This window comes from Canis lupus, chromosome 10 (genome assembly GCF_011100685.1).
Source record: "Canis lupus familiaris isolate Mischka breed German Shepherd chromosome 10, alternate assembly UU_Cfam_GSD_1.0, whole genome shotgun sequence".
Lineage (NCBI taxonomy): Eukaryota > Metazoa > Chordata > Mammalia > Carnivora > Canidae > Canis > Canis lupus.
Genome location: NC_049231.1, coordinates 23,411,184 through 23,469,399, shown reverse-complemented (window position 1 = coordinate 23,469,399; position 58,216 = coordinate 23,411,184). Strand labels below are relative to the sequence as shown.

General features: G+C 52.5%; 1 protein-coding gene and 2 long non-coding RNA genes across 13 annotated transcripts; 2 read left to right on the top strand and 1 right to left on the bottom strand.

Annotated features, from left to right (window-relative positions):
* Positions 1-371: 371 nt before the first annotated feature.
* On the top strand, positions 372-12,555 carry LOC111097633. Its single transcript, XR_005365535.1, has 4 exons — positions 372-675; positions 6,675-6,853; positions 8,232-8,354; positions 8,720-12,555. It is a non-coding gene; the product is annotated as an uncharacterized LOC111097633 (long non-coding RNA).
* Positions 8,907-55,408, bottom strand: TTLL1 (tubulin tyrosine ligase like 1). 11 transcript variants are annotated; one of them, XR_005365530.1, is made up of 12 exons: positions 48,452-48,479; positions 45,768-45,884; positions 39,975-40,183; positions 39,083-39,263; positions 37,424-37,558; positions 36,714-36,822; positions 33,220-33,363; positions 31,238-31,324; positions 28,079-28,242; positions 23,143-23,278; positions 22,181-22,598; positions 8,907-10,256 (listed from the first exon to the last, which is right to left on the bottom strand). XR_005365530.1 is itself a non-coding variant. In XM_038550298.1 (12 exons), exons 3-12 carry the CDS (start codon positions 47,635-47,637, stop codon positions 23,149-23,151), a joined length of 1,371 nt encoding a protein of 456 aa, XP_038406226.1. In that variant the 5' UTR covers positions 47,638-47,681; positions 48,430-48,505; positions 55,272-55,289; the 3' UTR covers positions 22,998-23,148. The 11 variants fall into 11 exon arrangements, 6 of the variants coding, with proteins under 6 accessions (XP_038406226.1, XP_038406229.1, XP_038406227.1 ...); XR_005365531.1 differs by lacking the exon at positions 8,907-10,256 and adding an exon at positions 19,180-19,446 and having other exon boundaries at positions 21,061-22,598; XR_005365529.1 differs by lacking the exon at positions 8,907-10,256 and adding an exon at positions 19,180-19,409 and having other exon boundaries at positions 21,061-22,598.
* On the top strand, positions 20,983-28,485 carry LOC119873619. Its single transcript, XR_005365534.1, has 5 exons — positions 20,983-21,530; positions 22,096-22,417; positions 23,159-24,335; positions 26,174-26,308; positions 26,725-28,485. It is a non-coding gene; the product is annotated as an uncharacterized LOC119873619 (long non-coding RNA).
* Positions 55,409-58,216: the final 2,808 nt, after the last annotated feature.

The window sequence follows — 58,216 nt, the reverse complement described above, 5'->3', positions numbered from 1 at the left end:
TCTAAGCCGGGCGGACAGTGTGTGTGGACGGGGCCGCCAGGGAGGGCATAGGAGGGCCCGGCACGGCACAATGGACTTTACTTCTAGTTCTTACCAGACCTTGACTGATGAAGTATTAGCCCCATTCTACAGAGAGAATAAGGGGTAAAAAAATAGCTGACTTTCGCGGAGCCCTGCCCTTAGCATTTCCAAGCCTTGCCTCCCGCCGTCCTCTTGGAGGTGATGAGAAGACTATGCCCGGGAGGGGGGCGGGAGTTGGAGCCTGAGCCCGGGCAGCTGGGGGGCGGGAGGGGGGGGGGTGGCTGGAGTAAAGAGAGCAAACGGCAGAGCCAGATCAGAAACCAGGTCCGGGGTCGGGGGGCACACGGGGGGCTCAGTGGGTGAGCGTCTGCCTTCAGCTCAGGGCCTTCACCCGGGTCTTTGGGTGAGTCCTGCACGGGGCTCCCCGCACGGAGCCTGCTTCTCCCTCTGCCTGTGTCTCTGCCTCTGTGTGTCTTTCATGAATAAATAAATCAAGTCCTTAAAATAAAGAAACAAACCAACCAACCAGGTCCCTCCAACCCAGGCCCATGCTGGTTCCACATCACCTGCCTGGAGAGTAGTCAGGAGCACAGTGCAGCGATACCGGAAAATGCTTAAACTACCGTGGTCAGAGGGAAAGGAGGACACAGCATGGTGAGGACTGTAGGATTCTACTACCTGTGGATAGGAACTGCAAGAGTCCACGAAGAAAGAGAGTGGTTTTTCAGTTTCCAAACTGTTTGGAAAATAGCGTTGCTAATTTGTTAACTTTGGTTTTGTCCTAATGTTAGGAGTTGGTGGGACAGTTAGGGAGCCAGGGCCAGGGTCCCCAGCAAGAAAATACAGAGTCAGGACAGCTAAGATAATACGGCCCTGACATCCTGTTCCGCAGCTCAGGACACAAATGTTAAGTTGTTCGATCGTGCTTATGATCCAATTGCAGTTAGAGGTTCCTGGACAGGTGCTGGCCACCTGAGCCTCCAGCCTCCTGCTCATCCCCACACACTGGTTAATCCACACACTCGCCCCCATCCCCTTCTCCTGGTACGCGTGTGCGCGCACACACACACATGCCCCTTCCCACCAAGCACTGGTGAGGCTGGCGGAGGTTCCCGCAGACCGAGCACCACAGGGAGGCAGCGAGCCTGGCACTGCCCAGCAACAAGACACCTCCTGAGCCTTTCTGGCATCCTAGTCCCAAAAGTCACTTCTTTGCCATGTGACCCAGGCAGCGCTCCAGCCTCTGCACATCGGCTCCTTTCTTGTCTCTTTCTTTCCTTTTTAGGAAAGGATTTGTGTTCCCTTTTACACCCGTGGCTCTTGGTCTCCCTGCTTCGAAGAATGAAGAGGTAGAGCAGACAATGAGTGGGGGGCAGCCAAGCAAATTTTATTGAGCGAAAGTATAAAACTTCCAGAGAGGGAGAGAGGGTGGCCCCCCGAGAGGGTTGCTCCGAGAGGAGTTCTAAGTTTAGGGGGTTTTATGAGCTCTTTTGCAGAACTATCTTAAGCAATCAGGTGTGTGCTGAGTCATGCCCATCAGGGCTTTGGACATGAATCTGTCTACCTATTAGGTCAATGTCCACTTTTTTTTTCCCTGACATCTGGGTGCTTAGGTCCTAACTGCCCACTGCCCAAGATATTGACAAATGCTTTTGTGGTTGTCTTATTTTAGGACATTTTGCAGAAGTCATTTCTGCAAGGGCTGCAAAGTAGAATGTGAGTGTGGTCCCATCTAAGCTGCAGCGCAGGGTGTCAGGGCTGTATTATCTTAGCTGTCCTGACTCTATATTTTCTTGTTGGGGACCCTGGCCCTGACTCCCTAACTGTCCAATTCACTCCTAACATTAGGACAAAACCAAAATTCCTCTCTCATTTTCTTGCACCTAGCAATTTGACACCGTTGCCTTCCATCCCAGCAGCTTATCTGGGTATTTTTCCAGAGAATTCCGCTTTTGCCAGCTGTAATCATCCCAACTTGGATCCCCACAAACATTTCACAATATTGTGTCCAGCCTCCTTCAGTGATATTCAGACTGGCCTGGAGCCCAATCCTGCCTCTGCCCCTTCCCCACTGAAGGGTCCTGGCCCAGTTACTATAGCAGTCTGCCTCTCTCTGTCCTGATCTGTGATGTGGGTGGGGGTGATAACAGAGCCCATCCCACAGGGCTTTTTTTTTTCTTTTTTTTTTTTTTTTTTGCAAAAAAAAGCAAAAGTGTGGAGAGCAGGTATGAGCGCTCAGTATCTCAGCAGTTAACATGTGGTCACACTTTGCCAACTGCCATTTTGCTCCCTCCTCTCCACAAAACATGCCTTACCGGAGTCTGGGACCAAGGCTGACTCAGGTAGTCCTTTATCAGCCATTTCCCCACTAAGCAACCTGGATAAACAGCCCAAGTCAAAACATTTTTGTTGAGGTGAAAACATTCTCCAGCACCTGGGCGGCTCAGTCGGTTAAGCATCTGCCTTGGGCTCAGGTCATGATCTCAGGGTCCTGGGATTGCTTGCACCCCACATCAGGCTCACTCCTCAGCTGGGAGTCTGCTTCTCCTTCTCCCTCTGCCCCTCCACCTGCTCATGCTCTCTCTCTCTCTCAAATAAATAAAATCTTAAAAAAAAAAAAAGCCACCCAGATACATCTGTATTGCTGGTAAAATAATCTTTAAAAAAAAAAGATTTTATTTATTTATTCATGAGAGACACAGGCAGAGATAGGCAGAGAGAGAAGCAGGCTCCACGCAGGGAGCCCGATGTGGGACTTGATCCTGGATCTTGGGATCACGCCCTGAGCCAAAGGCAGACGCCCAACCATTGAGCCACCCAGGTGTCCCTAAAATAGTCTTTCTTTCACATATATGTTCCTTGTTCAGGAAGAAAAGTCAACATCTGCCACAGACATTCACTCACCCCAGTATTTAGATTATGGAGGGCAGGGGAGGGGGGAGTTGGCATTTCAGGGAGGGATGGACCTGGGTCCTGCTTCTCCTCCTGAGAAGACTGGGCAAAGACACAGAGTCTAGAAGAAACCTCCCCATGGACGGCCAGCAGGGATCCTCGAGAACCAGAAACCCTCCAGGGGGAGGGCAACAATATTGGAGGCAGTGGTATTTAAATGAGCCAAAGTGAACGGAAACGAGGAAAGACCTAGAGGCAAGAAAACCTGCTCTCCAGGAAGAGAGGAGGTTTCTGCTTGGCCAGAGCATGGCAGGCATGAGGGGAAATAAGGTGGGGAAGGCATCTGAGCAGCCAATAGCTATGGGTGTTGGCAGGTTACTTTGCCATTCCAGGTCTCTGTTTTCTCAACTGTAAAATAGGGATAAACGTAGAATCCAGTGCTCAGGGAAACCTCAAAGATTTGGGAGACCATACTTGCTCTTAGGATGGATCCTGGCATAGTTATCATTTGTTGAGTGTTTCTAAGGAACTCTCCCCCCCCACACACACACACACACATTTTGTAAGAGTGCCTCAGGATATATTGATCATTTAAAAAATTTTAACTATGGGGACACTTGGGTGGCTCAGTGGTTGAGCATCTGCCTTCGGCTTGGGCTGTGATCCCAGGGTCCTGGGATGGGGGTCAAGTCCCACATCAGACTCCTCGCAGGGGGCCTGCTTCTCCCTCTGCCTAGGTCTCTGCCTCTCTCCCTGTGTGTCTCATGAGTAAATAAATCTAAAAAGATTAAATACTAAAAATAAATAAATAAAAAATTTTAACTGTGATCAAATAAGCCAGATGCAAGAGGTCCTCTGTATCAACTATGAATACTTTAGAGCCACCAAAGCGTTAACTGTTGTGGCTAGAGGAGCACATGTCTGGATTTACCTCAGAATGGAGCGCTTCCCTGCCAAGTTGTAGAAAGATCTGGATTCCTTGCAAATGTGTCATTGATTAGGAGGCAATTATCCTGGCCTTTCTTGCTTCGCTTTGTTTCATTTCGTTCTGGCCTGTGCACGTCTGCTCTCGTACAATTATACCATCAAGTTCACAGCTGCACTTGCGACAACTCTGCTGGGCAGGACCCTCAGGCCTGGAGCCTGGGCCCACACAAAGCCAGCAGGATGTGGTCACACCAACCGGACAGCATCTCCCAAACCGGGCTCCAGGACACCCTGCATCAGGAGCCATTCTCCACAAGTTCCTCAATTGGTTCTTATGCCTCCCAAGGCTTAAAAGCACCATTCCTGAAGGATTCTTCTCTAAGTGCCAAGGCTCGTGGGTTTCTTTTGGGGGGAAGAGGGTTCAAGGTTACAGTGTCGCCATTCATACCAAAATGGAACAGGTGACAACAAGGAAACCAATCCATGAAAGTGAACCTTTTGAAACTTTGAAGGAAGGACTTAACAATGCCTAGACTTTATGTACTACATCGTAAAGTATTTCCTCCCCTCAGATGAACATATCCACTCACTCCCACACTCCCTCTTTGAGTTCCCACAGTTCAGGAGGATGAGAAAGTTCTGGATGCCAACAGTGATTCCACTCTGAATCCAAAGTATCATCTTTCCCTTGGCGGGCTCCCGGATCAGCTAAATGAAAGGGCATCCTGTGATTGTAAAACAAAATCTTGTTTTATTTTGTTTCACAGTATTACCATATGCAACTACTTCTGTGATTCCAGATTTCCTTGATACAAAATGAAACTAGACACCCAAGCTAATTTTTTTAAAAACCTTGGTCTCAAAATGTGCCTCCAAAAAAAAAAAAAAGTGACTTTGCCCTTTTGTAACAGATGAATGTTATGAATGTCAACTTGTAAAGGAAGGTGTATACCATAATTACATTATAAAACAAAAGCACACCCATTAAATGCTGCTCTTGATCACATGTAAGATTCATGGAGAGTGCTACAGATAAAGACGCAACTTGAAGACAGTGGGGAGGCATCGAGGGCTCCTCCTGGCCCCCAGACCAGCTGTGACCAGAGGACCTGTGTCCGTGTGTCTGTCCTTGACACATTCATTCAATCACCATCTGTGAAACACTGGAAGTGGGGGCCAGGTCTCTGCCTCAGAGGTGGCCACACCTCCTCACCTGGGGTGGGTGGAGCACTTCTTGGTGGAATGGTCTCGGGCCCAGGATTTTATGTGTCAGAATACCCCCATCACGGCAGTAGTACAAGAAATGTCAGCGGAGGGCAGGATCCCAAGGAACCACCACTCTGGTTAATGTGTAACTGGGTCCTGGTCATTCGGTAGCGTCAGAAGAAAGGAGGAAAGGCCTGCGCTACACGGGCTATTTAATCTTTTACTAAAAAGTTTTTTGTTTTTTTTTTTTCCACCAGCAATTAGGAAAGCCTAGGACTCAGTCACAGGTTCAGAGGTTCCTCATTCTTTGCATTTTGCTTTGCTTGCCTTCTGACAGACTTCATTCTTTAGCATAGTTTTGGGGATACAGCTTTGGGCGAGTCAGCTCACTTCTCAGCCTCAGTGTCCTCATCTGGACGGGGGAGTGCTGGCTCACCCCCAATAACAAGATGGCCACTAGGGAATTTTTTTTTTCTCTCTTGTTTTTTTAAATTTTATTTTATTTTATTTATTTATGATAGGTACACAGTGAGAGAGAGAGAGAGAGGCAGAGACACAGGCAGAGGGAGAAGCAGGCTCCATGCACCAGGAGCCTGACGTGGGATTCGATCCCGGGTCTCCAGGATCGCGCCCTGGGCCAAAGGCAGGCGCTAAACCGCTGCGCCACCCAGGGATCCCGCCACTAGGGAATTAAATTCAAGAACAGACGGGGACACCTGGGTGGCTCAGTGGATGAATGTCTGCCTTTGGCCCAGGGCATGATCCCGGGGTCCTGGGATCGAGTCCCATGTCGGGCTCCCCCCAGGGAGCCTGCTTCTCACTCTGCCTGTGTCTCTGCCTCTCTCTCTCTCTCTCTCTGTCTCTCATGAATAAATAAATAAAATATTTTAAAAATAAATAAATTCAATAATAGATGAAAAATCCTTCATACAGTGCCCAGCACACAGTAGGCGCCATCTCCACGGAGCTGGTACTGGCCCACGCCGTCGTGCACCTGCTCGCCAGATCCACGCCTTGGTTTGACAAGGGGAGAGTGGGCGGGTGGGAGCCTGGCAGGCCCAAAGGGACATGCGAGCTGCTTCTCCGTCTCCCGCACCCCTGGCCCAAGAGCAGAAGAGCCAAAGGGTGCTGCTCGGGAGAGCAGACCTCATTCCAGGGGAGGTGGCCTCGCTCGCTCAGGTTAGCACCCACGGAGGAATGTGGGCGCCGTCTCTCTCACAGGCCACCCCACCCTGCCGACCGCATTCCCACTCCCACGGCCCTCTGCTCCTCCCGAGCTCCATTCCTGCCTCCGCCTCATCTCCGTGTCCCCCTTCTCCCTCCGTGGGAGCCGCCAACCGAGTCTGAGAACAGCACTTCAGAACCACCCTCCGATCCACACAGCCCCACTGGGGGGGAAGGTGGGCAAGGCCAAGACCCTCCAAGCCGAGTTCAAGCAATTCCTCTGCCTGGTGGGCTGCCCACGGCAGCCACTTTCTCTCCGGGTTTGGGTGGCAGAGGAGAGATCCAAGCCAGGGGCTGCCAGGGTGAGGACAAATGTTTTGAATCAACAGACCCAGAGCTATGAACGCCATGTGGCACAGCCTCAGAAGTGTGTGTGACTCAGGAATATTCCTTTTTTTCCCCAGGTGTGTGAATGATGGACGAGAAACGAGAAAGTGAGAATAAGAAGTCAGCACCAGGGGTGATGACTTCACGTGAGCAGTACTGGGCAGGCAGCAGGGCAGGAAGAGATTGGCAGGAAGAGGCTGGGGAGAGCATTTGGACCACAGAGGATCAAAGCCAGAAAACCCCAAAGGACGACCAGGTGAGTCCTACCCTCCATGTAAGGTGAGGACGCAGAGGCCCAGGAAAGTCAGGTGAGTTGTACAGGTTTTCCAGTCATTATGGTCAGGGCTCCTTCTCCAACATTCTGTCCCCACACTATCCCTACCTCTCCCTCTGACACAGCAGACACCTAATACTGGGGACCAAGTGAGGCATGAATGAAAAATATGCATTCCCCACTTGTGAGCACCTCCTGCTGATGGCGGACCAGAGGAGGCAGGCTGCGAGCAAGGCTCCTGAGGGCCCCGGGCAAACACTTGGGGGTCCTGGGTCGCTCCTGAGCAAAGCAGAGTTTGAGCAGATCCTCGAAGACGAGAAGCAGGCCTTGGGAGGACACATTTCAGGGGCAGGAAACGGGGGCAGTGGGAGTGAGGGGCTGCTGGCCTGAGGTCAGCGGCAGACACATTCCTCAAGGCTGTGGGCGAACAACCCCCCTTGGTTTAAGACCAAGGTCAGGGGCGACTGGCCGGGGCTGAATCCAGCATCCTGCCAAGCGCACGCTCCTGGTAGCCACGTTCTAGGCATTCGGGGCCCAGCTGCTCCTGAGGGGCTGGGGTGCAGGACAGCAGGGCCAAGGCCCCCTCCGCGGTCCCTCTGGCAGGCTCCACACACACCCTTCCTGCTGTGACGACTCTGTTCTCTGTGCAGCTGGTTCCAGCCTGTGGCTGGGGGTTCAGATTGGGGCAGGTGCACCCACGGAGGCCCACCAGAGTATCACGGGGGCTCCTGGGAGAGCCTGCCCGCCTAGCCGGGCCTGGGTTAACGACAGGTCACAGCACTCCTGCTCTGCGCCCAGAGTGGCACCCACAGCCAGGCCCTCCCTGGGACCAGATCTTGGGAGAGAGCCGCCACTCCCTCATTCATGCAGTTGGTGGGGCCTCCTGTCAGCCTATGATGGGTACCGACTGAGGCACCCAGGGAAGGTCCAAGGGGTTCAAATGGCCCTGGCTTCTCCCGGCCCCCAATAAGAATCATGGCTGCCACCCAAATGACCCCTTTCCGTGGTGACAGGCCCCATGATGGTGGTTTATGGATAGCAACTCACAACAATCCCACTGAGCACTTGGGGAAACTGAGGTTTGAGAGGTAAAGTGACTTTCCCCAGGTCACACGGTTCTGTCTGGCTTCGCACTCCCCCAGACCATGCTGGGCCTCTCAGCAGAGAGGGCACAGGGGGAGCAGGGGCTGTGTCATTGGCTGGTGTCCTTGGTCTGGAGGCCTGTCTGAGCACTGGCCTTGGAGCCCTGCAGGCGTCGGAGGCGGCTTCCAGGCACTTGCCCTGCTGTGCTCTCTCCAACTTTTTGCTTTGGTTCCTACTGTCTATTCCTTGCCGACTAATGGCTCACGTGCCTTCCCAGACACCGCTCCTCCCTGGAGGCCCTACTCTGGACTCTTCCAGAAGGCAATGTGGAAACCGCCTCCTGAGAACACAGAAGTCGTCTCCTGCAACTCTCCTGCTCTCTTCATTTGTCAAATCTCAGGTTGGACATGTTTTAAGTACATGGGCCTTCCCGTCCCGACCAGAGGCCAGGAGCCATGCCCATGCCTGACAGTAGGGAGTGGTCCAGGAATGGATTTTAATCCTCCCAACTGTGGGGTAGGAATGATCCTCCCCATTTAGAGATGAGAAAATCAAGGTTCAGAGAAGTGACAAACCAAGCTCAAGGAAGGGAGGGATGATGGCAGGATCTGAAGCAGCCATTTCTGCCCGCCTTTGTGGCTGTGAGAGCCCTGCTCCATGGGCCCAACCAGGGCTGCCAGGGCCCCAGAGCCCCTTACCTGGGACTCAGACACTGTTTACGCCCCAAACCCTGGATGTGCAGATGTGCAAACCTCTTGCCTACAGCACCGGGCCTGGAAGGAAACAGCCAAAGCTCCTGGAGCTCTTCCTGTGGCTCAGGTCTTCAGGGAAAAAAGAGAAGAACCACACGGAGGGGGGATAAGCGGTCTCCGAAGGAGGAACATCTTCACATCAGTGCCAAAGAGAGAGAGAAAAAAAAAAAGTGGTGCTTTCTTTTATTTTTAATGAATAGACTTTTTTAGAGCAGTTTTAGGTTTACAGAAAAACTGACCAGACAGTACGGAGTTCCCACCTGCCCACATTTCCCCCACCCGAGATCTCTCCACTATTTACATCCGTATCGGTGCATTTGTTACAGCTGATGCACCAGTATCCCTACCCACCAAACTGCAGATTGTAGTACTCAGCCTGTCGAACATTCGATGGATTCTGACCAATGCACAATGACATGTGTCCATCTCACCATGTCATACAGAATAGTCTCACTGCCCTAAAAATCCTGCATCCTCCGCCTGCCCAGCCCTCCCTCCTTCCAACCCCTGGCAACCCCTGGTCTTTCACGGTCTCCAGAGTTCTGTCTTGTCCAGAATGTCATGGAGGGGAACCACACAGTGTATGGCCTTTTCAGATTTGCTTCTTTCACTTGGGCAAGGTGCATTTACGTCTCCTCTATGTCTTTTTGTGATCTGATAGCTCAGTTCTTATTATCTGTGATAATATTCCGTTATCTGGATGCAACACAGTGTATCCATTCAGCTGCCGAAGGACATCTCAGTAGCTTCCAAGTTTTGGCAATTATGAGTAAAGCTGCTGTGAGCGTTCATGCACAGGTTTTTGTGTGGACCTGAGCCATCAGCTCGTTTGGATAAGTACCAAGAAGCAGCAATGTATTTTTTTCGATGGGCAATCATTTCGTATTTACAGACTCTTGTGTCATAGAACTGTGAGATCAGAAAAAGCACCTGTGACATATTTGGGTAAATATGTGTGGAGTTATATGAAGATGTTTGAGGCTACGAGAGCCATGTTCAAGCCGGGAGAGGGGAGAAGGGAAGACGATCCAGTGTGGGAGAGAGAGGGGAGCAGAAGGGAAGTGTGGAACACCAACAGACTTGCAGGGCGTGCTCCCCAAGGCCTGAAATGTCAAGGGCCAGCAGAGGACGGGGCAGGTGCTGCATCAGAAAACGGCTTGAAGTCTCAAGGACATGGTGTTTTAACTGGGTCTTGGGAAGGGGCAGGATTTCAGCAGGTGGACGTGCGAGCTGAAGAGCATGCCAGGTTGTGGGAACAGCCTGAGCTGGGGTCCTGGAGAAGACAGTGCGGGGCCATGGGGGCATGGATGGCTGCGAAGGGGGTACCTGGAGGGTCACCTGGATTCGCAGACCAGAACGCCACTCTAGGCCAGGGACAGGCTGGGCCACGTGTCGGTGGGGAGCTGGTGCTCTGAAGATCTTCTCAAGCTAAGGGGGTTCCCAGGTGGCTGGTGGCTGAAATTTTCCACTTGTCCTCCTGTTTGCTTTCTTTCTCAAAGCCTCTTTGTTTGGGCTCCCTTGCCTGGAGGCATGAGCCACACAGCACCCTCCTGGCCGGAAGTGAGTGGAAGTGAGTGTTGGATCACCAGGACACACCCCTCAGTTATTGTGGCTGTGACTCAGCCTTCACCCCACCCAGCCCTCTGCCAGCCAGAGTTTGCCCTCCCACCACCTGCCTCCACCTGCCAGAGTACTCTTCTCCGTAGGCCACTGGGTGGGACCTGGCAACTCCCTGCCCAGGGGAGAGTGGGAACGGAGGGGCCCACCAACAACGACATGTGATCATCCCCACTGAGACACCAGCTGGCTGGTAGGGATGACTGTCACCCTCACATCACCACTCACAGTGAGGGACCGAGGAAGCCGACTGGGAAAGCTCAAGGAGCTGAGAGCACATGGCCAGGGAGGTGCATGGATTCTCCCAAGGACTCGGGTTCCAGAGCCAGGCTTGGAAGTCAGGTCTATTGAGCACCAGCTAAGTGCTGGACACTGTTGTGAGCACCACTGGGGATGCCGATGTGAATGAGACAAGCCCCTGCCCTCAACGGCCGACCTGCCGGGGGCAGGGGGATACTCCACAAATCAGCAGGCAGGTGGAAAACTCACTCTCAGGGCCTGGGCACAGGGCACATCCTCTCCATGCTGCCCAGTGCCCGGGCTGGCACATGCACACTGCTCGCCGTCTTCCCCCTGCCTTGAAAGGGCGCTTTCTCCCTTTCTAGGAGCACCAGATCAAAGTCCTAGGGCACCTCTGAATGCTGGGACAGTGCAGCTCACACCTTCAGCCGAGCAGATTCCTAGAGGCTTGTGGGGGAGGGGGGAGGCCTGGCAAGCCACCTGTTCCAGCTGCCTCCTCCATGGTGTGTCCTCTCTACCACACCGCGGGGACTGGTACTCTCCCAGGGACAGGAGGCTCACTACCTCACAAGAGGAACCATTCCAGAACTAGGCAGTGCTAACCAAAAGGCCCTCCTAAAAAATATATATATATATATTTATAATTTATAAATATAAATATATATATATAATTTATTTATTCATGGGAGACAGAGAGAGAGAGAGGCAGATCCCAGGGCCCCGGGATCCCACCTTGAGCCAAAGGCAGATGCTCTACTGCTGAGCCATCCAGGTGCCCCCGGAAAGGGCCTCCTTAAGCCAAACCAACATCTATCTCCTCCTTTCTTCTGCCCACCGCTCCTTGTTCTGCCCCGAGGCACCCCCATTACATATCCCATTGCCTATGACTCCTCTTCACTTTGCACCCCCTCAAATACTTTGTGTTACCCTTAAATCCCTTCCTAGGAATAAATTTCCTCAGATTTTAAGCCATTCCTCAAACACGGTCTGGTCTTGCCCTGGCCTGCCGATGCCCCCAGCACCTGCCACTCTAGCACCCTCCAAAAATGCTTCAGCGGGTGACCGTTGAGGACACACAGGCCAGAATGTCACCTGGGTCTCCAGTTCTGCCTCACCTCAGCCTGGGGACGGATGGCAAAGGCCTGGGCAGGAGGAGCCGCAGGAGTGGAGGGTGAGGACAGTCACAAGTGAGCAGACACCTGAGTCTCCCTCTGGCCCGTCATCCAGTTGTCATTTATGAAGGGCCTGTTACTGCCGGGCCAGTGCCAGCTGAATGCTGGGGTAGCCCTGCTGATGGCTTTGTGGCAGAGAAAGGGGGAAAAAAATTAGTAAACACCTTATTCAGATAATTCCAGATAGTGATAAATGCTTTGAAACAGACAGACAGAAGGTGATAAAAGATTTTGGCTCATTAGAAAAGGATGGTCAGGAAAGCTTCTCAAAGAGGAAAGGGCTAGACTGTTCCAAACAGCAGTAAGATGGAGCCAGCCCACAATGAGCAAGGAGAAAAGAATTCCAAGTAGAGGGGACTGTCAGTGCAAAGGCCCTGAGGCAGGGATGAGCGGGGCACACTCAGAGGCTCGTGGTTCCAGCAAAATGAGCAGGTGCAGAAGGGAGAGGGCTGTGGGAGAGGAGGTCAGAGAGGTGGGGAGCTCGAGTTTATTCTAAGATCCAGGGGCAGTTCCTTTGGAGGGCATCAAGCCTCAGATATGATCTGACTTATCTTTAAATTTTAAGAGAATGGAGAGACCAGCGTAGACAAGGGCAGTCAGTAAAGGCTTCACAGAAGAGTCAATGAAACCTTCTACCACAGGACCAAGGGTAAGTCTCCATCTCCTACCAGCAGTGAAAAATGCATCCCTTTAATATGGTTTCTCTCAAGAAGACAAGTGCATGCTCCCCAAGCACGGGAAATGAGGCTCGTCATCATTAAGTCATCGGGGAAATACAAATCAAAGCCACAGTGAAAAGAAAAAAAAAAAAAAAAAAAAAGCCACAGTGAGATGCTACTTCACATCCACGAAGGTGGCTGTCCTTAAAAAGAGTATTGGTGAGGACACAGAGAGAGCGAAACCACACACAAGGTTGGTGGGAATGCAAGATGGCACAACCTGCTTCAGGGAATAGTTTCTTAAAAACTTGATTTAGGGGATCCCTGGGTGGCTCAGCAGTTTGGCGCCTGCCATTGGTCCAGTGCGCGATCCTGGAGTCCCGGGATCGAGTCCCACATCGGGCTCCCGGCATGGAGCCTCCTTCTCCTTCTGCCTGTGTCTCTGCCTCTCCCTATATATATATCTATCATGAATAAATAAATAAAATCTTTACAAAAAAAAAAACTTGATTTATCTGTGATCTAGCAATCCTTCTCCTAGATACCTACCCGTGAGAAATGAAAACATTGGTCCCCCTAAGGACTGCACATATGCTCCTGGTGGCGTTACTCACGGTGGCTACAGAGTGAAAACGACTCGCGGGCCATTAGCTGGGTGGTGGGCACACACGGCGTGGTCTCTCCACCTGTGTGCAGGAATAGCATTCAGCTGGAAAAAGGCATGAAACGCTGGCACGTGCTACAACCTCAGAAACATGCCAAGTGAAAGAAGCTACAGGCAAAAACACACATATTGTAGGATTTATATGACATGTCCAAAAAAGACCAATCTACAGAAACAGAAAGTAGGTTAGTGGTTGTCAGGGGCTGGGAGGAGGAAGGGGGAGTTACTGCAAACAGACATGAGGCATCTTGGTGGGGGACGGAGAGGCTCTAAAATTGGCTTGTGGTGGTGGCTGCACAGCTCTGCACATTTGCTAAAAAATCACCCAAGTGTACACTCACAATGAGCGTTCGTGGTATGTGCGTTACACCTCAGCAAAACTGTTCAAGGAGGTGCTTTCTCCTCCAGCACCTACTGGATTTTGTGCTCCACCATGGCAGGGACTGGCCCCTCTGTTTTAGCAGTGTCTCCAGCACCCAGAGCAGCCAGGCACCCAGTGAGCACCCAGTGACTCTGGTGCAACGAATGATTGAAGCCATTAAAGCAATGACCTTTAGCTGGGTGCGCAGCCCCCTGGGAGCTCCCTCCCTGTTTTCTCTCCCTCATCCCCCTACTTGAAAGACTTGCCTACACGGCTGATCTGCTTCCTCGTGGGTCTCTCTTCCACGCTGCAACCTTGCACTTCAGGGTTGTGAAGTCCCAGGGCACCTCTGGGTCTCAGCTCCATGACCCCATGCAACACTCACCCCTGGCTTCCATGATACGCTGTGCCCCGCCTGTTCCTGGGGGCTAGCCTGGGATGGCAGACCTCTGCCCTCAAGCCACCTGCTGGGGTAGCCTTCCCGTCTCCACGCCTCTCCACGCTGCCGAGGGCCCTCAGTTCTGTGTCATAGTCCAGCCTCAGCCCCTTGACTCCCGGTGTGACAGCCCACTGGCGTGTCCCCAAGACTCCTCGAGTTTGATATCTCTAAAACTACAGGTCCTCCTTCCCCTGAGCCCTGCTCCCCTGCAGAGCCCTGCCATGAAAGAACCTTCCAGAAACACGGGCATCCCCCTTGACACCTCGCTCCCACCTCCTCCTCACTCATCCCCCCAACAAGTCCTGCTGATGCTACTACTAAGCATCTCTTTTCTCTCCAGACCACCGCCTTCTGTCATCTAGATGACACTTCTCGGTTCTCCTTGCTGTACCCAGAGTGACTTCTTATAGGTTACAATGCTGTCTGTCGCAGCATCGGAAGCCAGGTGTGGGGAGCTCAGGCTAACAGCGCAGAGAGGAAGGGCATCAGAGGTGTTCCGTGCAGTGGAAGGAAGACCTGAACGGTTGGGCCTAGGGAAAGAGAGCAACTGGGCAGCCCCCAGACCCAGCCCTTGGAGCTCATGGTCCTTCTCTCAAGGGGACTCCACCTCAGCAACTCAGTCTCGAAGCCTCTCTGCTCTGGTTTCGACTGGGCCAGCTTGGGTGACGGGCCCGCTGGCAGCAGCAGTGCTCTTTCCAGACCCGAGGGAAACCACCTGTGCGTGGCCCTCCCCGAGCAGCTCGCAGGGCTCCCCTCATCCTGAACAGCGGTCCAGGCACAAGGGTCCTGACGTTTCCCGCTGGCCTGGGTGCTGCCCCGCTCTGCTCAGTCCCCCGCAGGACGCAGCTGCACCTGAGCACCTCCAACATGGGGTGGCTCAGTGGGAGAGCAGGGGGCGCCGCTGGCCGGGGAGCCGGATCAGCCTGGCTGGGGCCCCCGTGTGCGAACGAGGGTTTGCCCGTAAGTCAGCTTTCCTACAGGCTTGTTTTCATTCTCATCTTGAAAGCCCTGATTTTGGTTTAACCAGTCTGGGGTTCAGAAAGCAGTGACTTTCTCGCGACTCCCTACACAGAACCGTGACACGGTGGCAGTGTTATTTCCTGGCCATGGTAGCAGGACCTCACTGAACATATCCTGGGAAATACAGGTTTTTTTTTTTTTTTTTTTTTTTTACAAGATTTTACTTATTTATTCACGAGAGACACAGAGAGAGAGGCAGAGACACAGGCAGAGGGAGAAACAGGCTCCCTGCGGGAAGCCCCATGCGGGACTCGATTCCAGAACCCCGGGGTCATGTCCTGGGCTGAAGGCAGATGCTCAGCCACTGAGCCGCCCAGGGGTCCCTACAGCTGACTCTGAAAATGCGGAGGCTCAGGGTGCAGACAACCCCCCTCCTGCCATGCAGTTGAAAATTCACCTGTAACTTCAGACTCTCCAAAAACTGAACTATTTATAGCCTGTTGTTGACCAGAGATCTTACCAGTAACAGAAACAAGTTGAATAGCACCTATTCTGTTACGTGTCTTATATACAGTATTCTTGGGGTGCCTGGGAGGCTCAGTCGGTGAAGCGTTTGCCTTTGGCTCAGGTCATGATCCCAGGGTCCTGGGATGGAGTCCCTTGTGGGGCGCCCTGCTCAGCGGGGAGTCTGCTTCTCCCTCTGCCTGCCCCTCCCCCTGCTTGTGCTCTCTTTCCATCAAATAAATAAAATCTTAAATATATATATATATATATATACACACACAGATATATGTATACTGTATTCTTTCAACAAAGTCAGCTAGAGAGAAGAAAACGTTATCAAGAAAACCACAGGAGAAAACACGCAATGTATAGACCGAAAAACAAGCCCCTTGTAATTGGACCCGCACAGCTCAAGGGTCAGCTGTACTTTCCTTTCCTCGATTTCCTAATATTTTTTTTTCTTTTTTCCATTTCCTAATGTTGACTTAACTCCACCTTCAAGGCTCAAGCCCCCTGCACACTTCCGCCCCCTGCTGGGCAACTGGGAATTGCTCCAGGCTCTGAAGACCTCCCCCATCCCAGGTGTGCGGAGGCCACTCCTGCACCCCAGCCTCCCACCTGCACACGCGCAGCCTGCATTCACGTCCTCAGCTTGTCGCTGCTGGGCTTCCCTCCAGCCTCTTCCCACCTCGACCGTCCTCTGAACCGCCCCCCAGACTCATGTCTCTAAGAACACTGATCTAGTCACTCCTCAAAAACATTCAGTGGCTCCCTAGTACCTATGGAATTGATCCAAATTTTTTTTGATCCAAATTCTTAAAAACAAACAAACAAACAAAAAACAAAAACAAAAACAAAAACAAATTATTTAGCTTGGCATCCAATACCCTCCATAATACGGCCCCGAACCATCTTTCTGAAATTACGTCTCACTCTTCCCCTGCCTTCCACGCAGTTTCCACCCACTCCTCAAGGTACAGCTCGAGCTGCTCCTCCTCCAGGAAGCCACCTGGGATCACCACTCCTGGGGCATGTGTGGCCCCTGCCGCTTCTCTGGCGCGGAGCCTATGCGGTCTTTATCATCGCTGCACGTGCCTAGTCTTTAGGAGAAATAGCTTGTGAGCTCCTCGAGGGCAGCCACCAATTCTTCAAACAAAAGCTGTAGCAGAAATGTGAACTACGGGTGTTCTGGCACTTTCGCAACCATTACCTTCCCTTCCTCCTGACGCCGCGTGAGGTAGGCGGCCACAGGCTATGACTTCTGCGGCGGCCACCGGAGGAAACGGAGGAAACGGAGCTCCGAGAAGCTGCAGGAGTTCCTCACAGTCACACAGCAGCCTAGCGGCGGGGCCGGTGAGGAGGCCCGGCTCTCCTGCTGCCGTCCTGCTCCATTGACCCTCGCGGCCTCCCTTGTGCGTTTCTCACGTCCCAAACCTTATCCACGGAGAGTGACACGACAGCCAGTATCTATCGATTATAATCCTTAGTATCAGCCCCCCGATACTGTCCCGCTGCCATAGTGACCTGGTGTTTCCGGTGCCCCCACGGCAGGCAGCACCCTGTGCTGGAAAGAGCTGCCGGGAGGTCCACGTGCCAGGTCCCAGGGGAGCCTCTGGCCTCCAAGAGCTGTGTGACCTTGGGAAGCCCCCCGACCCCAGGGAGGGACTGGGCCGCACCCCGCGGCTCTTAGATTACGGGCTGGGATATTTTTTATTATTATTTTTCGGAACAGGCCCTTAAGACTTTGCGAGAAAACAATCCGTAAGCTAAGTGGCTACTCGGCTGCCGTCCCCACAGAGAGCGGGGCGTGGAGCCCCCCCCCCGCGCAGGGCAGCCCCTGGCTCGTCCCTCCCTCCCTGCTCAGCGCCCCTGCAGCACCCGAGAGGAGGGGAAAATGTGTTTAGCACATTAAATGTGTAAACACATTTAGGGAAACAGGGCCTCCGCCGACCTCGGGAAAGAAGTCAGGCTCCATGGTTCGCCACCTCGAGACTGATGAAATCTGCCGTGTGAGACGGTTCCACGTCTCTGTGTTCTCTGTTCTCCCCACCAGGCCTGGAGGGGCGGCCACCACGGCAGCGGGGCGCACAGCAGGAGGGTTACAGAGGACTCATGGGGTGTTGGGCAAGGGCTGGGGGCCGTGGGGTGGGGGGGCCTGAGGAGGCAGGCTCTGCTCCGGACTGGACGCCGTCGCCGTCGGGAAGGGGGCTTCTCGATAACCCATAACCCTGGCCCGGGGCCGCCTGGCTGGCTCAGTCGGTACAGCGTGTGACTCCTGATCTTGGGGCCGCGAGTTCGGGTCCCACGCTGGGCACAGAGCTTCCTCAAAACAAACAAATCAATAACCCCTAGTCCACAGGGCCTGGAGCCGGCTGGAGCTGGGGCTGGGGAAGCAGAGCCTGCAGCCGGGCCCGGGAGGGCGGGGAAGGTCTGGTCAATGTTCGTGCTGTCATCGTGTTCAGTGATGACCAGGCCTCTTCTCTTTGCCTTGATTATTGTCAGAGGGGCCTTGTCCAATGTTGATATTCTGTGCCATTGCTCACGTTCCACATGAGGACACTGGGCTGTGACGACAAGCCAACCCCTGGCTGCCAGGGCTACTTTCTGACCCTTGGGGATGACGTCAGGGGACAGAAGGCCTCCGCTCCCTCCAGCTGGAATAGCTCCTGCTGCCGCCTTCCTCACCCCTGGATGACTGGCTGGGGACCGCCCAGGCCAGCAGGGCCTGGGGCCTGGGACAGAACGTGAATGAGGCAGCCACGGGCCTCTACCCCGTGCGGGGGTGGCCGGGGGCACTCCTGGAACTCCGTGCCGGGCCAGCTCACTGTTCCAGCCAGAGCAGGAGTGAGGCCAGGTGTGAGCTGCGGCAGTGGCGACAATGGGAGACACCCCAGCAGGAGAGAGCCCTCACGATCCCTCTTCTCAGGAGGCATCTGGGTATCTTCACCTGATGCTTCACGTGTGCTCCTGGGAAAAGCAGCTCTAGGGGGAGGGGACGGGAGGAGAGGGGCTGGAGGCAGTGGAGGATGGGGGAATGAGCTGGGGCAGAGGTGACAGTGGGGACCAAAGGCAGGACAGAAAAATCACGAAGACTCCGTTCCCGTCTGGAATTCAAAGGTGAGGGAAGGGGATCCCTGGGTGGCGCAGCGGTTTAGCGCCGGCCTTTGGCCCAGGGCACGATCCTGGAGACCCGGGATCGAATCCCACGTCGGGCTCCCAGTGCATGGAGACTGCTTCTCCCTCTGCCTATGTCTCTGCCTCTCTCTCACACTGTGTGCCTATCATAAATAAATACAAATTAAAAAAAAAAAAAAAAACTTAAAAAAAAAAAAAAAAACAAAGGTGAGGGAGGGGGAAGCATTGAGAATGGGCCTGAGTCAGACACCAGAGCACAAAAGCACCAGTGATCAGTGGACTAGTCCCAGCTGCAGGCGGCATGGTGCCATTACTGTCACTTAGGCAGGAAGTCCCCCCACCCCCCATAGTATCAGCAATCATAGTCACACATAGTGATCACACTACCAAACACCCCCCAGAACACTCTTTCTCCGAAGTGTCTAACTTGGTGGGACGCTCAGGTGAGAGCTAACCAGAGAACAGGGGCGCTCACAGCTGGGCTGGGCCACCAGGTGGGGAGGCGGGAGCCTAGGACAGTGGGGGCGTGAGGCATAACCCTTCTCCAAGAACACACTCCAGAAGACACCCGTGCTAAGAGTCTTCATCGTAAGGCTAGGCAGGCTGAGGGCTGAGGCAGCAAACCTGAGAGAGAACAGGGTGCCAGCTCCCTGGAGCTCTCTCCTCCCTTACCCCCTGTATTGGTTTTCTAGGGCTGCTGTAACAAATTACCACACATCTGGTGGCCTGAAACAGCAGAAATTTATTCTCTCCCAGTTTTGGAGGCCAGGGTCCGAGATCACAGTGCTTTCAGGGTAGGTTCCTCCTGAGGGAGGATTCTGGGGGAGTGTTCTTTCCTCTCTTCCAGCTTCTGGTGGCTGCCAGCTTGCTTGGCGCTCTGTAGCTAGTGACTGCGTCACCCCTTGCCTCTGTCTTCATCTTCACATGGCCTGTGTGTCTGTGTGTCTCTCCTCTGATAAGGACGCCAGTCATTAGATTTAGGGTCCACCCTAACCCGAGATGGTTTCATCTTGAGATCCTTAATTACTTACACCTACAAAGACCTGTCTCCAAATAAGGTCCCCTTCTGAGCTTCCGGGTTGACACGAATTTTGGAGGCACACTAACCAAACCATTGCACCCGTCAAGGAGTCTCACCACTGATGTTGCTCGACGGTGAGGTCCTAAAGATGAAGTAGACCCAGGGACCAGGTCTGAAGCCCTAAGTAGCACTAGGGGCTACTCAGTGGGTGTCAGGTGCTCCAAGGAAGCTGCTGCTGCCACCCACAGGGCTACCATCTTGGTCAAGTCTCCAGTATCCCAGGATAGATGGCCACAAGGACCAAGGCCAGCAAGGTCCCACTGGCCCCTGCCACCAGAGTTCTATGGGGATGCCTGGTGTCCCTGCCTAAGAAGCTGCTGCCAGGGGTGGTCAGTGAGGCCCGCTACACGGCCACCAGGGCTACATGGTCACCTGGGCCATCTGCCCAGCCACCTCTGAAGCCCCTTCCAAGCTACAGCTTCCTCACCCCAGAATCCTGGAAGGAGACTTTGCTCAGGTCTCTGAAGATCCACCTGAGGACTCAGAAAGAGAATGTGGGCTCTAAAAGGAGCTATTGGGCAGCATTTTTATATGAGAAAAATCAAGGGAGCTAAATTTGAAAAAGGATAAAAAAAAGGACAAAAGGAAGTGGCAGGCAGGGGAAGCCTGTGGCTCCCTACAGGGGACATCTCAGACCCCCAGGCCCTGTTTCTGCTCAAGAAGCACCAGCCATGAGGGGAGTGAGCATGAGACGGACCGCTTTGAAAGCTCCCAGGCACAAAAATATGGAAATGCTATTTTTAACTTAAAAGCGTATGAGATACAATATAGTTCAGTTGGGGTAAGTCAGAAGACATAATAATACATCATCTCCCCAAATGAGAAACAGGAAACAAAACTGGATGATGCTCCTGTGGCCTCATAATGGAACCTGAAATGCCCAGAGAGCACTCTGGTTAGGCACAGCACCTGTTAAATAACACAGTGGACACCCTGTGGGTGCCTGGTCGCTGAGCGGTCCCAGGTGCTGAGCCCAACCAGGTGCTGGGCCCAAAGACAAGCTGGCCTGGGTCCCCACAGCAGACCCTCCGCTGCCTCCCTGGCCCAGGGGAGGCTGACAGGCTGAGGATGGGGAGACCAAGGGCCAGGTGGCCAGGTGGCTTGGAGGAAGCACCATGGCCAGCAGTAGAGCTGGAAACGGTCCTCAGAGGGAAGAGAGATGGCCAGGCAGGGAAAAGTCAGGTGAATCTAGGGCTGGTGGACAAAGTGTGTACGGAGGGCCTCCCGAATCTTCCCAAGGACAATAGGCTTTTTGTCCTTTGGGGAGTGAGCTGAAGAACCACCACACGTTGGGGAGAAATGGCCCCAAGTTAAAAAAAATCCTGCTGGCCTGAGGTTGGAGCCTGACTGGGTGGGAGGGGGCTCGTCAGGAGTCCAGGGGGGAGGCCCAGGGGAAGAAGGAGGCTGAGTGAGGAGGCTGTCACCAGGCTTTGGGGCCGTGGAGTGGGGGAAGGGGGACACTTAGGAGACACCTTGGTTCCCAGCTTGAGCAGCCACCAAGGAATACAGGGGAACAGCCCACCTGGCAAGCAGGCAAATGACGAATTTGCTCTGGAGCCCTGGGCCCAGTGACGAACAGCGTTTATAATCCACGAATTTCCATGGCCTGCTTCGGCCATCGCACTCTTCCCACTCATGTGTGTTCTGGAAGCGTTCAGAGGAAACATCTGCCCCAGAACATGACATCACTAATGTAACAGTCAATATTTGACAGAAATCTATTTAGCAGACGCTGGCTCTCACCTAGCAACCCGCTCATCGGCAAACGGAACACCTCACTCCTGACAATGGAGTTGCCCTTCGTGCTCTGACTGAGGTCAACAAGGAATTCCCAATTGGGGACTCCACCCTTCTCCCAGAGACACTGAGACACTGAGAACCAAACTAAAGCAACAGGACTGAGACACTGGGATGTAGGAAGCAGTGGGTGGAAAAGCTGTGTGCAGAAGCCAGGGGTGGAGGCCATCGACCACGTGGGTTCTGCCCTCCTGGGTAAGACGACGCAGGCGAGCCCTGGTGCCAGCGGGGCAGGCCGGACCCGGTGCCGTGGCACTGGCTCTTTCTGAGGCAGATATAATGAATCCAAAGATCCACTGGACAGGCCTTGAGACACACAAATAAATGGCAAAGCCAGGCCTCCAGCCCAGGTCTGACTCAAACTCAGGGCCACACCCGCCATCAACACTGGACCTAAAATCAAGGGCTGCACAGATCAGGTCATTAGGACGGAGCGATCTAGGGACACCTGGGTGCTCAGCGGTTGAGCACCTGCCTTCGGCCCAGGGTGTGATCCCGGAGTCCCGGGATCAAGTCCTACATCGTGCTCCTCGCATGGAGCCTGCTTCTCCCTCTGCCTGTGTCTCTGCCTCTCTGTGTCTCTCATGAACAAATAACATCTTAAAAAAAAAAAAAAGACAGTGACTGAAGCATCAGTGAACAGTAGCGTCAAGTATGACCATCAGGAAAAAGCTATTACTAAAAGTAGCCCGCCTCTCAGGGGTTGTGGTTGCTCAGTCACTCTCCCCAACTGACTCAGGGCTTCCCAATATTCCTGTAGGTCACTCAGTGTCCAGGGCGGCTGCACGTCAACACCCCCCCACCCCAGGAGCTGGGCCCGGCTGCCGGCTGCCAACGACGCTTACCTCTGGTCTGCAGCAAACCCAGATGCTGACGTCAGATGAGCCACACGGCGGGAACTGTCTGGGCTCATCTGACAGACCCAGCTACAAAAGCGACGTCATGGAACAGAGGCTGGTCTCTTTTGGCAGCACCGACACAGAGGCCTCTGTAAAGACCAGTTCCCGACAAACATTTCCAGTTGCCGGTCTTCCTCAGAGTCGTTGTCCAGGGAAAGGGGACGGCGCCACAACGGCTGTCAGGTGAGATACCTCGTTTTCCCACAGCAGTGTGACTCTGTAAGATCTTCAGGTTTCGTTTTTAAGTCGGCGCAATCGTGTTTTAAAAGGTGAACACCTCGTAATAACCTACGTCACACGCTGAGGCTGTTATTCTCTGCGGAAAGAGCTAGTTTCGTACATTTGTGAACCAGTTCTTCCGGCCCTGATGAAACAGAAATGTGACGCTGTGATTTAGAATAAGAAATATAGATTGGGTCTTTGTCCCCGTTCCTGTCACGCAGTTCCTAAAACCCCTGTAAGTTCCGTTCCAAGAGGGCCACCCTCTCGGGTCCCCTCTCTTCGGGAGCTTTGTACTATCGCTCAATAAACTTTGCTGCCCACTAAACAGAAAAACAATTTTGCTTTCCAAGAGCTACAGGGACAGCTTTTCATTATAATGTTTAGTTTTGTTCCCAGTTCCTGAAATAGCTCCACGTAGTAAAGGAGAAGGGGGCGTCTTCCATGATTCCTAACAAGCTGCTTGCCACCAAGCCAGGTTGTGCTAAGGGCTGACCAGTGGCTGTAGCTCCCAGGTAGCAGCTTTCCCTTGTAAGACACTCCCTTAACCTTCCAAAGAAGTGCCTTTATTTATTTACAGGGCTTAGGAAAGGAAAAAAAAAAAAAAAAAAGCTCTAGAAAAAGGAAATTCCAAAATAGGCCCAGGTGCAGTATCTGGCAGGGTCTGGGTCGCAGTCTCTTGCGCTTACTGGTGGTCACTTCCAGGTTGTGAGGACAGTTCTCCCCGAGTCTCTTGATCGGCCCCCTTTGGGCCCCAGCGACTGGCCCTGACGACTTCTCAGCTCTCTGTCGGCCCCGTCACCTTGCGCCAGCTCCTCATCGTAGCTGGAAACAGAGGAACATCTTCAGGACTTGGGAGTGGCAGGGGCAGGCCGAGCTGCAGTGTGCAAATCCCACGTCGCCCAGGGAAGCGGCCCGGCCCCCACCCTGCATGCCCCCAGCCTGCCAGCCCACCAAACACTGCCTGAGCCCACAGAGCTGACTGGTACAGCCTTGTTAAAGTATTTTCATGAACTGTCCCCGGTTCCCACAGTTGGTTGACATTTTATAAAGGCTACCAGATGGAAGTGGGCAGTGACCCCAAAGGAAACATGAATGAGACACCAGGGTGGTGTGGAAATAAACGGACGTCTGGAAATACTTTTACACACAGCATCTGCGGGCGGGTAGGACTGACCCCATTTCAGATGGGGAACAGGGTGTGAATGACCCACCCGGGAGGAGAGGGCCAGGACAGGGAGAGCAGTTCATCCACAAGAAAGGCCAGATCCAGCCCCTACCAGCTGAGGACCACGCTGCCCCTCCCCACTAAGTTATGCCCCCGGCCTGTGGAGTGTTAAGGCACGACCTGCGTAGGAAACAGCCTGGGCTCTTGCCTCAGAAAGAATGGAGCAGGAGGCTGGGGTGCCCCTGCCTGATTATGGCACCTGGGTAGTCCCCGGCCTCTCTCGCCACGGTGAGCCCCCTCTTATGGGGCCGATGAGGGTGCAGAAGTATCACTGCCCACCTGTAGGCCCTGGCAGGTGCAGGCTTTGGCGAATGGAGTCCCCTGTCCCCACGGTGACTTCACATCAACCTCCTGACTGATCCATACTTCCTATCTGAGACTTGGAGAGGTTTACTCGGTGTCCTGAGGTCACAGGGCCCAGATGGGGCAGACGTGGGGTCAGGTAAAACCCAAAACTTCAGATTCCTAGATGGGGCAGACGTGGGGTCAAGTAAAACCCAAAACTTCAGATTCCTAATTTGGAACTTTTTACCCTGTGGATCAGGAGTGTGAAAAGCCTTTCTGTTCACTATGAAACGTCATTCCGAGGTGTCATTTGGTGGCCACACCTTGAATGAGGATCATTGAAGAGCACATTCATGTCAAATGCAAAAGGTACTAAGATGCTCAGTTATGTTGCACTGGCTGAGTTTTGCTGACTTCTAGAAAAGGGTCTATTTCCGTTAGACATTTATTCCCAGAATTATAATCTGCAGGGTGAGTGTGGTGTGGGATAGAAGCTTTAGAAGGTGACGCCAGATTTTCTGCACTGTACTTCTGGTGGCAAACGGGGGGCCAAAAGGGAAGGGCAAGGAGGCAGGAGGCCAGCTTGTTGACCATTATGCACACGGCAGGCACTACGGGGTTTCCCTCTGCCAGGTGGGGATCAGGGCAACAACAGAGGGCCCTCCTCCCCCCACCTCCCCAAGGAGAGATGACACTGGAGGGTCTGCCTGTAGGGGCCCCTCCCCACACCAAGGACTGCTAGAGCCCCTGGGCTCCCCATTCACATGTTAGCAACTCCCCCGTTAGCACTGTGCTGCTGGTTCTGCGTCTCCATAGCTGACCTGAGGACTGCAGTGACCCCATTTGTCTGGTTTACAGTTGCCCCCGGCACCGCACTCCTGGGTGAGTGTGCAGTAAGGATCTCCTGAATGATGGGGGGTAGGTGGGGGGAAGGATCACAAAGGGTTACCAGTCTCATTGTGGGTTTGGCAAGCGGCTGGCATCTGGGACGGGCTGTTCCCAGGGGCAGAGTGGCCCCCCACTGAGCTAATGTGGAGGAGAATCAGGCAGGATGGCCGTCTAGGCCCCTTCCCATTCTAGCAGGCTTTCCTCCTGGCTTTCTGACAAGCAGATTGCACTCATTGGCAGGGCTCATATAGTAGCATTTTGTTTTGTTTTTTAAGATTTATTTACTTTTTATGCAGAGAGAGTGTGAGGGAGGAGGGGCAAAGGGAGAGAGAGAATCTCAAGCAGACTCTGTGCTAAGTACGGAACCTGATGAGGCTCCATCTCACGATCATGGCCCTGAGATCACAACCCGAGCCGAAACCGAGAATTGGACACTTAACTGCCTGAGCCACCTAGGCGCCCCTGGACGAGTGTCTCAAAGGCTGTACGACCATACCCAGCACATACATACATACATTCATTTTATTATTTATTTATTTATTTATTTATTTATTTTTATTTATTTATTTTTACCCAGCACCTTTAGACCAGGGCCCTGGAGGCTGCAGGCGCAGAGGGCCGGGATTCATGGCTTGATGGCCAGGACAGCCATCAGGGCAACAGGAGTGCCTGTTTCTGGGGGCCAGCACCAGTGGTGTGACCTTGGGCCATTAAGTGGCAGCCTGGCCTCCTCCTCTTGCTGCTGGCACCCTCTGGAGACTGCTGTGAGCTCTCCATGGAAGGCCGAGCACCCAACATGGTGGAGTCAGGGCCCTCCCTCCCCACGCAGCACAGCCACCGCTGCAAGAGGCCGTGGCTGTGAGCCAAAAGCAGGATTCCCGACGATGAGGTCATCTGAAGCCCTGGGAGGAGTCCTGAGTGGAAGTGCCTGGAACTATCAGCTCTGACTGGAGCCTTCTTTACTCACAGGAGTGAGGACAGGGCAGCTGAGTGGGTGGGGGGGACCTTTTTGTCTCGTCAACAGCAGTGAGGCTCTGACCTCTGCGTCTTATACTGGAAATAGGGTGTCTGTGGCCTCCCTTGAGGCCCCGACGGGCTCCCGACAGCCCCGCCTGCCCACCACCCTGGCTGGTCGGAGGGAGATCCACCAAGGACCTCAGACTCCTGGCAGGAGGCAAGATTCCTCCACACACCCCGTCCCTGTCGCAGAGGCTGTCAGGGCTCAGCCACCATCTCCTTCACGTCACCCCGCACCTCCCACGCTGCCGCCCAGAGGCTCTGGACACGCCCCAGTCTGACCACCCCAAACTCTTCCTCAGCGCACTCAGAACTCGTGTGTCACCAGCAAGCCCGAGTCCTTCCTCCACCTCATCCTAGAACATCCCCTGCACCTTCCTGCGCTAAAACCTGGCTCTCCGCGAAGACGCTGCTTCCCTGCAGCCCCTCAAATGCAGGTGCTTTCTTTCCCACCCATCATGCCCCTGGGCCTGGAGGGAGCCCCCCTCTTCAAAACCTTCTTCCACCACCCTTCCCATTCGTGCAGTTACCTGTAACCCCAATTCCTTACGATTCAGGCTCCTGGCTCACAGCTGTAGGCAACTGCGGTGACCAAACAGGAGACCCCAATTCCCTGACCCTGTGCCCCCCAATGTCCCGTCCTCTGCCCCCGTTCAGGTCCATTCCAACACACCCCTCCACCAACCTTGTCATGTCCAGTAACCACAACCCCTGCAAAACCCGGATGGTAGACACTCCTTCTGACCCCTGCCTCTTCTTTCCCAGCTGACTTCCCTGGTGCCCCGGCCCCAACAACCCACAACCACTGGGTCTCCCAGCACCTCACCCTCTCACCCTCCTCCTTACCTGACAGGTCCCCAGCGCTGATCACTTCCAACCGTCTGCTGACCCCGCACTCAGCCCAGGCAGCTGACCGTAGCTGGAGACAACAACTAACCATGCCGAGCTCACCTGAAGCTCACCACCGCTGCCCCCGGAGGCCCCACTTCCCTCTGACTTAGCCTTCCACCTTCCCCCGTGCTGCACACAGACGTCAATGCCATGCAGGGGCAGAGGTGGCGAGGCGGCCAGCGTGGGCTCTGGAGGCTGAGCCCCCACGCCAGCAGCCTACCTGTGTGGGCCTGGGATCCATGTGCAGTGTTCACTACAAATCTCTTCCTTTGTTTCCTTGAAACGTTAAACGAGCATTTCTACTCTTATAGAAGTACTAACGTGATCCTCACACGTGCCCCTCCCAGTTCGGGGCACTATTTGCCTCACTTAGCCAGCTCCCCCTCCATACCTCGCGGCCCACAGGAGTCGCTTCCACGCGGACAAGCTAATGTGCATCCCTCCGCACTCATGTAAGCAATCCCACATGTAGATGTCTGTCCACACTGAGGGAGGGCAGAGGCCTCTGCTTGCTTTACGTGGGCTTTTCTGCAACGTGCTTTCCTCCTCAGCCTCCCAGGCCCCATGCAGAGCTCCTGGGCCATGTTTTCAATGGCCACCCGCTATTCCAGGGTATGAATGAACAGTACTTTGCTCAACCACTGCCCCCTTGACAGGCTCTCACGCTGCTTCCACTTTTTGTCACGGCCAGCAGGCCACTTTACCTCTAAACCTTTGTTCCCACATGTGTAAGATGAGTCTCAATGACAATACTGACCTCAGGAGGTCGCTGGGGAAATGGAGCATGATAACACGCAGGAGGCACTCAGCACGGTTTCTGGCGCCATGGTCAGCCCTCGGCTGTCAGGTCTTATCTTTAGCATTTCCCGTCTCCCTGACTCTACAAGATAGCTCACATTAGCCCCCACTCAAGATAGACAAGCAGGCTCTAAGAGTTACAGAGACTTTGTCAACGTCCCACAGCTCCAAGCAGCGGGGCCAGGGTGTGAGCTGGGCCTCTCTGCTCCACGGCGGCCAGGGAGAAGGTAAGGCCCAGAGCTCTCCTGCTTCTACCTGCTGCACCTGCCCCAGCGGCTCACATGGTGCCCAGCAGGTGGCAAACGCTTCATCAATATTGGTTAAGCACAAGATCCAAAGACCTAGTTTAATACCCGTTTTTCCACTACAACAGGATCTCTCCCATAATGTCATTAATAAGTGAAACACTCAGCCCAAACAAGACAAGTCCACACACAGGCAGAAACCCCTAGCTGGGCCCTGGCGCCCCTCAGTCTGAAACACACAAGGATGGCTGCCCAGTCTGCACACAGACTTACAGAATTTCGTAATTGCCGAGAACTTCCTTCGGGGGTGACTTGTTCCATTTACAGTCCGGAATCTCGCCATTAGGAACGGCAATATTGAGGGTGTCGTTGATCAGGTTATACTTAAGGATTCGGTCGTTGGCAGTGCTGGAGGTAAGAGATGGGGACGCGTTCACCTACGAGAGGAAAAGGAACCACGTTCTTCACTTGGATCACAGATTCCCATGGCACGAACACACATGCTGCAGAGGGAAATGCCAGCTACCACATGTTTTAGGTCCAGCTGTCATTTCATACTGTTCATATCTAATATCCTCAGGTGCTTTGTATAGGAAGCGTTTTAGGATCTGCTTCCATTAGCTATTGGATGAAATATAAATAATACTGAAAACAGTTGGGATTATGACCTACAAATCACTCATCACATAAATAAAAATGTTAAGTGAACACAGATCATAAACATAACCGTAGTGTCTACCTACCTGTGTGATGAGCTCTGAACCAAGTACTGTGAGCTGCCCCGCTTGGGATGCTGAGGTGGCTCAGAGGTTGAGCATCTGCCTTCTGCTCAGGGCATGATCCCAGAGTCCCGGGAGGGACTGCAGGGAGCCTGCTTCTCCCTCTGCCTGTGTCTCTGCCTCTCTCTGTGTGTCTCTCATGAATACATACATAAAATCTTTTTTTTTTTGTAAGTTTTTACTTATTTATTCATGAGACACACAGAGAGAGAGACAGGCAGAGACACAGGCAGAGGGAGAAGCAGGCTCCATGCAGGGAGCCCAATGTGGGACTTGATCCCAGGACTCCAGGATTCACACCCTGAGCCAAAGGCAGATGCTTAACCACTGAGCAACCCAGGCATCCACATACATAAAATCTTTTAAAAAAAGAAGGAAGGAGGAAAGAAGAAAGGGAAGGAAAGGGAAGGAAAGGGGAAAGGGGAAAGGGGAAAGGAAAGGAGGAAAGGAAAGCTGCCCTGCAGAGCTTTGCTAGGACCAGTGAACCAAATAGCATTGAGTTGAAGTAAAAAGTAATGCCCCCCCCCTTTAAGTCATCTCTATACCCAACATGGGGCTCAAACTCATGACCTGAAGATCAAGAGTTGGATGTTTTAATTTTTTTTTATTTTTATTTATTTATGATAGTCACAGAGAGAGAGAGAGAGAGAGAGGCAGAGACACAGGCAGAGGGAGAAGCAGGCTCCATGCACCGGGAGCCCGATGTGGGATTCAATTCTGGGTCTCCAGGATCGCGCCCTGGGCCAAAGGCAGGCGCCAAACCACTGCGCCACCCAGAGATCCCAAGAGTTGGATGTTTTACAGACTGAGCCAGCAGGGCATCCCCAGTGGGCCCTTTCTGGTGATGAGAGTAATACTTCACCAACAAAGCAATATTCTGACAAATGAGGAACCCATCTGGTAGACAGAAAGTTAGTCCCATGAAGCTAAGCAATGTCAAAGATGGGCAGGTTAAAATGCAACTATTCACCATCTGTGAAGTCCCAATGGCCCTCAGTCATCGCCTGTTTACTCCTACTTTAGTTTTTTAAAGATTATTTGAGACAGAGAGAGAGCAAGCGAGAGAGGCCAAGCATGGGGAGTGGTAGAGGGAGAGGGAGAAATGGGTTCCCTGCTGACCAAGGAGCCCGATGCGGGGCTTGATCCCAGGACCCCAGGATCATGACCCGAGCCAAAGACAGACGTTTAACTGACTGAGCCACCCAGGCGCCCCATGTTTACTCCTACTTTAGACACAGTTGTGACCTTGGTTAGCCATTTCCTTGGGCCATGTGAGACTGGAGGCAGCAAGTGGGCAAGGTGTTCAGGTTTCTCCCAAACCCCGTGCTGCTAGCGAGGTATCTAACGTATGCAGTGAAAGAGGCCATGTGATCCCTGGGGGCCCTTGGAATGATATCAGTGTTTCATGATGCCGTAATTATTTTAAATACACTAAAACTACAATCTGTTATTATGCTAAAAGTAATATTTGCAATTAAGATCCTAGCTCATCAAGGAAAACTTGCCTTCCATTCAAGTTACTTTTTTTTTTCTTTAAAGATTTTAATAATTAAGAGAGAGAGAGAGAGAGAGGGAGAAGCAGACACTCCACTTAGCAGGGAGCCTGATGCAGGGCTCGATCCCAGGACCCCGGGATCATGGCCTGAGCCAAAGGCAAACACTTAACTGACTGATCCACCCAGGCGCCCCTGAGTTACTCTGTTTAAAATGGAAAAAAACATTCTGTAGCTCCAAGGACAGTACACAGGACTTCTAAAATGGAAAAACAACATAAATATTTTATACATGCATCTGTAGATCTCTGTATACATCTATGTATATCTCTGTGTGCACTCACACACACACACACACACACACACGCATGTGTGCACACCCTTTTGGCAGTATAATAAGTAACCTGGAAAACACTGTTCTGGAACAGTTTGCTCTCTGATAACTTGGCTCTCCCAGCAGCTTCCTGTAAGGGCTTCCACTGAATTTCCCTCTCACTACAATTTCCCTTTGGGACTCAGCTTTCCTGGCTCAAAACAGGACTGAGCTAAAGAGCTTGAGCCGTGTGCCTCCGCTGATGCTCAGAGGCACACACAGGGAGACAGACCAACGGGCCAACAGAACGTGTCCAACCCCACGTCCCCTGAGGCCCAAGCTCCTCTCTCTGGCTGCAAAGCAAAGCAGGGCAACCCAACAAGTCAGGCTCAATATCCGGGCCTCAGGCAAGTAGGCCAGTGCCGCCTGGTGTAAGCGTCACCCAGGCCTGTCACCAGAGGAAGGCTGTGCACACTAGGACCGCCCCCGCTACATCCCATCTAAGCCTTGAAACAGGCAGATAAATCCACTCCCACACTATGCCTTGGTCAGAAGAGAATACTGCTTATCCCTGGATAGCATGCTACCGCTGCCCACAGGCTTCGGGGTCTGGACGCTCCTTTCCTGAACGGGAGCCATGTTCCCATGAGGACAGGGCAGGGCCTCCAGGGCACAGATGCATCCAGAAGAGGGAAGTGGCTGTGTGGGCTGGGCTCAGAGGGGAGACATTGGGGGCGTGCTCACTGGTCACCCCCAGCAAGCCTGTCGCTCCTGACCAACTGTCCCCGTACACCCCCTCTGCCCCGGCCCTGTCACCCGACCCCACGGGCTGCTGCAGTGCAGTTACCTCGATCAGCCAGGGCTTCAGCTTGTCGTCGATGATGATATCGTACCCATAGCACTCGAAGCAGTGTTTGTCGTTGTTCATCACCGGCTGCAAGAGAGTAACCCGCCAGGGGCTTGTACAGCCGGCCTCGGGGAGGGCCCAGCTGACACCACCGCCCACCATGGAGGCCTGCCTGGCCGTGCTGGGCCTCCCTGCCTGGGCTCAGACACAGAAACGTCCCTTAGCCTCCGAGGGGACCCCATGAGGCAATCAATCCCCAGTGTCTCCGGGCCTTCCTCATCAGAGACCTGATCACAGCAACAGCGTCTCTGTCCGCATGGGGCTGTCTTCAGAGTGGACAAAAGTCCCACTCCACACCCGGCACAGAGTTAAGGCCTGTACAGCTGTGTCACAGACACTGTCCGCCAGGCTGCTGGGCCCTTCTTGGGGATGCGGGCTGCTAGGTCATGAACCTCTGTTCTGTGACAAGAGTTGATCCACTTATTAATGTTTCTGGATTTTCTTTTTAATTTTCAATTCCACTTCATAAACTATTCTCTAGGGGCATTAAAAAAACCCTGCTAGCCAGGGTTTCACTTACAATTCAGATTCCCAGGCCCTGCCCAGGCTGCCTCATTCAAAACCTATGAGAAGGCCCCAGCAAGCAGCCCTGTCCCACGTGCCCTGGGGACCCATGTGCACCCCACAGCGAGCGAAGCACACACACGAGAGTGAGGCCTTCTTATACACTAGTGGGTGTGTGCACGCTACTTCAAACATGGATTTAGAACCAAAACTCCAGGGCAGCCTGGGTGGCTTAGTGGTTTAGCACTGCCTTCAGCCCAGGAGATCCTGGAGACCCAGGATCAAGTCCCACATCAGGCTCCCTGCATGGAGCCTGCTTCTCCCTCTGCCTGTGTCTCTGCCCCTTTCTCTATCCTGTGTCTCTCATGAATACATAAATAAATCCTAAAAAAAAAAAAAAATTAGAACCCAAACTCCAAACTCCTGTGGGGAGATGGGCCAGTCCAATCTCACGCACTGGAGGGAAACCAGGCTGGGGGTAGGGGTGGGGGGAGGGACTTTTTTTCCCAGGGGAGTCAATAGAACAGCACCTCCCCAGAAAGCCTGGGGCCCAAGCCCGGGCCACTGCCCATACCACCATTCCAGCAGCCTCTGCAGGACAGGAAGCTGCTAATTCTCCAACTGCCCCCCCCGCCCACCGTCTCCCGATTTCAGAGACAGCCTCCAAGGCGCAGAGAGGCTGGGCATACACTCTCCACGGGACGTGCAGCCTACTCCGAGTGCCAGGCCGAGTGCCCTCAGGTCCCATGGCCAGTGGGCCAGTCTGCTGGGAGCCCCCTGGCAGGCCCGGGCCCCTGTGCTGGTCCCTGTACTTCCTCACTCCAGGGCTGAGCCTCCATGCTGCTCATGAGTCACGGGGTGATGCGCATCTGGGAGCCTACGTGGGAAGCTCTGAACATAGCAGCCCACATGCTGGTGGTCGGTGTTTATTCCTTTCCTTTCCTTTCCCTCAAAAATAGATGCACACCTGCTTTGGAACAGTAAAACGAAACAAACAAAAACCACAAACCAGCCAACAAACAGCAGACTTGAGGCAACAAGCAGAGAGGTGGCTTTCTGCAGCCTGTGTGTCCGTGACATCACAGACAGGGAGGCCTAAACATGGGGAGGCCACCGCGAGGCCATCTCTGACCATCAGCTTACTGCAAAGTATGCCCCCTCGATCCAGTGGCACAGAAGAGCTGCTGGTGACGTCAGCAGGACCTGTCTGGGCACCTGGCGTGCCCTGGGCAGCACATAGCCAGAAGTTGGCCCCTCCGCCTCACCACAACTGCCTCGGCCTCTGGCAAACATGTGGATATGAGGAAGGTGAGCCCATGAAGACAAGCATTTTTGGCAAAAGAACAAGCGTCCCCCACTGGTCACTCAGTGGCTCTCTGCTCCCAGGCCCCAGCCCCACCCCTCACCCCGGCACTCACCGCCACAGCCTTCAGCGACTGCACGATGATCCAGTGGATCTCGTCAAACAGCTTGCTGGTCACCTCCTTGCCTCTGGTGCTCTCCAGGTAGAGCCGCAGGTTGCTCACGGTCCACTTGCCTCCATGGATGTGGTTGTAGTCTTCCTGGTGACGGCAGAGGGCACAGGCCCCCAGGCAATGCACCCTGAGGAATCTAGCACTTGCTCTCTCACCCTAGAACATGTGCGGGGTGCCCCTGCCCTGTGGGGATCTGGATCCCCCATAAGGCACGTTCGAAAATACTCACCTCTATAGTACACTCACAATTAGTAATTCATGCCCTGCAGTGGCCCCAAGTCCCCCCACTTTAAGCCCAAGACACTCTTCTGGCAGAGACCCTCTCTGGGGGCTACCCTTGGCTAACAGGAGCAGCCCAGTCCAACGTTATCCCTACCCTGGCAGCCGGCCACCTGCAACAGGCTAATACTGGGGTATCTCGGTCCCTGGTGGCTCCATCCCAGGTGGTTCTACAGACCACCCAGCTCCAGGTACCCCGCCACCACTGCATCCCAGTTTGACTCTCCCTCTGCCCTATCTAGACCCCCCGCCCATCCCCACGGTCCCCAGCAGACCCCCTGCACACTCATCTCTGCCTCCGAGTCTGCTTCCAGAGGGGCCACATGCTGGCACCAGGCATTGTGGTCCAAGAACACCACACATGTAACTCCTCACTACGCCTCGTCTGCGGTAAGAGCCTCAGGCTCAGATGGGTTACAGGATGTGCCTGAGCTTCCACCTGGGCTGCGAGGAGCTGGCACCCAAGCCCGGCTTTCTCACCCTCATCCATAGCTCTTTCTATACCTCTGACCCTGAACATTGACTCTCTACCCAATGCTCTCTTTTGAAGCCAAGAAGCTAGAAAATCCTCAAGTACATCAGGACGTTATGAGGCCAGGTTTCGTTTTCTTAAGTATAAAGCTGAGAAGTGAGAATGAAAATCAAACCAGTCTAAGAAAGGACAAATATTGCTGACTCAAACCAAACTTTTTTTTTTTCATATTAATAGAATTAACCACAGTTTAATTAACCACAGTTTGAAAAAGATACCTTTTGAGGTTAGAGACAAATTTACACATCAGTTTCACTAAAATACCTTATAAGATGAGGGACCCAAGCATGCTCACCTCAGACAGACTCTCAATAACTCAGCCTTTGTATCCCTAAAAACAGGGACTCTGAGAAGTTACAGGGAGACCAGGCTGCTGCCCACTGATACCTTTCTTTTCCCTGTTACAGAGTCTCTTCACTCTCAAGAAAAGTTCACTTAAAAAAAGTTATAAATGTATAAAGTATCCATGGCAAAACGCTGCCTTCCACATGCATTGGTATAAAGAGCAGGAAGTATCACCTACTTTTTGGACTGTAGGAACATTATTTAATCAGATTTATTTCAGAACACTTTACCAAGGCAATTTGCAAACACTGCCCGTGTAGGATGCACTCCTCCTCTTTCCATCCCTTTATCAATCTGCCTCCCAGTGGGCCCCCCTCCCACATGCCTGCACTCCCACTGCAGCCCCTGGAGGCCTCCCTCATCATCAGTCCTTCGCTACTGGTCCCTGAGCTGCCTGAGGGCGGGGATGCCCCTTCACCATCTCTGTCCCAGGCGCCAGGCTGTGCCCTGGGCCCAGGGACTCTCGGTAGATGCACCCGACGACAGACTGCTTTAACATTTCAGGGCCCAGTATAACATCTGTCCCTCATGCATTTCTAAACGAGAGCCATGCCAGGCTTCTATTTGAGACTGAAATGTAGGTTTCTCAGAGTAAGCACTTTCTCATGTTAACAAGCGAAGCATTTACAAATAGAACCCAGAGAGAAAGCACAGAGGCTTCTGGTGCATTGCAGAGATGCCACGCCAAAAGTCCTGCCTTCTGCTTTCTCCTTCTATGGATTAAAAAAAAACCCAAAAAAACAAAAACGGTTTCTGTTTCTTATAGATGAAATAGTGACTCAGCTGACTGGTGTCCTGAGAAGGCCCATCGAGTAGAGCCCTCCCGATTGCAGTGTGGCTCCCAGCCCCCAGCGGCCTGGCAGGCCGACATGCTCCGCACTGTCCTAAGGACACCAAGTGGTCTCAGGTCAGCATGGCCATTTCCCAGCCCATCGCCAGACCTCACTAATTGTGCTACTTGGCGACGAAGTGCCTGATGTCATGGCTCAGCTTTCTCCGACTGACATAAGTTTTGTGCTGCATCCCATGAGGGCTCATTCTCCTGATTATTATGAATAAGGTTCTGGCCAAGCCATCCTTGATCCTCTAACCTTGAACATGTAACAGCGAGGCTCGCCAGTTTGCTGAGCGAAACCTGCTGGGTGGTGAACCAGGGTCGGCCTCACACAGAGGACTGTCAAGGCCCTCAGTAAGTGGAAGCCCTTGTCATTTCATGACCAGCCAGGTAATACCAGGGTTCCTGTTTGCAGACGAGGTGGCTCAGGGAGGTCAGAGTGACCAGCCCGAGTCACACAAAGGGTAAGTGATGGACGGAGGTTGGAGCTCAGGCTGGTCTGACCAAACCCCTCAGTAGGCTGCTCAGAAAAAGCTTGTTTTCTATCAACACTGACCCTCTTTCCACTCAAATTACATTAAAAAAAATACCCAAAGCTTCCAATCAAGCAAGATCCAAACGGAAGAATCTCTCATAAAGAAATGAGACTTTCTGAACATTCTTGTAAGGACGACAGTAAAGCCCCAAAGCCCACACAGAACCTTCGATGTCCTGTGTCTTGGCCCTCGGTGGCCTCCCCAGCTACTTCTCACCCCACCACCTTCACTCTGGCAGCTCCGGCCACCCTGCCCTTCTCACAGTTCCTGTAGTGCTCTTTCCTGCCATGGAACCCTGGCACACGCTGCACTCTCTGCTAGAACGCTCCTTCCGTACCTGGGTAATCCCTGCTCACATCTGACATCTCAGCTCAAGCACAACTTCTGCACAGAAGGCTTCTCCAGCCACCTGGACTAGGGACTCCTTCATCCCATGCTCTTCTAGATCTGCACTCCTTAGCTTCAGAGCATGCACCTCAGTTTGAGATGACACATTCCTCAGCACGGGACCAACCCAGACAAGACAGGTGCTCAGTTATGAGTCTTTGAGGCATGAATGGCCAAGGATGCGCCCTCTCATGGGTTCTTCCACCACTTCCATGAGGGGGTGACATTATCACCTTTTACAAATGAGAAATCGAGGCTCGGAGAGTCATATTAAAACTCGCTCAAGGTCACGGAACTAGAAAGGCAGGGCTTGAACCTGGGGCTTTCTTTCTGCACGAGCCACCCCACCCGAGGCTGGCTCAGCTGATGCGCTGGGACAGCCACACTGGATACTTAGGCCTCCCCACTCCTCCTGAGTGCCAGGGCATCTCGAATTCTGCTCCTTTCGCGCCCCTCCCCGCCGCAAATAGAAACCCACAAAATCGCTCCATTTCCTTCAGCCCAAGTGAAAGGATGCGCTCACCCCATGTTTCTGAATGGCGACGTTGGTAAGGTGAACAAACATGTTGTCCAGCTCACTGGTGCTTGGGGTGTACTTCACTGTGCAGAAACGGCAAAATCCAAGTTTATACCTATGTGGGAAGTTAGATTACTTCAACACTCTGAGGAGAAGCACAAATAAAATATAACACACTCTGTCGGGGGGGCACCTGGGAGGCTCAGTCAGTTAAGCGTCTGCCTTCGGCTCAGGTCATGGTCTCAGGGTCCTGGGATCCAGCCCCATGTCAGGCTCCCTGCTCAGTGGGGTTCTGCTTCCCTCTCCCTCCACCCCTCACCCTGCTTGTACACTCTCTAATAAACGGAATCTTAAAAAACATATATGTATATATGTAACACTTTGTTCCCTTAAAACCCATTTTTGGTTTTTAAGCCTTTAAAAGAGCTGCTTTTTCACTTATGTTTCTTTTTTTTAGAACAGGCATACTGACACATAATCCACATGCCGCAGAACCTCCACATAAAGTGTACAGCTCAGGGGCTCTTGGCTTACTCAGAGGTGCGCGACCACCGCCGCACTCCATCTCCTGGGTTCGTCACCACAGAGAAACCCTGTGACGGTTAGCAGTCACTCCCCGAGCCAGGGCTGGGCAAACGCTAATCTACTTTCCATCTCTGAAGAGCTGTCTATTCTGGGTGTGTCAAAGCACGAGACAAGACTCCAGTGGTTCTTACATGTAACAGCGCAGCGGGCGGTAGGTTGACACCAGAACATACAAGCGCAGGTCAAACTTCCTCCCACCGATTAGCAACGGGTTGTTAATGTAGAGAGAGATCACGTAGGCTTCCTTAGTAGACTGAGTCACAAACCTAAACGCATCAGAGAAAGTCAAAATTAGATGGCAAAGACCCAAGGTTGGTAATCAGCTCTCTGCCTCTCATTGAGAGGCTGATGTGTGGGGGATAAAATGGAGCTTAGGTGGCATCCACTCTGTGCCCCTGCCCCAGAGGACAGTGCCAGCAGTGCCTGGGAACCCACCAGGGGGTCGGCAGTGTGCACTCAGACTTAAATGCTCTGCACAAGAAGGTGACTCTGCCCCTCCTGGGAACCCCGACTGAGCCACCAGCCCTCCGGGAGAGAATCACACTCCAACATCTCTGAGCAGTTCAGGGCCCTCAGAGACAGGGTGAGCCCCAGACAAAACCCCCTGGCCTGGTATCTAACCTCAGTTCCAAGGAGTCCTCAAACCCTGGGCAGAGACCTGACCTGAGACTGCCGAGAGCAATCCCTGCTATGGATCGCACACACTCCGTGCGTTTCACACAGATTCACCTGTTCCCTCCCCATCTTGCCCCGATGAGGTGCTACTGGCGCCCCTCATTTACCCAGATGAAGCATGTAAGAGTCTACAGAAACAAAATGTACTCAGCAAGTATAGACAGGGATTTGAACACACATACCCTGGGCCCAGATCTTTTTTTTTTTTTTTTTTTTATCTATTCATGAAAGACACACAAAGAGAGAGGCAGAGACACAGGCAGAAGGAGAAGCAGGCTCCAGGCAGGAAGCCTGATGTGGGACTCGATCCCGGGTCTCCAGGATCATGTCCTGGGCTGAAGGCAGGTGCAAAACCACTGAGCCACCCAGGGATCCCCCCCTGGGCCCAGATCTTAAGCAGGTGCTTCACTGCCTCAGAAATACCAGGACTGAGTGGATCTCACAGTAACTTTCAGAAACAAAGAGCCGCTCGCAAGGGTCCCTGCTCCTGGGACCATATGCTGGTTGATATACCACTTCCTTTTGCAACTGGCCTCAGGTGGGATCCTACAATCAGTCACAGGACTGCAACCACAGAACCTTGCCCTGGCGCAATGTGGCAAATGCCATACGCCTACAAAAGCAAGAGAGGAGAAGATGGGGATCCCTAGGTGGCTCAGCGGTTTAGCACTTGCCTTTGGCCCAGGGTGTGATCCTGCAGTCCCAGGATGGAGTCCCCGTATCTAGTCTCATACCGGGCTCCCTTCATGGAGCCTGCTTCTCCCTCTGCCTGTGTCTCTGCCTCTCTTTCTCTCTCTGTGTGTGTCTCTCATGAATAAATAAATAAAATCTGGGGCAGCCTGGGTGGCTCAGTGGTTTAGCGCCTGCCCTTGGCCCAGGGCGTGATCCTGGAGACCTGGGATTGAGTCCCACGTTGGGCTCCCTGCATGGAGCCTGCTTCTCCCTCTGCCTGTGTCTCTGCCTCTCTCTATGTCTCTCATGAATAAATAAATAAAATCTTAAAAACAAAAACAAAAACAATAACAAGCGAGGGCCCCTAGCTCCCGGCCAAGACTGACAGGTGGCCTGGAACTCCTAACTGAGAAGCCCACAGGATGGGCGGGCCCTGCACTCACGAAGACGTTTTGCTGTCACGGGACCACTTTTTGATCTGTGAGAGCTTGTTGATCAGAAAGATGCCCTTCCCCTGGGCTTTGCCACAAGGTTTCATGATCCAGGTGCTGGAGGGGCTTTTCCTGAACTCCTCCACGAACAGGTTGTAGTCGGCGGGCAGCATGTAGGTGACTGGAACAAAGTCTGAAAGGTGAAATAGAGGAGACAGCAGTGGGTGAGCCAAGCCAATGTGGCCAGACAGGAAAACACTGCCACTGCCTTTTCTGGAGCTGCTTCACAACCCTCCGCCCCAAGCCAGCATGAGAATAAGCCCCTCTGCCATTCAATTCCTATCCGATAAACCTATCACCTGTTTTCTAAGTGCTTTGCAAACCTTTAATCCCCACAGCACCCTGTGGACTAAGGTCCTGTTATCATTCCCATTTATCAGATGACAAACCTGAGGCCCAGAGAGATTGGCTATATAATTTTCCCAGGTATACAAAGGGACTCTGAACCCACCCAACAGTCCAGCTTTTACCACCAGACTGCAAGAGGGACAAGCTTCTCCCTGGAACTGCCAGATGCAGTAATGCGGCCGCCTTATAAAATGCAGCCTGCAGCTCAGGACGGGACTCTCCCCATCTGCGCACTGAAGATGTTCTCCTGCACATGCACCATGTGCCCAAGGTGCTCCTAGAAACTCAGATCCAAACGTGAGCCCCCGCCTGGCCCATTCTGGAGACACATGGAATGAAAGAAGTGCCCAGCCCAGCTGGCACAAGCTCGTCACCATCTCAGTACCTGGTTTCGCTAGAGGATTTAGGGATTGATTTAAAACGTGGGGCTGGGGGTGGGGGCGCGGCAGAAAAAAGAAAACAAAAAAAACGTGGGGCCAGCAAGAAAGGCACAAACCCAGATAGAGGTATTTCCCATTTTCGTCTTTTTCTGCTAGAGGACTCCCCTCCTTTTCCAGCTCCTTCCTATATCTTTTAATATTCTTCACCATCAGATCCTTCCGGGTCAGTTCATAGTGGTTCGGAAAATGGTTGACTATTTGATCATCTGAGAGCCGATAGCCAGTTTCAACACTAAAAACGTTTCGGATGGTTTGCACACTCATCCTAAAAGAGAAGCATAGAAGAGGCATGCAGGGTAGAGCTCAGAGCAGGTCCACATGGTGGCAGTTCCCGTGAAAGCTCATGACCAGAGACGCTTACCCGTTCCCCCACCCCCGGCCCCCCAGGCCAGGAGACTCCCTGGCCCACTGCGGCACAGCACAGTGTCCAGTCACCGGAACTGTTGGAGGCATGGGCTGTTCTGAGTGTACACTGGAGGGCTTCACTCCCCAGCAGAGTAGATGCTTGATAAATCCTTATCGATTAATGATACCACTGATTGCAGATAACAAGCTAATGAAAGAGCCTCCTCCAGTCTCTGAAATCAGGAAAATCATTTACGCAATATTTTCACCCAAAGTCAAGGACAGGGACCACTTTAAATAAGAATCACAGAGTGATTTAAGGGCCCTGGGTCAGTACTTCATATTCTAGCAGAGACCTCTGATGGCCCCACACTCTAGTGTAATGAGAGGGTTGAAAGAGAAAGGGATTCTTTCTAATCCTCTAAGAAAGCCAGTCTCCCTGCCACACCCCTCTGCCCTCCTAGCCCCACAGAGAAGCAGGGAGGGGGCAGGAAGGACTGGGACTGGCACTCACAAGGGAGCTACAGGCGAGGCAGGCCGTCTGTGGCTTCTAGCTCCTGGCCCAGCCTCACTCCACCCCAGGCACCAACCTACAGAGGGCCTCAAGCACCCAAGGATTTCTTTTGACTCTACAGTCATTAGAATAATGGGAGTTTTAGGAGCCCCTTGGGTGGTCAGCCTTCAGCTCTGGTCATGATCCCAGAGTCCTGGGATAGAGCCCCACATCTGCATCAGCTCCCTGCTCAGCAGGGAGTCTGCTCCTCCCTCTGCCCCTCACCCCACTTGTGTTCTCTTGTTGTCTTTCAAGTAAATAAATAATATATTTTAAAAAAAGAAGAAGAAGAAGAATGGGAGTTTTATTTTTATTTTTTTAAATATTTTATTTATTTATTCATGAGACACACACACAGAGAGAGAGGCAGAGATACAGCCAGAAGGAGAAGCAGGCTCCATGCAGGGAGCCCAATGTGGGACTCGATCCCGGGTCTCCAGGATCACACCCTAGGCTGCAGGCGGCGCCTGCTGTGCCACCAGGGCTGCCCAGAATGGGAGTTTTAAAACTTTTTATCATGGAATAGCTGAACCATATACAAAAGCAGAGAGAAAAGCCCATTACGAAAGAGAGCCCCGTTACAGGCTTCAGTGGCTATGGCCATGCAGCCAGACGTGTTTGGTTGGACCCCACCCATGCCTCACAGCATTGGCTTATTTGGAAGCAATTTCCTGATACAGCGTTCCATCCAAAGGATTCCCGTAAGAATCTCTAATAGTTAAGGATTCTTTATTATATTATACGATATCCTACTTTAGACCGTTAGCACAACTTAATAAAAAGCAGTAATTTCTGAGTATCATCAGATGTCAATCAGTGTTCACATTTCCCAAGTTGTCTGACATTTTTTACAGCTTGTAAACAAACAAGGGCCAGGCCTTCTGATGAGTTGCCCTCTCTCCCATGGTTCTTTATATTCTCCCTCCTTTTTTTCTATGCTATGTCTGTTGAAGACCCTGGGTCGGGGAGTCCCGGTGGCACAGCGGTTTAGCGCTGCCTGCAGCCCAGGGCGTGATCCTGGAGAGCCCGGATTGAGTCCCACATCAGGCTCCCTGCATGGAGCCTGCTTCTCCCTCTGCCAGTGTCTCTGCCTCTCTCTCTCTAGCTGTGTCTCTATGAATAAATAAATAAAATCTTAAAAAAAAAAAAATGAAGACCCTGGGTCACCCATCCTCCAAGGGCCTCCAGGGGTCCTCCTAGGGGTCCTCCCAGGTTCCTTACTTAGTGTAGCCTCACTGGTACCCCTCCACCTACATCCTGCCTATAAATCAGCAGTCAGACTGCAAGGCCTGAGGAGCTGCAGGTCAATTTGGGGGCATATCTCCATTTAGACCAGCCACACTTACGTGCTCATCAGCCCTGTGGTTAGTGGCTCCCATACCGGGCAGGCCTAGACCCTTATGTCATTAAGGGAGGCAAACAGGTGTCTTCTATGCTTTCGTTTCTCCTTCAAGTACTGGCAGGAAAATTTCCACAAGGAGAAATTTTCTTTCATCATCAACTTGAACACCCAAAACATAGTTCATACAGGAGAGACTAACAAAATGCTTAATTCTTTCCCTTTATTGGTTTTCAAAATAATGAGCTCGTTTCCTACCATCCTGAGGTATGTGACAACATATATTCTGGGTCTCTATTACTGCAGAGCAAACTGCCCAGTGTTAGCAACTCAGGACAACAACCATTGCATCACATATCATGGTTTTGTGGATCAAGATTTGGGGCAGGGCTCAGCTGAGCATGCTTCTGCTCCATGTGGCACCCACTGAGGTCACTCAGTGGTATTCAGGCCGTGGCTAATCTAATCTGGAGGGTCCAAGACGGGTTTGTTCCTATGTCTGGCACCTTGGCAGGCATGGCTGGAAGGCCAGACGTGGCTGCAACTGGCGCACACGACACCTATACAAGCTCCTCCGGCAAGACAGTGCCGGGTCGTCAGGCTTCTCACACGTCAGTTGTGGCTCCCGTAACAGGTTCCCATAAAGGAAATGGAAGCTGCTAGGTTCTTAAGGCCTAGGCCCAGACATGTCTCACTTTGGCTTTGCTTTGGCCAAAAATGTGGCAGAAGCGATGCTGTGCCACTTCGAGACTAGCCCTGAAAGGCCTTCAGAGCTTCCACCCGCCTTCCTGGACCCCAGCCACCACAGAAGAACAAGCCCCAGCTAGCCAGCTGGAGGGATGGGAAAGATGTGCGGAGAAGCCACTGTTGTCCTAGCCGAGGGCATCCAAGACCAGACAAGCCCCAGCTGACCCCCCCAGGTGACAGCAGATGCACCAGTGAGCCCAGGCAGGATCGGCTAAGTCCTGCGGGACCAAAAGTACCACCTAGCCAAACCTATAAATGCATGTGCTGTAGAAACAGTTGTTTCAGGGCACCTGGGTGGTTCAGTGGTTGAGTGTCTGCCTTTGGCTCAGGTCATGATCCCGAGGTCCTGGGATCGAGTCCCGATTGGGCTCCCCACAGGGAGCCTGCTTCTCCCTCTGCCTGTGTCTCTGCCTCTCTCTGGGTCTCTCATGAATAAATAAATAAAATCTTAAAAAAAAAATGCTCTCAAAAACAAAGAAGTTGCTTTAAGCCCTAAGTTTCGTGGTGTTTGTCACACGCCATCAATCTGGCCATAAAAAACTAATACACCCCCTCCAGCACAGCCATGGCTTTCGCGTTTCTCATTGCTCCTATTTCCTGCCCATATGCAAGCCGTGATCAGAACAGTTTCATAGTATGTTTTTCTTCACACTTATTGTTATACAATTTTCTGAGCTGCTTTATAATTGTCACAGTTATTTTAATGGCTATCCCATAATCTACCCAGTTAACAGTTACCTTTCCCAAACCATTTAACATTTAGCCGCCAATATTTTACGCTGATCAGTTTTTAAGACTTAGTTAAAAACTGCTTAAAGACACTGCTTAAAACAGCTCTCAAGAGAGCTAATATCCAAAGTTATACAGTCCCACTCTCTCTCTCTCTCTCTTGTTCAGACTAGCTCTGAAATGCTTCTTATGTGGCACGAAGAAGGGAGGCGCTCTGCACCCTCCCAAGCGTTGATTAATCACTCAGAGAAGCCAAAAGGACTGAGTATTGGCTAAACCCATGGCACGGAGCCATGGGACACAAAGCAGTAAGTACAAAACACTCTTTTTCTCTAATGACATTTCAATATTTTATTTATTTATTTGAGAGAAAGAGAGAGAGAGAGCACGCGAGCACAAGCAGGGAGTGGGGCAGCTCGACCCCAGGACCCTGGGATCATAACCTGAGCCAAAGGCAGCTGTTTAACTGACTGAGCCACCCAGGCACCCCTACAAAATACTTGTATTCAGCCTTTCTCCCAGAGTCCCATGGAAGCAGGGCTCTGGCTGTATTACTTCATTCTACCTTAGAGAAATATATAAACGTGATGCCAAGCCACACATGGGTGCTGCATTTCTCTGAAAATGCTTTCTCTGCCTGCATTCCATGCTCCTCAAGGAAAATTAGGCTGTGGTTTAAAACACAGGTACCTTAAACTGCTACACAAGCAAAGAAAGGGTCATCCCTCCCATCATTGCTGAAGACAAAAGCTGCATTCCAGCCTACTCTGCATCTGAGCCAGGGCCAGGCTCTGGGATGCTGGCATAAGCCAGACAAGGTCCTCGCTGTCACGGGGCTCACAGTAACATGAAAAGAGGGGACAGGCAGGGAAATCACAAATCATGGCACACAGCACTCACCGCCTGACACCAAAGAAAGGCTGAGCGTCTGGAAGCACAGGAGGCTTCTGGGGTGGGCAGCTTGTGAGCTGGTGCATGAAGGACGGAGACAGCACGTGCTTATGCAGCACCCATCACACGCCAAGCTCTTTGCTTTACTGACTCATTCAAACTTCAAACAACCATATTTGCAAAGAAAGGTCAAGTCCTTTGCTAATGGCCACACAGACAGCACTGCGGGAGCCAGGGTGTGAGGCCAGGCATGACCTGGCTTTGCGGTCTGGACATCTAACCGCGGGATGCATCGCACCTCTCAAAGATGGGCTGAGAGGACAGAAAGCACACCATTGACAAAGGTGCAGAAGCAAGAATGTTTTAGTAGGTCAACAGGAGAAAAGGTGCCAACTGCTCTGGGGCCTGGGGGAGAAAGAAGTGGCGAGAAGGAGGCCAAGTAACATCTCTCAAGGCAGCAGCGGGGAGCAGGTCTCAGGGAGGGCAGGTGCATAGAGTAAAAAAGCCTCCAGAGAGCCACCAACTCCCCCTCCCTTGGAGATTCACCCCATGTTCTGGGCCCAGGAGCTGCAGAGGCATGGGGAGGCCCCAGCAGAGGAGGCTCTCATGGCTCTGTTTCAGCATACAACCCTGCCAGAGTGTGGGGGCTGCCCTGAGGCAGGGGCAGACCAGGCCTGCACAGGGGAGGACACAGGACCTCACCTTGTGAAGGCAGACAGGACAAGGGCAGGAGTCTATGGCAATGCTCATGTTTCCAGTTGCAGGGAGCACCACCAGGGTGTCAGCGCCAAACGCTGCTTTCTTTTTTATTCCTCCTGTCATTCACTTTTCAGTGCTGTGGACCAGTCCTACTGGCAGCCTCTGCCATGTGAGAAGAAGCGAAGAGGGCACAGATCCTTCCCCACAGGTGCCTTCCCCAGCGCCTGGCAGTAAGGCACTGAGAATGCTAAGCAGGGGGGCCTCTGGTTTCTCACCCAGAGCCCTGCAGTCTCAGCCATGCTGGCTTGTGTGCAGAACCATCCCAGCACTTCTGCCACCAGGCTGATAAACAGGAGCATGGGAACACCCCACAATGTGTACGAGCCAAGGGCTTTCTCGTCGTGTGCGGTGGAGGAGACTTGGGAATGGAAGATGTGTAACGGGAGGCGTCCCCTGAGAATGCAGCCTGCACCCGGGATACCAGCATTCACAAGATTGATAGGTCGGCTTCAGAAAAACAATCAGATCCTGCTTTTTAATACTTACCAGTAAAAATTCCAATCTTCATTTTCTGTCACTTGGACCCATCCTCTCTTTTCAAAGTTATTTATCAGCACTGACTTCTCGATATCAGTGACCCATTTCACTTTTCCTGCCATAATCCTGGAAGAGGTCAACCTGTTAGTGCTTTGAAATGTCAAGAGCAAGAAACTTCCCCTGGTGCATCCTACGCTCCACTTGCCCGGGCAGCAGTTCTTGGCCAGGGGCCACTCTGTCCCTGAGAGGACATCGGGCCCTGTCTTTTGTTGTCACAACTGGGGGCAGGAATACTTCTAGTGAGTAGAGGCCAGAGGCCATGGTGCTGCCCACAGACACCATCCCCCCTCCCTCCATAGCAAGTCACCCAGGCCAAAATGTCAGCTGTACCAAGACTATGAGATCCTGGCCTACTGGGGCAGGGGCGGGGGGCAGAGACAGGCAGCAACTGGTCACCACCCGACATGCATTGCAATGGTGACAGGAGCCACAAGGCAGAGGCAGCACCTGGGGCTGCAAAAGCAGAGACAGGAGGGGGCCTGTGCAGGGTAGCTGTGGAAGACTGTCCTGACCAGGGGGCCCTGGAGCTGGCTTCCCAAGGGTGGGTGGAGCCTATCCCAATGGGAGCACCTCCCCCACCAAGGGCTGCTGCTTCCCTGCTTCCTCCCCTGCCCTGCTCCAACTCACTCTCTGTAAGTGAGGTGACCTTTAAGTGTTTATCTGACCACAACACTCCCATTTACTAGCCTCTCTGGTTCCCCAGGACACTTGAAATACGCAGACCAGGGTGCCTGGGTAGCTCAGTTGGTGAAGCAGTGAAGCATCTGCCTTCAGCTCAGGTCATGATCCCTGGGTCCTGGGATCGAGTCCCAATCAGACTCCCTGCTCAGTAGGGAGACTGCTTCTCCGTCTCCCTCTTCCCCTCCCCCCAGCTCATGCACAAGCTCGCTCTCAAATAAATAAAATCTTTAAAAAAAAATTCACAAACCCCTGGCCCTCACCTGCTTCTCCTTCACCTGCTGTGTTCTCACCACACCGGACTTCTCTGCCCATACCCGACCTCAGGGCCTTAGAACGTGCTTGGTGTCTGTGCCTGAGGCACTCCCCTCCCTCTCTGCCTGGCTAAGCCCACTCATCTGCCAGCATAGGTGAATGTCACCTCCTCCACAAAGCCTCCCTGACTCCCCACCTGGTACACAGCTGCTCGGCACTCCTACACTCCTGTCCCTGCTAGAGGGCAGGGGGCTGGCTCTTCTTTGCTGCTCTGGGCCCAGGGCCTAGCACTGCACCTGGCATGTGGTACATGCTCCATTCAGACTGACTGACTGTGGCCCCAAGTCTGTTAAAAGATGGGCACCCAAGGATCCCTGCATGCTCAGGGGCTGGGCACCTGCCTTCAGCTCAGGGCGTGATCCTGGGGTCCCGGGATTGAGTCCCGCATCGGGCTCCCTACAGGAGGCCTGCTTCTCCCTCTGCCTGTGTCTCTGCCTCTCTCTTTCATGAATAAATAAATCTTAAAAAAAAAAAAAAGATGGGCACCCAGGTCTGCCTTGCCTTGGGAGAGGGAAAAGAGAAGGCACTCCCGTGAGCTTTCACACAAAATCAGCCCACTGCCTCCTCACCCTGCCCAGCAGTGGCGGTGTCACAGAGGTGGAACTGTGGTAGAGAACGGCTCTAGTTCGAGCCCCAATTCCAGCACTCACTAGCTGTGTGACTCTGGGCAGGTTACTTAACCTCTCTAAACTTGTTTCTTTACCTTTAACAACAGTATTTACTCATCTCACCAGGTTACAGTGATGATCCGACGAGTGAACACTGAGAACAGTGCTTGGCACGTAGAAAGCACGCAAGAAATATTTGGTATTATTGCTGCCATCATCCCCACTTTACAGATTTGGAAGCTAAGCCTCAAAAGTTAGGAGCCTGAAGAAGAAACAGACTGACGGGAGTCAGGGAGCCCTGATTTGAACCCAGGGTGACTCTACTCCGAAGGGCCACCTCTTTTCACACAGTCTGCTGCCTCCTCTGAACCTGGCCCTCATTGGATGATGTCCATGCCCATGGGTAAGGTAAGGAATAAACAGAATCCCCTGTGCAAAGAAGCGAGAAGCTGCGGTATAACAATATGAGGCTGTTAACATGGGAAGTCAGCAGCCACCGCACAGAAATGATGGCAGAAGCCGCACAGGAGCTGAATCCCCACATGCTGTTACCCCGCAGCCCTCACCAGCAAACCCCACCTGGTGTCAAAACCCAGGCGGAGCCCTAGGGAGTTTACGGTTCTCTACCTGACTTCAGCCTCCGCGTCTGCATCCCTGCCCAATCCTGCTCCAACTCTGCCCCCTAGAGTCCAACTGCAGACCCGGAATTTTGAGGGAGAACCACCCCCCAGGCAGGCACCCCCCCACCCCACCCCCCACTGAAATCCCACCTGCAGTGACCCAGCAGGGTACTAAGGGGGCCTGAGCCTTATCTGTGCCCTATGCTTTACCTGTCAGAAAATGCTTCCCAGGTATGATCCCCAAAACCAATAAGGCAGACAGGGCAGGTATTCTCATCCTCACTTTACTGAGGACATGGAGCCTCCGAGGTGAGGTCTTCTGGTCAACCCCCACCCTCCCCCCGGCCCTTTCCTTCTGCTGTGGAACAGTGGGCACTAAGGAAAACCAACCTCTCAGGCTGGACGGACCCACCATAGAGCCAACAGGAACATCCAAGTTCGCTTCAGCGTCAGGGACTCCTCGTGCCTAAAAGAAAATTAACACACAGACAAAATGTACACGGCACAAGACCAAGAGACAGTTCTGTGGACACAGCGAAACCGTGAGGAGCTGCTGTATTCAGTGGCTGGCATCTTCTGCTGAACAGCTGCATGCCACAAGATGCTCTCCTTATTGTGATAGATATTTCTGATTCTATCACACTTCAAGTCCTGCTGGACTTCCCGAGCTGCCCTGCCACTTCTTCATTCACATGCCCCCTGCTTCGGCGGAACATCCCACCTCCTTGCTGCTCCATGAGCATGCGCAACCGTGCTCTCCACCTGCTGGCTGTCCACCCTCCACCCCAGGCCTCTCCCCACCCCACCGCTTCTCATCCAGCTCCGAGATCACAAAGATGCAGTTCAAAGGCCACCTACCCCAGGGAGCCATTCTCCCCACCTTTTCCCTCCACTTAAGCTTCTGTTATAATACATCTCCTGCTATTTTTGTTGGCACACAGAACTTCCTACCTTGCGTTTTAGCTCTTTGCATACTTTCTTTGAGTATGCTCAAGTAAGCTTTACTTGCATGAGTGTGCAAGGTGAGGACTCTGTCACCTGCTTCCTTTTCATCGCACTGACTCCTTCTAGATTTAGGTGTGAGCATTTGCAACAACCCTCACAGTCCATGTGGCCAGCCCCATTAGCTCCAGTACCCAGCCCACTGGCACATGGGAGTCAATGCCGACTCCTTGTGAAACTGAGAAAACAGACACATCCTCAAGGATCAGTCCTTTGATTCAACTCTTTGCTTACAAGACTCACTTCCTTGTAAATGTTATGGGTTGAACTGTATTCTCAAAAAAGATATGTTGAGGGGTGCCTGGCTGGCTCAGTCGGTAGAGCATGTGACTCTTGATCTCAGGGTCATGAGTTCAAGCCCCACATTGGGTGTGCATGTTACTTAAAAAAAAAAAAAAAAGAAGAAGAAAGAAGAGGAAACCTGGACAGAGACATCCACAGACAGAGAATGCCATGTAATGACACAGGTACAACAGACACACAGGACAGATGGTCACGTGAACATGAAGGCAGAGATCAGAGCTATGCTGCCATGAGCCAAGAAAAGTCTGGGTCCACCAAAAGCTGGAAGGGGCAAGGAATCCTCCCTAGATTCTTCAAAGACAGCTCGGCTCCACCAACACCTTGATTTCAGACTTCTGGCCTTACTGAGCTACTCACTTCATGGCATCTGATAGTACAGCCCTTGGAAACTAATACAAGACACAACCTTCCTAGATACCAGCAGAAAAAGAACCTATAGAGAGTTTTAAATATATGTGAGGGAGACAGAGCACAATAAAGTAGTGAACAAAAGGACAAAACAGTTACTTATGGTTAAAAAAGAAGAAAACGGGGCAGCCCAGGTGGCTCAGCGGTTTAGCACCGCCTTCAGCCCAGGGTGTGATCCTGGAGACCCGGGATCAAGTCCCACATCGGGCTCCCCGCAGGGAGCCTGCTTCTCCCTCTGCCTGTGTCTCTGCCTCTCTGTCTCTCATGAATAAATAAATAAAAACTCTTAAAAAAAAAAAAAAAGGAAAGAAATGAACTAAGGCCACCTGTCCCCTAAAGGGACACAGGACCTCTTTCCAGAAATGCACCAAACCAGCATGATGACCACTACTGAGCACCAATGACAAGGCAGCCTCAGAAGAGCCAGAGGAGGGCAGCTGGGTGGCTCAGTGGTTGAGCATCTGCCTTTGACTAAGGTTGTGATCCCAGGGTCCTAGGATCAAGTCCTGTATCGGGCTCCCCACAGGGAGCCTGCTTCTCCTTCTGCCTGTGTCTCTGCCTCTCTCTCTTTGTCTACCATGAATAAATAAATAACATCTTTTAAAAAAAAAGAAAAAGAAGAAGAGCCAGAGGGACTGCAGTTCCTCTGCACCTGAAGCTTGGAGACTCAGTCCATCTCCAGTGCTTTCCTGTCTATGGGTACTCGCAAGTTTTCTTGGGGCCTCAGTCTCCCCCATGATAAAAATAGGCATGAAAGCCACAGGTCCCTCGCAGTATGGCTGAAGACTATTGCAAGGTCAGGCAGGTGTGTCCCTGGAACACCATCAGTACGCCAAACAGTTCACTGGATTTGAAACAAGTGTACTAGCTTCCCCTGAAGAGCCCTGAAACTTTCCCCGATTCGGCCCTGCACACTCGTGCACTTCAGCCCCTTCTCCCAGCGGGCCTCCCAGGCCCCTAGCCCAGTGCTGGAGAGCAGCCCCGCCCTCGCGGGGTAGGTAATTACATATTGATATTATCACCCAAACGATAGCTTCCACTTATGAAGCACTAGAATCCATCAGGCACAGGGCTGGGCAGTTTGTGCATATTCTCCTCTACTACATGCATCCTTTTGGCTCACGAGCTACCAGAAGGCAGGTATTCTCCCCATTTACAGATGGGGAAAGTGACGCTCAGAGGGTAATAGGCAGAGCACACTGCAACCTGAGGACACTGACACTGCCTCCCCTGCCACTGTGTCAGCTGTCTGGTGACCCTGAGAGGGGGCGCTGATCGTCTGTTTCCCAGCACCCAACCAGGGCCAGGCACAGTGAGGGGGCTCAGAAATGGTCTGCAGAACAGAAAAAGGGACCAGCTGGCCAAGGACCAGCTCCTTCCCAACCCTAAGAAATACTAAGCCCTTTCCCTCAGAAAAATCAATAATGAAATACCTGATGTCTGATCGTTGTCCTGTTACTTCCTCGTGAAACAGAAAAAAAAAAAAAAAAAAAGTGAAGTTAGCAGTACCAGGTAATGAACTTAGTAGGCTACCTCTCTAGTGGTTCACGTGAACTGAAATGATAAGCCATTCGGTCAGCTACTTTCAAAACCGAGCATCACAGGAAGGGGTAACGACGATGTGCTGTATATACACAATGGAATAGGACTCAGTCATCAAAAAGAATGAAACCTTGCCTTTTGCAACCTCATGGATGGAACTAGAGGTTGTTATGCTAAGCAAAATAAGTCAGAAAAGGACAAATACGAAATCAATACATATGATTTCACTCATATGTGGAATTTAGGAAACAAAACAAGCGAACAGCGAAACAGGTGAACCTACAGGGAGGAGGGAGAAAGGGAAACAAACCATAAGAGACTCTTAACGACGGAGAACAAACTGAGGGCTGCTGGGGAGGGATGGGGAGATGGGGGATGGGGACAGAGGAGGGCACTTGTCAGGATGCTCACTGGGTGTTGTACTTAAGTGACGAATCTCCCAATTCTATTCCTGAGCCCGATATTGCCCTGTATGTCAACTGACTAGAATTTAAAGAAAAATCTGAAAAAAATTTTAAAAACCCAAACTGAGCACCATAAAACCAAACCCAGAGCAACAGAGTTAGTTGTGTGCTGATCTCACACTGCAGGTGCTCGGAGGGTCGTGGGCTGTCACCACCTGAGCTATGCCAGCCGGGGCAAGGTCATTCGCAAACCAGGGAGTTGGCTATTCTCAGAACACGATGCGGGTCCCACCTCCCGGGCCGGGGGCAGGACCTTCAGACGCTTGAGGACAGGATTCCACAGCCTAGCCTCTCACCCAGCCACTCAGCGCTGACAGCCACTCAGTGTTGGGTCCGTGCAGGAGACACGAAGCTGCCTGGGACGAGCTGCTCGTGGCCTTGCTCCAAGGAGGCAAGAGGGGCACTCCACAGGCTGGAAGCCCCGGCAGCAAAGTGCCTTAGCAATCCAACAAAGCTCAGCCGTGGTCCTGATGGGGAAGGGACTACTGATTCATCTGGCAGCAAATTGTGCCAGCTCTACTCCAGAAGATTCCAGATCTGTCTGTGTCTCCCCCCAGCATCCCCGTAATCCCGGACGACCGTGACAGGCTACCACTGGTTTCCTTAGCGTCACCCTCACCCCACTGCACCCATTCTCTGCCTAGCAGTAGACTGACCCTTTCACACACACAAAGCAAATCATGTCACCCTGCCCATAAGCTTCTAGAAGCTTCCATTGCACCCAGAATAAAACTATCAGGGTACCTGGGTGGCTCAGTCAGTTGTGTCTGCCTTCAGCTCCCGTCATGCTCTCAGGGTCCTGGGATCGAGCCTGGCATCAGGCTCCCTGCTCCATGGGAGTCTGCTTCTCCCCCTGCCCATCCCCCTGCTTGTGCTCTGTCTCTCTGTCAAATAAATTATTAAATATTTAAAACAAAACAAAACTCCCAGTCTGCCCGTTACCTACAAGGTGGACCCCATGTGATCTGGGGTCCCATCACCTCTCAGGTCTTGCCTCCAGCACCCTCCCCACCCATCAGCCCTCCAGCTCCTGGCCGCCCTTTAGCTCCTCACAACCACCAAGCTGCATCCTCTGAAAGCTTTGCTCACCCCGATATCTGGCCCCTTCTCGAAGGTGAACTCTTCAGTCTGGCTTTCCCAATCCCAATCTTAATGCCCCCTACTTGTCACATTGTCACTTTACTTCTCCGTGGCACTCAGGCTGCACAAAATTGTTTAGTCCAGCGCCAACTTGAGACATGACCCATGAACCCACAATACCAGCGTCACCAGGACCTCATTAGAAATTCATATTGTTGGGATGCCTGGGTGGCTCAGCGGTTTAGCGCCTGCCTTTGGCCCAGGGTGTGATCCTAGAGACCCTGGACCAAGTCCCACATCAGGCTCCCTGCATGGAGCCTGCTTCTCCCTCTGCCTGTCTCTGCCTCTCTCTCTATGTCTCTCATGAATAAATAAATAAAATACTAAAAAAAAAAAAACAAATTGTTGAGCTTCCCCCAACCCCTTATGTGGATATATACCCTTGGACTCTGGGAGTGGGGCCCAGGAATCCGTATCTTAACAAGCTGTCAGGTGAGAGTCCTACCTTTGCTCAAGTTTGAAAAGAACTGGTCTAGTTCACTTATTTGGTTCCCTGGTGATTACCTGTCTTTGACACACGAATCTCACATCAGGAGAGCAGAGATGTCGTTCTGCGTTATTGCCTACTGAATCCCCAGCATCCAGAATAGCATCTAATAATAGCAGGTGCTCGATCAATATTTGATGAATTAACAAAAATAAAGACGTAGATTCCCTCCAGAACCAATCAAACAAGAGCTGTCTGTGCCAAGCAGTGAATCAGGCATGGCCTAGCCCTACAGGGGCTATTAGACCTGCCGGCGAGAGAAAGCGGTAAACAGGCACACCCTCCAAGACTTTCACAGTGTTTTCCAGGGACCTGAACTGGGAGACAAGGATGGGGTTCAGTGAATCTCCACTGAGTGAGGGAACACCACAGGGAATATCGACACCTACAACCCCAGGAGGACAAACCTTTGCCAAAAGGCCTTTCACTTCCCAGAGTTATGACTACTTCCAGACAAAAGCCAGGACAGTGTTTCAGGGAAAATGGCAAACAGAGAGAAGGGGTGACATTCATAGAGTCCATGCACTTTTCTGGGTCCAGCCATAAACAACAGGAGCTCTCTCTGTCCCCAACCCTGCTATCCCAAACACTTTAAGTCACTTCACTATCACTTTCAATAAAGTCCCAACTAGGCCAGGAGTCTAGGGCATTTCGATTCCTTTCCACCTAGTCTTCCTTGAAAAGGAAAAAGTACCATGTTTAAAGAAAATAATACGGAATAGCATAAATGAGGGGCACCTGGGTAGCTCAGTGGTTGAGCGTCTGCCTTTGGCTCAGGGTGTGATCCCCGGGTCCTAGGATCGAGTCCTGCATGGGGCTCTGCAGGGAGCCTGCTTCTCCCTCTGCCTGTGTCTCTGACACTCTATGTGTCTCTTGTGAATAAATAAATAAAATCTGTTTTTAAAAAAAGAAAAATAGGGATCCCTGGGTGGCGTAGCGGTTTGGCACCTGCCTTTGGCCCAGGGCCCAATCCTGGAGACCCGGGATCGAATCCCACGTAGGGCTCCCGGTGCATGGAGCCTGCTTCTCCCTCTGCCTGTGTTTCTGCCTCTCTCTCTCTGTGTGACTATCATAAATAAAAATTTAAAAAAGAAAAGAAAAAGAAAAATAGCGTAAATGACAACTTCTGCACAACTATATGGCCACCATCTATCTCCACACCCCCCTGGGAGACACTGTCAGGCTCTACAGCAACTATTTAGCAATGCTTGCAATTCCTTGGGCACAGAGTAAGTCCAATCTTTTTGTAACCGTCACAACCCAGCACCAAAATGTGCTCATTCAATATTTTTATGAACAAAGAACCTCTTTGCAAACCCTACACTGCTTACAACAAATAAGATGCGTTTACTTCTAGAACGAGCCCCCCTAAAGCCCCAGCTACTCTATGCGCTGCAGGGCGACCTCCGCATCCCCACCCCCTTTAGACTGACAAACAGGGAGGGGAAATGCCCTGGTCCCATTGCCCTGGTCCCATCCCGCTGAGAAGGGCAAGCAGGGCGGGGGACACGAATCTGTCTCCAGACCAGAGCTGTCGCCACAGGTACACCGCGCCCTGCAAAAGATGCCCATAGAGACAATACAGGCTGCAAATGAATGGGGCGGGGGGAGCCCAGAGCGATGCAATTCCGGGCTAACCAGTATTAATAAGAATGCAATTACAACAAGCGGGCGGCACAGGGAAAGTCACAGGAGCTCGGAGGCATAACGGGCAGAGTGGCCAGCGCGGGCTTCCTGGAGGACGCGGGTCCCGCAAGCAGCACCTAAACCACGGGGCCGCGGCCACCGAAACCCGGGCGCCCACACTCGCTCGCGCATGCGCACTCGCCCGCCCCGGAGCGGCCACACCCTCGTCCCGGGAGGCGGCCTCCGCGGCGGGGCCTCACCTGTGCGCGCCGAGCCCGGAGGAGCGCCGAGCAGCGCGGAGCACCGCGGCCCCGCGCCGCGCCCCGGCCCTGCCTCCAGCCCCGCTCCGGCGCCGGCAGGAGGACGCCACCCGCAGCCCCGCGGACCTGCCCGCCGCGCGCCGCGCTCTGCTTCCGGGGCGGTGCTCTGGCAACCGAGGACGCGGCCGCTGGCGCCGCGACTGCTTCCGGGTCACGTTTTCAAGGCGGGTCTCTAAGCTCCCCGCCCCACGTGCAGGGAGGGGAGGTCCTAGGATGAGCTGGCGGTCCCTCCCCGGGCGGCTCGCAGCCTTCAGGGCCCAGAAATGAGGTCGAGAAGGGTCGGGGCGCGAGGTTGAGCCTGACGGTGGGGGGCAGAGCCGGGTGATGACTATAGATCCTGGGTCCTGTCCGACCTTGGTCCCTTCTGCTGCTGGGCCTCGGTGTCTGCAAGGTTGGGGCCGCCGGTAGCGCCCACATCGCGGGGCTTGCTGTTCTCCGGTGACATGTGCTCAGCTTGTAATAATCAGTAAAGGTAAAATACGTACTCCTTTGTCAAGTGTCCCCTGAGCATGGCGCGGGTCTAGTTTCTCAAGCTGTATTTTGTAAACTGTTAGGAAGCAGCTCAGCCCGGTGAGAATTTTATTTTATTTTATTTTATTTTTTAATTTTTATTTATTTATGATAGTCACAGAGAGAGAGAGAGGCACAGAGACACAGGCAGAGGGAGAAGCAGGCTCCATGCACCGGGAGCCCGACGTGGGATTCGATCCCGGGTCTCCAGGATCGCGCCCTGGGCCAAAGGCAGGCGCCAAACCGCTGCGCCACCCAGGGATCCCCCGGTGAGAATTTTAAAACTAGAGCCAGACCTGGATTGGATCCTTGCTCCAAAACCCACTAGCTGTGTGGCTTTAGACAGGTCACTTCCCTTATCTAAGCCTCAGTTTTGTATCTCAAATTGGGGATCATAGCACTTACATTGTGTGTGTTTTAAGATTTCATTTATTTATTTGAGAGAGAGAACAAGAGCAGGTTGGGGGGGGCAGAGGGAGAGGAAGAAGCAGGCTCCCCACTGAGCACGGAGCCTGTTTTGGGGCTGGATCCCAGGACCCTGAGGTCATGACCCCAGCTGAAGGCAGATGCTTAGTCAACTGAGCCACCCAGGTGCCCCAAAAGCGCTGACGTTGAAGGGTTATTAGGAAGATTTATTTATTTATTTATTTATTTATTTATTTATTTATTTATTTATTTATGAGAGAGAGAGACAGAGAGACAGAGATACAGGAGGAGGGAAAAGCAGGCTCCATGCCGGAACCTGACGTGGGACTCCATCCCGGGACTCCAGGATCACGCTCTGGGCCAAAGGCAGGCTCTAAACCGCCGAGCCACCCAGGGATCCCCAGGAAGATTATTTTTTTAAAAAGAAAGGCACTTGGGATCCCTGGGTGGCACAGCGGTTTAGCGCCTGCCTTTGGCCCAGGGCGCGATCCTGGAGACCCGGGATCAAATCCCTCGTCGGGCACCTGATGCATGGGGCCTGCTTCTCCCTCCTCCTCTGTCTCTTCCTCTCTCTCTCTATGTCTATCATAAATAATAAATAAATAAATAGGGATCCCTGGGTGGCGCAGGGCTTTGGCGCCTGCCTTTGGCCCAGGGCGCGATCCTGGAGACCCGGGATCGAATCCCACGTCAGGCTCCCGGTGCATGGAGCCTGCTTCTCCCTCTGCCTGTGTCTCTGCCCCTCTCTCTCTCTCTCTCTGTGACGATCATAAATAAATAAAAATTAAAAAAAAAAAAGAGTTTAAAAAAAAAATAAATAAATATTTAAAAAAAAGAAAGGCACTTTGTGTAGCACATAGTAACTGCTCAAATTGTTGAAATAATTCAAAATGAAAGAGCATGTATTCCAGATGTTTGTCAACCACAAGAGTGCACTTAGAAGCAGCACGAAAGAGGAGAAACAGAATATTACCTCCCTGCTTTGATACATCCTGGCTGTCTGGGCAGAAGCACATCCCATCCTCTCAATTACAATCCCAGAGAAATGGGAGTCATAATCTCCATCACTCAGGGGATGGAAAAGATTTTAAATTCCTGCTGACCAGCACCAAGGAAGGTGTATGTTTTACCACACCCTGCCCTTGTGAAGCATACATGCCATTCCACTAATTTTTTTTTAATTTTTATTTATTTTTATGATAGTCACACAGAGAGAGAGAGAGGCAGAGACACAGGCAGAGGGAGAAGCAGGCTCCATGCACCAGGAGCCCGATGTGGGATTCGATCCCGGGTCTCCAGGATCGCGCCCTGGGCCAAAGGCAGGCGCCAAACCGCTGCGCCACCCAGGGATCCCCATACATGCCATTCCAAAGAGCATCACCAGCACCCAAAGTATGAGAAGGCTTCGTGACAGCCAGTGGGGGGAGATCAACCTAACAGGGAAGAGCAAATAGTAAAAAAAAAAAAAAAAAAAAAAAAAAGAGTTGGGACCAATGTGAAGAATCAACTGGGAGCTAGGTAGTCCCCAGAAAGAAAAGACAGAAAACAGACTTTTGGGGCAGCCCGGGTGGCTCAGTGGTTTAGCGCGGCCTTCAGCTCAGGATGTGATCTTGGGAGACCCCAGATCGAATCCCACGTCGGGCTCCCTGCATGGAGCCTGCTTCTCCCTCTGCTTGTCTCTGCCTCTCTCTCTCTCTTTCTCTCTCTCTTGAATAAATAAAATCTTTAAAAAAGTTTTCAAAAAAAAAAAAGAAAACAGACTCTTCTTGCTTATCTAACCATGTAAATCTAGTTTAAAAAGTCTTCAAGGAGGGGATCAGACAACCAGACTACTTAGCATTTTTTAGTTAGTTTTTTTTTTTTTTTAAGATTTTATTTATTCATGAGAGACACAGAAGGAAAGAGAGGCAGAGACACAGGCAGAGGGAGAAGCAGGCTCCATGCAGGGA

Bases quoted from the DNA above. Each gene is read 5' to 3' on its own strand.
- TTLL1 (XM_038550298.1), bottom strand. From the start codon at position 47,637: ATGATGGCAGCAATAATACCAAATATTTCTTGCGTGCTTTCTACGTGC. The intron at 37,559-39,082 runs GTGAGTGCAGGG...TGATGCGTTTAG, and splicing joins CGTGACAGCAAAACGTCTTC to GTTTGTGACTCAGTCTACTA. The intron at 33,364-36,713 runs GTGAGCGCATCC...TGCCGTCACCAG, and splicing joins TCGCCATTCAGAAACATGGG to GAAGACTACAACCACATCCA.